At 46.3% G+C, this 72089-nt stretch overlaps 1 protein-coding gene across 1 annotated transcript; it reads right to left on the reverse strand.

The window, feature by feature from the left end:
- Positions 1–9645: 9645 nt before the first annotated feature.
- LOC140487118 (EF-hand domain-containing protein D2-like) lies at positions 9646–45416 on the reverse strand. The gene is made up of 4 exons (XM_072586639.1): positions 45067–45416; positions 22242–22389; positions 18642–18776; positions 9646–14777 (listed from the first exon to the last, which is right to left on the reverse strand). The coding sequence occupies exons 1-4, from the start codon at positions 45354–45356 to the stop codon at positions 14646–14648; spliced, it is 705 nt and encodes a 234-aa protein (XP_072442740.1). The 5' UTR covers positions 45357–45416; the 3' UTR covers positions 9646–14645.
- Between the last annotated feature and the right edge of the window lie 26673 nt (positions 45417–72089).

Consider the following 72089-nt stretch of genomic DNA (forward strand, 5'->3'; position numbering starts at 1 on the left):
CATGGATAATCCACCTTGCCTGCACATCCCTGGACACTATGGTTAATCCACTTGACCTACATATCTTTGGGACTGTGGGAGGAAACTGAAACACCCAGATGAATGGGTCAAGATTTGGCAGATGAACTTGAACATAGACAAGTGTGACATTATCCATTTTAGTCAGCGGATTAGAATGGCAATTTATTCTTGAAATGGAGAGAAACTTCAGAGAGCTTTGGTGCAGTGGGATCTGGGTGTCCTTTTCATGAATTGCAGAAAACTAGTATGCAAATAAAGCTGGTTATAGGAAGGCTAATAGAATTTTGGTATTTATTGCTAAAAGAATAGACTGCAGTGAGTTTTGTGATTTGTAGCTCAGGTTGAGGTTCTGGATGTAGGTTTGCTCGCTGAGCTGGAAGGTTTGTCTTCAGACATATTATCACCATACTAGGTAACATCATCAGTGAGCCTCCGGATGAAGCACTGCTGGTATGGCCCACTTTCTATTTATGTGTTTAAGTTTCCTTGGGTTGGTGATGTAATTTCCCATAGTGACATCATTTCCTGAGGTGATTTCGTTTCCTGCTCTTTTTCTTGGGGGTGGTAAATGGGATTCAAGTCATTGTGTTTGTTGATAGAGTTTCGGTTGGAATGCCATGCTTCTAGGAATTCTCATGCGTGTCTCTGTTTGGCTTGTCCTAGGATGGATGTGTTGTCCCAGTTGAAGTGATGTCCTTCCTTATCTGTACGTGAGGATACTACTGAGAATGGGTCATGTCGTTTTGTGGCTAGTTGATGTTCATATATCATGGTGGCTAGCTTTCTGCCTTTTTGTCCAATCTAGTGTTTGTTACAGTTCTTGCAAGGTATTTTGTAAATGACATTAGTTTTGCTTGTTGTCTGTCTAGGGTCTTTCAAGCTCATTAGCTGCTGTTTTAGTGTGTTGGTGGGTTTGTGGGCTACCATGATGCCAAGGGGTCTGAATAGTCTGGCAGTCATTTCCAAGATGCCTTTGATTTAGGGGAGAGTGGCGAGGGTTTCTTGAGAAGTTTTGTCTACTTGTTTGGGTTTGTTGCTGGGAAATCGGCGGACTGTATTCATTGGGTACCTGCTCTTTTTGAATACACTGTATAGGTGATTTTCCTCTGCTCTATGTAGTCCCTCTGTGTTGCAATGTGTGTTGACTCTTTGAAATAATGTGCTAATGCAGCTTTATTTGTGGGTGTTGGGATGATTGCTTCTGTAGTTCAGTATTTGGTGTGTATGTTTTGTTTTCCTGTAGACATTGGTTTGAAGTTCCCCATTGGCTATTTGCTCTACCGTGACATTCAGAATGGCAGTTGGTTGTTGTTTTCCTCCTCTTTAGTGAACTTTATGCCAGTAAGGGTATTATTGATGGTTTTGAAGGTTTCCTCTAATTTGTTTTGTTTAGTGATAACAAAGGTATCAGCCCATGTAGTGGACTCAAAGTTTGGGTTGGATGGTTGGCACAGCTGTTTGTTCGAGTCTCTGCAATACTGCCTCTGCTAAGAATCCTGATATCGGAGATCCCATGGGTGTTCCGTTGGTTTGTCTGGAGGTTTAGTTATTGAAGGTGAAGTGGGTGGTAAGGCATAGGTCCACTAGCTTGATGATATTATCTTTGCTTATGAAGTTAGTGGTGTTTGGTGTAGAACTCTACCAACAAATACGTTGATTTGGATCCCATTTACCACCACCTGTGAAAAAGAACAGAAATGACATCACTGCAGGAAATTACATCACTAACCCAAGGAAACCTAAACAGAAGGTGGGTCATACCATCAGGTGCTTCATCCAGAGGCTCACTGATAATGTTACCGAGTATGGTGACAAAACATTTGAATACCAACCTTCCAGCTCAGCGAGTAAACCTACATCTGGAATAGAGATTAGAATTGGGGAAGTGTTGTTGCAACTGTACAAGGCTGCATTTGGAGTATTGCATCCAATTGTGGTCCACTTACCTAAGGAGGAAAGTAGTGTGATTGGAGTCAGTTCAGAGGAGGTTCACTCATTGATTCCAGAGATGAAGGGTTTGTCATAGCATTTATCGGGTTAGGCCTAGTTATTTGAGTGTTTGGAAGAATGAGAGGGGATCTATTTAAGGTAAATAAGATACAAAAGGGGATTGACAAAGTATACACAGAGAGGATGGTTCTTCATGCGGAAAATTTTAAATGAGAGATCATAGCTTTAAGATAAAGGAATGGGGATTTAAAACAAAGATGAGAAGAAATTACTTCTCTTAAAAGGTCATGAATTTGTGGAATTCACTATCCCAGAGTGTGGTGGATGTTAGGACGTCAAGTTCAAAGAAATAGACAGACTTCATTAGGAACATTTGAAGGGTTATAGACAGCGGGTAGGAAAATGGAGGTGAGGCTGAGATGAGATCAGCCATGATTATATTAAATGGTGGAGCAGGCACGAGGGACTGAATGGCCTCCTCCTGCTCCAAGTTCTTATGTTCAAATGTATCTTAGCGGTCTCATCTGGTTGTGTTTTTAAGATACACATTACCTCGAAGGTCTTTCATGGACCTTCCCAGATCAGTGCAAATCAAAACTATTTAATTGGCTGTAAAATGCATTGAGACATGAAAGTCTCTATATATTGAACTTTGTTTTTCACTTTAACTGGTTCTTGTATTTTCCTCTCTCTTTAGAGTTTGAGCTGATAGAGGTCTGTTTGAGGTAGACAAGAAAGTGACAAAGGAAATGTTTGTCAACCTCTCATTCCAAGGAACGGTGAACGTACAGTTCCTGAAGTAGCACAATGTAGGCACCACTCCCCCTACCCAGACACACACGCGCAGACACACGCATGCATGCATACAGACACGCAGACACACGCATGCATGCATACAGACACGCAGACACACGCGCAGACACACGCATGCATGCATACAGACACACAGGTACACACGCGCAGACACACGCATGCATGTAAATAGGTACACAGACACACACATGCATGTATACAGACACACAGACACTCACGCGCAGACACATGCATGTATACAGACACACAGACACTCACGCGCAGACACACGCATGCATGTATACAGACACACAGACACTCACGCGCAGACACACGCATGCATTTATACAGACACACAGGCACACGCGCAGACACACGCATGCATGTACACAGACACACACGCGCAGACACGCATGCATGTATACAGATACACGCGCGCAGACACACGCATGCATGTATACAGATACACACGCGCAGACACACGCATGCATGTATACAGATACACGCACAGACACATGCATGCATGTAACAGACACACACGCAGACACACGCATGCATGTAACACAGACACGTGCAGACACACGCATGCATGTATACAGACACACAGATACACACACAGACACACGCTTGCATGTAAATAGGTACACAGACACACATGCATGTATACAGACACACAGGCACACGCGCAGACACACACATGCATGTATACAGACACACAGGCACACGTGCAGACACACGCATGCATGTACACAGACACACGCGCAGACACACGCGCAGACACACGCATGCATGTATACAGATACACACGCGCAGACACGCATGCATGTATACAGATACACACGCGCAGACACGCATGCATGTATACAGATACACACGCGCAGACACACACGCGCAGACACACGCATGCATGTATACAGACACACAGATACACACGCGCAGACACACGCATGCATGTAACACAGACACGTGCAGACACACGCATGCATGTATACAGACACACAGATACACACACGCAGACACACGCATGCATGTATACAGTCACACAGATACACACGCGCAGACACACGCATGCATGTACACAGACATACAGGTGCAGACACACGCATGCATGTATACAGACACACAGGTGCAGACACACGCATGCATGTATACAGACACACAGACAAACGCATGCATGTATACAGATACACACGTGCAGACACACGCATGCATGTAACACAGACACACGCGCAGACACACGCATGCAACACACACACGCGCAGACACACGCATGCATGTAACAGACACACGCAGACACACTCATACATGTATACAGATACACAGACACACACGCAGACACACGCATGCATGTAACACAGACACACGCGCAGACACACGCATGCATGTATACAGACACAGATACACACACGCAGACATGTATACAGACACACAGATACACACGCATGCATGTAACACAGACACGCGCAGACACACGCATGTAACACAGACACGCGCAGACACGCATGCATGTATGCATGTATACAGATACACACGCGCAGACATACGCATGCATGTAACACAGACACACGCATGCATGTATACAGATACACAGACACACGCGCAGACACACGCATGCATGTATACAGACACACAGATACACACGCGCAGACACACGCATGCATGTACACAGATACACAGGTGCAGACACACGCATGCATGTACACAGATACACACGCGCAGACACACGCATGCATGTACACAGATACACACGCGCAGACACAAGCATGCATGTACACAGATACACACACGCGCAGACACAAGCATGCATGTACACAGATACACACGCGCAGACACAAGCATGCATGTACACAGATACACACGCGCAGACACAAGCATGCATGTATACAGACACACGCATGCATGTAACACAGACACACACGCGCAGACACACGCATGTGTACAGACACACAGGTGCACACACACGCATGCATGTATACAGGCACACAGACACTCACGCGCAGACACGCATGCATGTACACAGACACACAGGTGCAGACACATGCATGCATGTATACAGACACAGATACATACGTGCAGACACACGCATGCATGTACACACACGTGCAGACACACGCATGAATGTATACAGACACACAGATACACACATGCAGACACACACATGAATGTGCACAGACACACACGCGCATGCATGTATACAGACACATAGATACACATGTGCAGACACACAGGCACACGCGCAGACACGCTTGCATGTATACAGACACACACGCGCAGACACACTCATGCATGTATACAGACACACAGGCACACACGCGCAGACACACGCATGCATGTAAAAACAGACACACATGCAGACATGCATGCATGTATACAGACACAGATACACATGTGCAGACACATGCATGCAAATATACAGACACAGAGATACACACATGCATGCATGTACAAAGACACGCACACACACACGCATATGCAGTTATAAACCAGGGACACTCCTACATCGCTCCACTTACTGTGAAATACTGTGGGTCATCTCCACAACACTGTCTAAGAAAGCACACACTCACAATTTCATCAACAGATGCCTAAGGGAGAGACAACAGAACGAGGACATGCCGCAACCCAAAGGACTAGCCACACTACCATACATCAGGAGCATTTCTGAACTGACAGCCAGACTACTGCGACCACTAGGACTCATAACAGCACACAAACCAACAGCCACGCTCAGACAACAACTCACCAGAACAAAGGACCTGATACCCAACATGAGCAAAACTAATGTAGTGTACAAAATCCCATGCAAGGACTGCAGAAAACACTACATAGGACAAACAGGAAGACAGTTAATGATCTGTATACACAAACACCAACTAGACACAAAACGACACGACCAGCTATCCTTAGTAGCCACACACACAGACGACAAGCAACATGAATTCGACTGGGACAACACTACCATTATAGGGCAAGCCAAACAGAGAACAGCCAGGGAATTCCTACAGGCATGGCACTCATCCACAGACTCTATCAACAAACACATCGACCTGGACCCAATATACCGGCCACTACAGTGGACAGCTCGAACTGACAACCGGAAGCGGCAGAGACAGGCCACTATAAATACCGGAGGAAACAGCACAGAAGCGCTTCACAGGAGGCTCCCAAGCACTGAGGATGTCACCTAGACAAGGTTTGCAAGACAAACTCCCAGCTCGGCGAACAGAACCACAACAACGAGCACCCGAGCTACAAATCTTCTCCCAAACTTTGAACACCTACGGGCGAGAGACGCTAAGACAAGCCAGGAAATGGGAATCCTGTGCCAACCACCTAAGCGCCACATACGAACAACTCCGGTTCCTGCACGAATGCCGAAAGAATCAAATCCTTCCACCATGTGTCAGATACAGACCACCAGTCAACAATCCACAAGCCAGGGACACAGCCAGGCAGAACGGATTCAGGATGATCCAGGTAATGATTACAGACGCTCACAGCAGACTACACAAATACAGACAAGAAATTGCGCGCCAAAAATCGTTAATTTCAAAAACCACCAATCAGGAATGGACCCGGACCATAGAACAGGCCGTCACCATAGGACAGAACAGGACCACACACTGCAAATAAACGGCACTAAAAGAAAAAATGACCAAACTAACACACAAAGAAGAGGACACCACAACACACACCTGGGTTAGAAACCTCTCCCACAGACAGCTCACAGACACGGAAAGAACAATACTGGCCAAGGGACTCAACTACAATCACAGGGACGCCAAGATAGCAGACTTCCTAGCAGCACTAGAGTGCACACTCAGGAACAATGGACTGACAGAAGAGACACAACAAACTGTGAGACAAAGTATCGTACCGCTGATAAGAAGAAAAAAACAAACACATAACCTCAACACCAAGGAGAGGGAAGCACTAAAATCACTAAGAAACGATAAGAACATAATTATACTACCAGCAGACAAAGGCAGAATGACGGTCATCCTAGACAAAGCAGAGTACATCCAAAAAGCACAACAACTACTTACAGATACCAACACCAACCAAAAGAGGGAGTTTGACCCCACTCCACAGCTCACCAATAGGATAAACAACACACTGAGGAATCTACAAAAAAACAGACAGATAACCAGGTCTGACCTACAAAGAATGAAACCTGAAAGCAACAACACCCCCAGATTCTATGGACTACCCAAAGTGCACAAACCAGACATCCCACTCAGACCCATAGTATCACTACCAGGGACACCATCACACAAACTGGCCAAAGAACTACAGCAGAAACTGAAACACCTGATCAGCGGATCCAGACAATCTATACAATCGACACAGGAATTCTTGGACATCATCAGAAATATACACATAGACAAGGAAGAAGCTATGGTCTCATTCGATGTAACGGCACTGTTCACCTCGATCGACAAAACACTAGCCAAAGAAACAATAGCCAACCTGCTGGACAGACATAACAGACAACAGGACGTTGAACCTATCAACAAAGACGGCATACTTAAACTACTGGACTTGTGCCTCACAACACACTTGACATTCAACAACCAAATATACGAACAAATCAACGGAACACCCATGGGCTCACCCAACTCTGGACTCATAGCAGAAGCAGTAATGCAAAGGTTAGAACAAACAGTCTTACCACAACTTCAACTCAAACTCTGGGTCAGATATGTGGATGACACCTTTGTAATAATTAAAAACACAGAAATAGAGAACACACACCAGATCATCAACGCCACACTCACAGGAATCCGATTCACTAGAGAGGAAGAAAAGGACAACCAACTCCCATCCCTAGACGTGATGGTACAGAGAACACCGAACGGAGAATTCACCACAAAGGTATACAGGAAAGCCCCACACACAGACCAAGTCCTGAACTACGAAAGCAACCACCCCAACACACACAAACGAAGTTGCATCAGGACACTATTCAAAAGGGCCACAAGACACTGCAGTACACCAGAACTACAAAAAGAGGAAGAGGAACACCTTTATAAAGTATTCGCCAAAAACGGATACCCTTGCAGTTTCATCAACAGATGCCTAAGGGAGAGACAACGGAACGAGGATATGCCGCAACCCAAAGGACTAGCCACACTACCATACATCAGGAGCATTTCCGAACTGACAGCCAGACTACTGCGAACACTAGGACTCATAACAGCACACAAACCAACAACCACTCTCAGACAACAACTCACCAGAACGAAGGACCCGATACTCAACATGAGCAAAACTAATGTAGTGTACAAAATCCCATGCAAGGACTGCAGAAAACACTACATAGGACAAACAGGAAGACAGTTAACAATCCGTATACACGAACACCAACTAGCCACAAAACGACACGACCAGCTATCCTTAGTAGCCACACACACAGACGACAAGCAACATGAATTCGACTGGGACAACACTACCATTATAGGGCAAGCCAAACAGAGAACAGCCAGGGAATTCCTACAGGCATGGCACTCATCCACAGACTCTATCAACAAACACATCGACCTGGACCCAATATACCGGCCACTACAGCGGACAGCTCGAACTGACAACCGCAGAGACAGGCCACTATAAATGCCGGAGGAAACAGCACAGAAGCGCTTCACAGGAGGCTCCCAAGCACTGAGGATGTCACCTAGACAGGGGACGAAACGTTTGCAAGACAAATTCCCAGCTCGGCGAACAGAACCACAACACATTCCCAATAATAGGAACTATTATTCCGTTATGAGCAGTGGCTGATAGTGTTTTTTTCTCTGTAGAAGTGTGATTTATTAATAATTTATTTTTTATGTAGATGTTTTATGAAAACCACACCTTTTTTTGTACAAAAGTCATTGGTCTTCAAACTCAAGTTTTCAAATAGCAAACCAAAGGAAGGAATAGGAGTCTGCAGCACTAGTGGAATCTGCTTTTTAAATCAATTTTCCAACTTTTTTTTAATGAATTAAACATTATATCAATTCATCATTCCACCTGTTAGACAAGTTACCTATCAACAACATAACTAAACACTGGTGCATAAGAGAAGTCTTGAATATGCTCTGCAAGGTTTGGGGAACTGGGTTAAGACACAGATTGGTTAGGAGCTCGATTCAAACTCCGATCACACTGAAAAAGTCACACCTCTCTTCTGGAGTTGAAGCTGCCTCAGGACAATATGCTGAGACAGTCTCTGTGTGCTTCCTATTCGGAGTCTGCTCCCTAAGCCCTTCTCCTCCTTCTCCTTTCCCTTCCCCTCTTTATCAGAGGTGCATCTGAAGCAATAAGAAGTTGTTTCAAACAAACTATCTCTCAGGAGGAGAACTCAGCCTGCGATGATGGCTGCAGTTAACAACAGCGATATCACCACCAAAATAACAGTGAGGAACTCACCTCAGTCCTCCTTGTAGTTTAAACTCTTGATCCAGGGAATTTATTCCTTTACAGCTATTTCCTTCCATCCACCACATTCCTACAAACCTGTTTGTCTCAGCTGCCTTGTCCATCCTACCTGTTACTGTAGGTCTGTGCACCTCGATTTATAGTTTAAATGTGCATCTTAGTGATTCATAACCAGTCCACACCGTCCCTCTGAAGAGTAACAAATCCAGTCCCAATTCCCTCTAACTAATGCGCCTAACACTATGGGCAATTTAGCATGGCCAATTCACCTGACCTGCACATCTTTGGACTGTGGGAGGAAACCAGAGCACCCGGAGGAAACCCACGCAGACACGGGGAGAATGTGCAAACTCCACACAGACAGTCGCCCGAGGCGGGAATCAAACCTGGGACCCTGGTGCTGTGAGGCAGCAGTGCTAACCACTGAGCCAACGTGCCAACCCAAATTGGACACATTAAAACTTGAGATGCATTTTATTTATTAGAACATATGTATAATTAGAATTCTTTTTGGTAAGAAAATCAAAAATAGCTTCTTTCACACAACTTCTGTTTTGTCCTCAAGTGAAGATAATTCAGACATTGACAGTACAACATTATAGAAAATACAGCATTTTTTCAGTTTTCACGCGAGTGAAATGTACAAAAGATGGCTGCAACATTCAAAATGGACATTGTATCCAGATTCATTCCTTGGTGCTGGAGTAAGTCAGTGAGCTGCAGTTTTCTCTCTGGCTCTTGAAAGTCTCTTACTTTCTTCCCCAGTGTCAGGGGACAGAGCCCTTCTGCTTCCAGACTTCAAGTCCTGCTTTATTGTCCCACCCCCATCAGCTGCTCTGGGAGCTTTATTCAGGTCCTATTCCAAGACAGAACGCAAGCAAAGTTCCATAGGGAATACTTGGATTCTCCAAATGGTAACACACACACACGCACACACAACGAGATAAAACAGAGACATGCTCCACATAAACAAACAGTCAGACACGTACACAGCCTAAATACACTCCCCGTCCTCTAGATACAGTGAAAGTCAATCATGCAAGGACAGACACAACTAAAGGCAAGGAGTGGATGGAACCACAATGGTTCCAAATTGAAACACTGAAGAGGGGAGACAGACATAGAACAGCTCAGTGAGAGGTAACGGAGCACAATTGCAGGTATGGATGGGGTCATGGGTGATGTTGGGGTAGAGAGTGTACATCAGAGTCAGTCTAACATTGTCACCTGTAGAGACTTGGCTATGTGTACTTGGTCACAGAAGCCCATGGAGTGACACACAGGCAGCCAAGTGTATAACCGAGCTGTCAGCATTCTTCTTATTGGGCTTTGCTGGTTACTGGTTCCCTAGTCACATGGTGGTGGGACAACAATTATTTGCACAACAGTGTCTTCACTGAGACCCTGCACTGACATGCACACGAGAGCTGCTGGGGAAAAATAAGCACTACTGTTGTGCAGAAGTAGTGGGGGGACAGGGGGGACAAAAATAAAAACAGGGGATTTAAAATCTCCTCAGTTCAAGGGACTGACTCCAAGCTGCTGGCTACAGCCAGTGTACTGTGCACAAGTAACTAAGGGAAAAAAATAACAGCTGTACAAGAATTGTAAGCATTCCCCGGAACAGAGTGTACCAGACCTGGGCTCAGGCAAGCTGAGCCAAAACACAATCCCCCAGTTCAGGAACAAAAGGTGACAGACTCACCCTGAGGGACTGTGGAGTTTAGTCCCCGCTCGGTGACTGCCTTCATAACACATACAAAAAGAAAATGGACATCCCACACAAAACAGCATTCAACACGATAGATTAATATGACAATGGATAAGACAGGGATCAGTCCCAATATAAAGCATGCAGGAGCGTTTCGATAGAGTAGGTGGTATCGACCAGTCCCAACTGTAGGCTGAACCCAGCCCATTTCCATAGAGTTTGCAGCTGGAATACGCTCACTTCATTCCAGGATACTTGGTGTAAAAACAGAAAATACTGAAAACACTAGGGAAAGGAGTAGAAACAAATTCAGGTATAATCCTCTTCTGACAAAGGGTCAGACATGAGTATCTCTCCTGGGTGAAACTCCCTGACCCTGTGTGTTTCCCAGATTTCCGATTTTGTTTCAGCCTTCCAATCTCATTCATCTCCCTGGTGTACAGCAGTCTCACCGTGAGCTGTACATTTACCTACCATCCAACACCTTCCTCCCTTTACTATACAAATAAAACAGGTGCTTCTCAAACAACACACTTCCAACAAACAGGGCTTTGCAAAGAGAGTTATTCCACCTGAGCCGAGTGAATACTCGCAATCCCAGATTCCCAAAGGAACAGGCAGAGGCTGTTTGGGAACCAGGAACATGAAATATTCCCTGCTACTCAGAAATAACTGATTCATTGACTTTGATTTTAAAAAAAATATTTTTTGGTAAATGGCCCAGGTTTTACTTAAATGTTTTTGTCGCAATGAAACAAAACCCTGTTCCAGGAACAGGGCCTCGTGTCACAGTTTCACTAACACACGCTTCTTTGCAAAAGGCACTTTGATAGTTTTGCTTTTAAATACACACCTGGGATTTCTGTGGCAAACCGATGTGGGAACTGCCCCAACTCACAGGACCAGATGAAACGCTCTTTCAATCAGCCACCATGGATCTGATGGGCCAAATGGCCTCTCTCAATGCTGGGTAATTTTATTATCAGCAGCCCCCTCCCCTCCCCAACTCAGACTGCCCCCTATCTGATCCGGGATAGAACAGCGCCTGGTTCAAACTCAAAAGGTCACAGGAAGCCCTTAAGGTTTGTCATTGCTGAGCACTGCTCTGTCACAGCAGTATGCATAAAAGGCAATAGGCATTCCTGTGTTCTGTTCAAGGAGACCAGGGCAGAAGCGGGGGGCTTGAACATGGACTGGCCAGACACCCACAAGGCTAAAGACAACCATTGAGTCAGTGCAGTGGCACGTTCAGCGAAGAAAACCAGGTTCCTGTTTTTTTTATTGTCAGACAGAGTGGGGTGGTCAGAAAAGCAGAGACTCATGTTAAGCAGTCACTACACTGCTCACGAGAGCCTCAAGGAAGACAGCACAGACTAGAGATTGCTCTGACTGACTGTGGTCACATATTGCACAGCTCTTCGGAAAACTCATCACAGTGATAATCCTCGAGAGAGAAAAATAACCCAAAGCAACAAGTTTGGCACATTTACCCCCAAACCATGACCCCTGCAGAAACAATAAACTGGCCTCCCAGACTTGCGCGTTCCTCACTACACGACACCTACGTGCTATATACAGACAGCTACATTAAAGGCACTGATTGCCTTCGTTGTCAAGAGCAAGGGCCTGGAAGGGGAACTGGTCAAGAAGTCCATTTGAAAATGCTAATCACTAAGGAATGTTATCGCTAAAACAGAACTCCATTCTTGCAGTCCCTGACGTGCAGGGTGACCTGACAGTGATCAGTGTTCATCAGCAGCACTCTCAGGGCCTCAAATAACTTGTACCCAACCCACCCCCAACCCCAATACCCCCAGGAACTGAACTCGAGTGGGGAGGGGGAGGGCGAGGGGGTCCTGCATACAACATCCAACATTGAATCATAGAACCCCTACAGTGCAGAAGAGGCCATTTGGCACATCGGGTCCACACCGACCCACCCAAGAGCATCCCACTCAAACCCACTCCCTCCATTTCCCATGGCTAATCCATCTAGCCTGCACATCCCTGAACACTACAGGCAACTTAGCATGGCCAATTCACGTAACCTGCACATCTTTGGGTTATGGGAGGAAACCGGAGCATCCGGTGTACACCCACACAGACATGGAGGGAATGTGCAAACTCCACACAGACAGTCACCCAAGGCTGGAATCGAACCCAGGTCCCCAGCGCTGAGAGGCAGCGGTGCTAACCACTGAGCCACCATGCTGACTGTTGACCCCAAAGTCTACCTGCTCCCATCACCTCACCCACTCATCAGGAATCTGGAGGAAGCCCGGGTCCTGTCTAAGGTTGAGAGGGGGGTGGGAATCTCTACCCAGACAGCGTGGACAATCAGCTGTTGCTGTCAGGATCAGAAGGACCCTCCCTGTGCCCACCGCCAACCCCATGACCAGAGTGGTACAGCTGTGGCACCGAGTGCAGATCAGTTAAACAGGTTCACCTGCAGGCTACTGATTTCTGATGATTTGATCTTGAGGTAAAAATAGAGTTTGGTTTGAACAGTGTTGCTGACTAAAACTACCCACCTCAACCTGAGAGTCTGCTCGGAATGAATGAGAGAGGTAGTGAGAGTAGGGTGGGGGGTCAAGGAGTCCGGCATTACAGGGAACGAGACCACATCGTGGATGCAATTCAAGCATGTTTGAACCCCCAAGACAAGCTCCATGCTAGACCAGGGTCACGTGAAGGGGCACAGTGCCAGGGTATCCAGACCCAACCACTGAGAAAGTGTCAGGGAGGAACAGCGGTGCAACAAGGAAATGCACCCTCACCTTGACTGACCTTGGAGTCAATCCCAGAGTTAATCAATAAACTAGCATAAAAAAAGGATCCTTTGTGCGAAACATAATCCCCAAGCAGCTCAATTGTTTACTTTTGATCTTCCCACACCCTACCCCCACACCAGCAATTTTAAAAACATAGATTTCGCAAGAGGTGCGCTGTTTAAAATAATCTCAAGCCTGACTCAAGGCCCTGACTGTAAGAGTATCACAAACAACCGAGTGGATCTCAGGACTATTTTGCTTGACCACTTCCTCTGATCATCCCCATTAGGCAGATGTGGCTGGAAATGTCCCCTCCGTCTCTGCTGGGGCACATCAGCCTTTATTGGAGGATAAAATCAACTTGGCTTCCTGGTCAGCCTCTTCGCTAGGCCTGTCTGTGGAGATAAATTGGTACGCCCGCCCTATTCTCCCCCACTCCAAAAACAGGTAAAACAGAAACCGGTGAATGTGCCAAGCAAGATGTTCCATATAAAATGTGAACTGGGAGCTCCAACCACATGGATTTCACCCCTTACATCCCAGGCCCACATTGGCAAAAATGATGTCAAAGATCAGTAGCAGGAGGAAAGCAGCAAGCTAATAGCTCCCTGCAATTACAAAAGCACAGTTTGGGATCATCCCTTACAGCAGCATGCCCTGTCCCACACAGAGCCCAAACCTCGTCTTAAACAGTAGGCTTCACTGGTGGAGTATCATCCTAAGGACACAGCGGGAAGTGATCGAGTGATCGCTCGATCCTCCTCAGTTGGTCATTGTGGAAGATTATTTAAGGGTGTACTCCAGCAGCTCCCCCCCACATCCCTCCCCCCTCCCAACATCCCATTCGTTAAAAATAAAAGTAGTCAGTCTCTGTCTTTGTGGAGGTTTGACAGGATTCGAGGCCAGATCCTCTGATGCCCACGCATCCTCCTTTCCCACCAGCTCTGCATTGCCTGCCATTGCTGGTGGGAGTGCGGCCTTCACTTGAATGCTGACTGTAGCTCCTTGAAGGCCGCTTGCTTCTGCCTTTTCTGCTCGGCCTGTTTCTTCTTCTCCTCCTGCTCCTCCTTGATCTCCTGCTCAAATCGATTTGCACTGTTGATCGCCTGAAGCTGCAAAGGAAATGCACCCTTTGTGATCAGGTCAAAGTACAGTGATCCTTCCTCGTGAGATCTAGATCTTGCGTTTCGGTTTTCTTTTATTGCTGCTGTTTTTTTGCTGAGATTCTGATTTTGGAATCAAGATAGCGCCAGAGAATGGGGACTTTGTACACTTTTCACTGTATTCATACATCCCTATACTTGAGCACCCATGACAAGAAAATCTAATACAATGGCCTAATGGGAAGGCTTTGGCCTAGCGGTATTACTGCTGGACTAATCCAGAGACACTTAATATTCTGGTGGAATTTGAATGTAATTTAAGAAAAAAAAATCTGGAGTTTAAAAGGCCAATAATGACAATGAAATGATTATTGATTGTCTGCAAAAATCCATTTGGTTCACTAGTGTCCCAAGGGAATGGAACTTCTGACTTTACCGGTTCTGTGACTTCAGACCCACAGCAACATGGTTGATTTTGGGCATTTAGAGAGGGCAGTAAATGCTGGCCTTGCCAGCGATAACTGCGTCCTGTGAATGAATATAAAAATAGCGAGCTCCTAGTGAACATAGCCTGCAAACCCCAAGGTAAAGACTCTCACGAACAGGCCACTGGGCCCACCTTCCCATGTGGTGCCTCATTGTGAACTTCCTCCTGGATCTCTTCATCCTGCTCATACATCCTTCCAACTTCTAACAACACGCACAGGCCTCATAATCAGAGAGGTAGACATTTACAATAACATTTCTCCACTTTGCAGAGCTCCTGGATCAATTTGGGGAGACTCAGAGGAGAAGAGGGATAGAAAGTGAATTATAGACTGTGATTCATGTATATTTATAATATAATTTGCTTTAATGGCTGACGTGTGGGTTTTTTTTGAGTGTCTAAAGAGTTAATGATTAACTTGAAGGCACATCTGTAGCCATGGTGATTCATTTTCTAGCAGCTTGAGTAAACAGCTTTGTCAGAAGAGAAATACCTGCACCAACACCTCTCTCCTCACCTCCGTCCAAGGCCCCAAAGGATCCTTCCACATCCGCCAGTAATTTACCTGCACTCCCACACAAGTCATCTACTGTATCCGTTGCACCCGATATAGTCTCCCCTACATTGGGGAGACAGGACGCCAACTTGCAGATCATTTCAGAGAACATCTCCGGGACACAGGCACTAAGCAACCCCACCGCTCTGTGGCCGAACACTAACTCCCCCTCCCACTCCACCAAGGACATGCAGGTCCTGGGCATCCTCCATCGCCAAACCCTAACTACCTGACGCCTGGAGGAAGAACACCTCATCTTGCACCTTGGGACCCTCCAACCACTTGGGATCAATGTGGTTTGCGCTAGTTTCCTCATTTCCCCTTCCCCCACCTTATTTCAGTCCCAACCTTCCAACTCAGCACCACCCATTTGAACGGTCCTACCTGTCCACCTTCCTTCCCACCTATCTGCTCCACCCTCCTCTCCGACCTATCACTTTCACCCCCACTTTCATCTACCTATCACTTTCCCAGCCCCATCCCCCTCCCATTTACCTCTTAGCCCCCTTTGGCCCACAAGCCTCATTCCTGATGAACGGCTTATGCCCAAAACGTCGATTCTCCTGCTCCTCGGATGCTGCCTGACCTACTGGGTGCATTGCCAGCGCCACACACTCTACTCCAATCTCCAGCATCTGCAGTCCTCACTTTCTCCTACATCTAGTAGATTTTTCATTTATATTCAGACGGTTTACAAGTGAACAAGGTCAATAATTGTTTTTATTCTTTAACAGGATAAGGGCATTGCTGGTGAGGCAGTGTTATTACTGCCCAACTCTAATTGCCTAGAGAGCAGTTGAGAACCAACCACTCTGTGGGTCTGGAGTCATATGTAGGCCACACCAGGTAAGAAGGGCAGACTTCCTTCCCTAAAGGACATTAATGAACCAGATGGGTTTTTCTGACAATTGGAATGGATTTAAAGTAATCATTAGATTCTTAATTCCAGATATCTATTGAATTCAAATTCCACCATCTGCCATGGCAGGATTCGAACCTGGGTCCCCAGAACATTGTCGGGGTCTCTGGATTAACAGTCCAATGATAATGCCAATCTTCATCACCACCCCTTTTGTGTGTCAGGGTTTCAGTTAGAAAATTCCGGAATTTTTAAAGCTTAAAACAACCATGGCTTGCAAAAAGTTTTCTTTTTAAAGTTTCGGTTTGGGGGAGATTGTGCAAAAATCATTGGATAAAGATGGATGTTTAAAGCAGTGCTCTTGGGAAGGGGAGAAGACGGTAATATTAGAAATTACCTTGAAGAGCTAATTAATAGGCCCAGCCTGGAAAGAGCTTGGACAAATCCCTGAAGAGATTATTTAAAGCTGAGGAAGTTAATCTCAGGGGTATAATACCTGTGGACTGTTCCGATGTTTTGGATGGAGAGGGTGAAGTCACAGTTAACTGAAGCCTATTGAGGTGAAAGTGTTTCCTCTGGTGACAGTTCTGTAAAACAGGTGCTTTTGGATACTGTCAAATTGCTATTGGGATTTGCGATTATATTTCAGCCGTACATTCCAAAATTTTTTAAAAGTGTACGAACAGTTTGATTTCTGTTTTACCTTTATTTCTTTTGCTTGATAACACATTAGTTTTGTTGTTAGAACATTGCATACCCATGTTCCATTGAAAAACCACTTTGGTAAAATCCAAATGTAACGCAACATGGTCCATCAGGTCAGATCTCAATCTGGGATCAGACTTGCCCCAGATGGGACCAAAACAGGGATTACAGATTGGACAGAATGGAGTTGATGGGCTGAATGGCATTTTTCAAACTGAAGCTTCCTAGACTATGGCTACAGCAGGTGGAGGAGTTGGAAGGCCATCACACTGAGTGGGCAGTGTGAAAAGCTTGAACTGGAAGACTTTGTTGGTGCAGGATCAAAGTGCAGCTGTAACCTGTCCCCATCAGTGAAGGAGCTACATTGGAAAACTGTTTGATTCACAGCACCCGCAATCCTCAAGTCAATACCACACCGAAGTCACAGAAACCCCTTGTCTTCAGCGGGATAGAGCACTGTAATATACAAAGAGTTGGCTGGGACTCTCACCAGTTACAATTCCCAGCTCTGAATAGAGGAGAAAGGAACCAAACGGCCATAACGGAGAAGTCACGGGCCTTCCACAAGGTCAAAACGAGGAAAGCAAACGGCGTGGGATTAAGTGAACCAATCAGCATTTAATGGATGTCTAATTGGATACATGTGGGTCTCACAACTGCACACACACACCATGGGTGCTGGGGAAAAAAATAAGCACTACCACAGTTAGGCGGTAGTGTGGGGGTTAAATTTTTAAAAAAAGAAAAAAAAAATAAATAAAAAAAGAAAAAAAAATTAACAGGAGATGAAAAAAAAAGTGGATACATGTGGGTCTCACACCTGCACACACACACCATGGGTGCTGGGGAAAAAATAAGCACTACCGCAGTTAGGCGGTAGTGTGGAGTAAAAAAACAACAAAAAAAACACAAAAAAAAGAAAAAAATTACACAGAATGAAGCACTACCGCAGTTAGGCATTTAGTGTGGGGGGGGGAAAAAAATAACCAGGAGACTTTTAAAAAAAATACACAAAGGGTTTGCCAGGGATGCCTAAAAAGAAAAAAAGAAAAAGAAAAAAGAAAAAAAGTGGATACATGTGGGAGATACGAATAGAAGGATATATGGACAGGGTGAGATAATGTTAAGGTGGACAAGTGGATATATGTAGCGCAACATACGCTAGCATAGACCAGCTGGACCGAATGGCCTGCATCTGAGCTGGAAATTTAAATACAAGAGCCGAACAGCTCTTGGAGGAGGCAAGCAAATTGTGGTAGCACTTACTTTAGCTTCAAAGAAGGTTTTGGCTCCTTTCACACCCTCTGCGGAGACATCGATCTCAGACAACTGGGCCAGAACGTGCAACCCACTGTCTTCAGCTAACTCTCCCGCAGCTGCCTTCCGGAAAATCAGCAGGAACTAGAGAAAAGTAACAGAGAAACAGGAGCTGAGTGCTCAGGAGCAGCGGGGTTTATGGGGGAATGTGAGTGACCGTGAGGTGGCCCAGTGTCTGCGTGGGGAGGGGGACAGTGAGACAGCCTGGAGTTTGTGTGGGGAGGGGGACAGTAAAACTGCCTGGTTTCTGCGTGGGGAGGGGGACAGTGAGACAGCCCGGTGTCTGTAGGGAGGGGGACAGTGAGACAGCCCGGTGTCTGTGTGGGGAGGGGGGGACAGACAGACAGCCCGGTGTCTTTGGGGAGGGGGGACAGACAGACAGCCCGGTGTCGGTGTGGGGAGGGGGGACAGACAGACAGCCCGGTGTCGGTGTGGGGAGGGGGGACAGTGAGGCGGCCCGGTGTGGGGAGGGGGACAGTGAGGCAGTCTGGTGAAGTCAGTGGTCTGTATGTCCATGTTTATCTATATTTCGGTTTTCTTCCCTCCTGTCTAGTCAGTACGACAAGCACCATTTAAACATAAGAGAGCATCCCTCGAAATTGCTGTTGTCTGAGCTGACTTACCCAGGTCTCCCTTGCAGCTGAGGTAATTGGATTACATTTAGAATACTGCAACATTCACTAAATTACCAGAACTGAAGTACATTGCTCTCATTCCAAAGTGGATTAACTCAAATCCTCAGATATTTCAGACCCTAAATGCTCATTTCCTATTTTCCTACACTGTTGATGAAGCTAATTCAAATAATCAGGTATTTTCAATTACTTTTTCCAGGTCCTGATCAGGTGTACCTGAGAACTCTGTGGGAAGCTAGAGAAGTGATCGCTGGGCCTCTTACCGAGATATTTGTATCATCGATAGTCACAAGTGAGGTGCTGGAATATTGGAGGTTGGCAAACGTGGTGCCACTGTTTAAGAAGGGTGGTAAGGACAAGCCAGAGAACTATAGACCAGTGAGCCTGATGTCGATGGTGGGCTGATTTTGGGAGGGAATCTTGAGGGACATGTATTTGGAAAGGCAAGGACTGATTCGGGATCGTCAACATGGCTTTGTGTGTGGGAAATCATGTCTCACAAACTTGATTGAGTTTTTTGAAGAAGTAACAAAGAGGATTAATGAGGGCAGAGTGGTAGATATGATCTGTATGGACTTCAGTAAGGCGTTCGATGAGGTTCCCCATGGGAGACTGGTTAGTATGGTTAGATCTCACGGAATACAGGGAGAACTAGCCATTTGGATACAGGACTGGCTCAAAAGATAGAAGACAGAGGGTGGTGGTGGAGGGTTGTTTTTCAGACTGGAGGCCTGTGACCAGTGGAGTGCCACAAGGATCGGTGCTGGGCCCTCTACTTTTTGTCATTTACATAAATGATTTGGATGTGAGCATAAGAGGTACAGTTAATAAGTTTGCAAGTGACACCAAAATTGGAGGTGTAGTGGACAGCAAAGAGGGTTACCTCAGATTACAACAGGATCTTGATCAGATGGGCCAATGGGCTGAGAAGTGGCAGATAGAGTTTAATTTAGATAAATGCAAGGTGCTGCACTTTGGGAAAGCAAATCTTAGCAGGACTTATACACTTAATGGTAAGGTCCAAGGGAGTGTTGCTGAACAAAGAGACCTTGGAGTGCAGGTTCATAGCTCCTTGAAAGTGGAGTCGCAGGTAGATAGGATAGTGGAGGAGGCGTTTGGTATGCTTTCCTTTATTGGTCAGATTATTGAGTACAGTAGGGAGGTCATGTTGCAGCTATACAGGACATTGGTTAGGCCACTGTTGGAATATTGCATGCAAATCTGGTCTCCTTCTTATCGGAAAGATGTTGTGAAACTTGAAAGGGTTCAGAAAAGATTTACAAGGATGTTGCCAGGGTTGGAAGATCTGTGCTACAGGGAGAGGCTGAACAGGCTGGGGCTGTTTTCCCTGAAGCGTCAGAGGCTGAGGGGTGACCTTATGGAGGTTTATAAAATCATGAGGGACATGATAGGATAAATAGACAAAGTCTTTTTCCTGGGGTGGGTGAGTCCAGAACTAGAGGGCATAGGTTTAGAGTGAGAGGGAAAAGATATGAGAGAGTCCTAAGAGGCAACTTTTTCACTCAGAGAATGGTACGTGAATAGAATGAGCTGCCAGAGAAAGTGCTGGAGGCTGGTACAATTGTAACATTTAAAAGGCACCTGGATGGGTATATGAATAGGAAGGGTTTGGAGGGATATGGGCCAGATGCTGGCAGGTGGAACTAGATTGTGTTGGGATATCTGCTCGGCATGGACGGGTTGGACCGAAGGGTCTTTTTCCACACTGTACATCTCTGTGACTCTATGACTCTAAGTGGCTGATGCGAAAATGCTGAAGTTTAGAACAGGTGACTGCTATATTGTGAGTGACCAGCAGAGGGTGACAGCAGCACAGATCTTGGGGTCAACTGGCCTCGCAGTGTGGGGATAGGAGCTATTCCTTGGAATTGTCTCTGGTCATGCCTTTGCAGGAGCTCTGTCTATTGGCTCCATTTCACAGACTCTGCTCGCCCCAATAGTCAATGCTTTCCCAAGTGAACAGACAGTGACTTTTATTTTCCTTCCTCTGCCTCACCCAGGTGAAACTGGGGGTGTGCCCTCGGGGTGGGGTGGGGGGGGGGGGTCGTTGTGTTCAAGTTAAAGCTGCACCGTTACCCTTGTTTAAAATTACTCCATTTTTAAATGAACAGCAGCTTTGCACTGCGAAGAATCCTGGATGGGTTTAAGAAGCAGACTGCTCCAGCAGTATTGCCGTCGCGAAACAAAAAAAGGGCAATTACCTGGCATTTCCGCCCAAACAGCACAGTGGGGGTATCTACCCCTGGGACTGTGGGTGTTCATGGTGGCAGCTCACCCCACCACCTTCTCAAGAGCAATGGGGGAATGGGCAATGAATGCCAGCTATGCCAAGATTGTAGCCACCTACCCAGCGGTTGGCTCAGCCTCTTTGAATAACAATGGATCACCCAGGAAACAGGAAGAACCTTGCAGTTTGAGAGCTCTCTGGACCTAGAGGTCAGTCTCTTTCCCTCACCCACAACTTTGGCCAAGTTTATGGAATCAGGTCAAATCTCTCCTTCTCCAGTTGGACTTCCCTGTGGTGTTTCTTGCCAATAGGGAGCAGTAAAGGCCCTTTGGCCCACAAAGGCTGCACTGACACTGGGCGCCTTTTTAAACTAAAACCCTTTTGCCTTTGTATGGCCCATATCCCACTACTCCCTGCCTGTTTATGTATCTGTTAGGACATGCAAGTCATTGGCGTGTAGTAACCATTAACTAAGTAGAGTGCATACATCACAGTGACTACAGTAAACCGTGCCTGTAACTACACTAACCTTGTAACCTACCCAGAGGAAAACTTTGCACTGTCACATATTCGGCCATTTACATTTTACTTCTCTCAGTATCATACCCTCTCTGACACGCGCACAACTCTGTGTGAGCTGCTGGAGTTCCCAACAGAAAGGATTACCTCCCGGAAGCTGAGTTTTCCATCAAAATCCTCATCCACCTCCTTGATCATATTCTTCAGACTGAGGTGAGTTTGTGGAGCCTCCAGTTTCTCCATCATAAGCTTCAGTTCCATCAAGTCGATGAACCCATCCTTACCGGCATCGTACCTGACCGAGATAAAGACACAACACGTCACAAAGGACAGAGACAGAGGCAGCAACAAGGTTTGGCTGGAGGGCAGAGGGGCTGAGCTATGGGGATAGAACAGCCTCTCCCAATGAATGGCCTTTTCTGTGCTGAAGCTCAGTTAGAATTTCCCAGCAGAGGAACAGGCCATTCGGCCCTACTGGTGGATACTGGTGCTTAAGCCCTATACTAGCTTCTGCCCTTCATCAGCTCAGCATTATCCAAAATCCCTTTCGCTGTCAGTTACTGGTCTGCTCTTTCTCTTCAGTACATCAATGTGATTCACCTCAACCACTCCCTGTGGTAATCAGTTCCACATTCCCCCCACTTCCCTGAAGTTTCTTCCACATTTCCTGTTGAAATTGTTAATATTGTCTTAAATTGATGATTTCACCACAAAGTGGAAACATCTTCTCCACATTAAAATTATCTTAGATTAGATTACTAATGTGTGGAAACAGGCCCTTCGCCCCAACACGTCCACACTGACCCTCTGAAGAGTAACCTATCCAAACCCATTCCCCTACATTTACCCCTTCACCTAACACTCTGGGCAATTTAGCATGGCCAATTCACCTAACCTGCACATCTTTGGATTGTGGGAGGAAACTGGAGCAAACCCACGCAGACACGGGGAGAATGTGCAAACTCCACACAGACAGTTGCCTGAGGCGGGAATTGAACCCGGGTCCTTGGCGCTGTGAGGCAGCAGTGCTAACCACTGTGCCGCCCCGGTGAAGGGGTTATGAAGGGGTCTGATCAGGTTGAAGATCTTGACCAGCTCCTGTGTCACGATGGCGTGTTCTGACGCAGTTCCTCACGGTATTTATTTGTCAACCACCCTTTAGGATCTGAGAAGACTCTGCTGTTGCAGTGTTCACATCCTCATCACTCCATGTGTCTAAGATGTTTAGTCGGGTGAATCGGCAATTTACTGGCAGGGCACGCACACGCACACACTTCATCATGTGTCCTTGGTTTCAGTGCTGTCCAGACCTATGCCTGTACATAATCCTTTATCCGAAATCCTCGAGGCCAGTCGTTTTTCGGAATTCGGAATAAATGATATTTTCACAGTGATATAAAAAAAAATTACCTAACAGCAGACTCACGTGTGAATAAGTATGAACGCTGAGACACAATTGATACCTGCCAGTGCTGGGCCACACCGCCATGTCACACCCGAGTGACGTGTTTTGAGTGGGTGTGGAGTTGGGTCACCTGTTTGCATTCCAACATCACACTCCACGAAAAACATTTCGGATTTCGGATAAAGGATTGTGTACCTGTACCAGCCCGAGCAGATCTCTGGAATTAGTTAATTGCTCGCGCAGTAGCAGCAATGTTCATTTTCCTGGCCTCCTATAGCCGCTCTGCTTTTACTCCATCTAACAGGTTTTCACAGTGAAGTCAGTGAACCCTCTAACTTATCTCAGCTTCTCTCCTACTCCATTCAGCCCTGGTTTTATCTTACACTGGAGGCCTCAACTTGCATTGTGAGGATGGTATATTTGTAAACATATACATATTTCAAAAACAGGTAGATGCCCTTTGGCAGGGCACACTGGATGTTGTGATGCCATAGCAGGGGAGATTTTTACAGAAGTTGGGAAAGCAGGTATCTCAGACACAAAACATTGGCTGCTGGGTAGACTGGGGATAGCAGCATCCCACAGGAAATAAACAGCCAAACTTGATCCATTCCTTATCAGACATGGCTCCCTCCGAGCCTTACCCTACTTGCAAGGGAGAAGGTGCAGTGCTCCCAACTCAACAGGCTCCCACCATGGAAGAGGGTCAAAACAAACTGGAACATACACACAGAGAGACACCAGATTGACAGAGGGTCAGTGCAGAGGGAGGGCCGCACCGTCAGAGGGTCAGTGCAGAGGGAAGACTGCACTGTCAGAGGGTCAGTGCAGAGGGAAGACTGCACTGTCAGAGGGTCAGTATTGAGGGAGCAGCAGACTGACAGGTGGTGTGTGGGATTCAGTGGAAGCCCACAGAACAAGAAATTAGACTGAATCAGATCAAGGAAAACATTATGGGACTTCATAGAATCATAGAATCCCTACAGTCCACATCGACCCTCCGAAGAGTATCCAACCCAGACCCACTCCCCTATTAGTCTACATTTCCCATGAATAATGCACCTTATCTATACATCCATGGACACTATGGGCAATGTAGCATGGCCAATCCACCGAACCTGGATATCTTTGGATTGTGGGAGAAAACTGGAGCACCCAGGGGAAACTCACACAGATACAGGGACAGTGTGCAAACTCCACACAGACAGTCGCCTGAGTGTGGAATTGAACCCAGGTCCCTGGTGTTGAGAGGCAGCAGGGCTAACCACTGTGCTGACTTGATTAGATCAGGGTGGAGATCTTAGCAGCTACTTACAGGGCAAGAACAATGGCTGTAAAAATGGACATTTCTGTAGAAACTGACATTGCTATAGACAGAACAAACGCAGTTACACCCAAAACCACAAGGGTATAAGAATGTGAGCTGTGATCCGACAGGGAGCTGCTCCCTTGTACTGTCTGTGAAGTGGGTCACATCTTTGTACCATTTATGTAACGGCCACGCTTCTGCAATAAAGACTTAAAGATGACATCATGGAGTTCCTGTGCTTGGTTATTCCTATTATCAGGAAAATCATGTACCCAACACAGTGAGTACTGAGGGAGTGTCGCACTGTCAGAGGGGGGTCAGTGCTGAGGGAGTGTCGCACTGTCAGAGGGGGGTCAGTGCTGAGGGAGTGTCGCACTGTCAGAGGGGGGTCAGTGCTGAGGGAGTGTCACGCTGTCAGAGGGGGGTCAGTGCTGAGGGAGCGTCGCACTGTCAGAGGGGGGTCAGTGCTGAGGGAGTGTCGCACTGTCAGAGGGGGGTCAGTGCTGAGGGAGCGTCGCACTGTCAGAGGGGGGTCAGTGCTGAGGGAGTGTCGCACTGTCAGAGGGGGGTCAGTGCTGAGGGAGTGTCGCACTGTCAGAGGGGGGTCAGTGCTGAGGGAGTGTCGCACTGTCAGAGGGGGGTCAGTGCTGAGGGAGTGTCACGCTGTCAGAGGGGGGTCAGTGCTGAGGGAGTGTCGCACTGTCAGAGGGGGGTCAGTGCTGAGGGAGCGTCGCACTGTCAGAGGGGGGTCAGTGCTGAGGGAGTGTCGCACTGTCAGAGGGGGGTCAGTGCTGAGGGAGCGTCGCACTGTCAGAGGGGGATCAGTGCTGAGGGAGTGTCACGCTGTCGGGGGGGGGGGGGGGTCAGTGCTGAGGGTGGACTGTGCTGTCAGAAGGGGGTCAGTGCTGAGGGAGTGTCACGCTGTCGGGGGGGGGGGTCAGTGCTGAGGGTGGACTGCACTGTCAGAAGGGGGTCAGTGTTGAGGGAGTGTCGCACTGTCAGAGGGGGGGTCAGTGCTGAGGGCACGTCACGCTGTCGGGGGGGGGGGGTCAGTGCTGAGGGAGGACTGTGCTGTCAGAAGGGGGTCAGTGCTGAGGGAGCGCCGCACTGTCGGGGGGGGGGGGGGCAGTGTTGAGGGAGTATCTCGTTGTCCGGGGGGGGGGGGGGGGGAGCAAACAGTGCTGAGGGAGGACCGCACTATGAGAGGGGCGGGTCAGTGCTGAGGGAGGACCGCACTATGAGAGGGGCGGGTCAGTGCTGAGGGAGCGTTGTGCTGTCGGGGTGGGGGGGGAAAGAGAGGGGGTCAGTGCTGAGGGAGCGTCACGCTGTCGGGGGGGGGGGGGCGGGGGGTGGTCAATGCTGAGGGAGGACTGCGCTGTCAGAGGGGGGGGGGGTCAGTGCTGAGGGTGTGTTGCGCTGTCAGAGGGGGGTCAGTTCTGAGGGAGTGTTGCGCTGTTGGGGGTGGGGGGGGTCAGTGCTGAGGGAGTGTCGCGCTGTCAAGGGGGGGTCAGTGTTGAGGGTGGACTGTGCTGTCAGAGGGGGGGTCAGTGCTGAGGGAGTGTCGCATTGTCGGGGGGGGGGGGTCAGTGCTGAGGGAGTGTCGCGCTGTTGGAGGGTGGGGTCAGTGCGGAGGCAGGACTGCGCTGTCAGAGGGGGGGTCAGCGCTGAGTGTGTGTTGCACTGTCAGACGGGGGGGGGGGGGGGGGGGGGGTCAGTGCTGAGGGAGGGCCACACTGTCAGAAGTGGGGGGTCAGTGCTGAGGGAGCGTCGTGCTGTCAGGGGGGGTCAGTGCTGAGGGAAGGACTCACTGTTGGGGGGGGGGGGTGTCAGTGCTGAGGGAGCATCGTGCTGTCAGAGGGGGGATCAGTGGTGAGGGAGCATCGCTCTGTCAGAGGTGGGGGGGGGGGGGGGGGCGGTCAGTGCTGAGGGACAGTGCTCTCTCAGGGCAATGTACCAGAGCCATGGCACTGTTTGAAGTAAGTCAGTGGTGTTAACCCTGGCCACCATTTCTCCTACAATCTGCATCATAAAGCCAGCTGGTCTCATCGCTGGCTGTGCGCATGTTGGTCACTGCGATTCCTACATTACAACAGCGACTGCACTTCGCTGACTGCAAAATGCTTTGGGATAACCTGAGAATACAGGAGGTGCTATATAAATGTAGGCCCACCTTGATGTGAACAGCCCAGTGGTAGGGGAGTTGGGAAATGGCTGGGTCCACTGCAGAATCACTCATGGACGGAGTGACAATTACCTTCAGGTTATTCCCTGATTCACCCCCAACCCCACCCCCACCCCTATACACATACACCCTCATTCCCTCGGGAGAGGACACCTTGCTGGGTTATGGTTACAGAGGTACAGAGGCCCGGCTCAAACAGACAGTGTTGGGCACGCTGGCAAGTGTGGTCAGAGTGGGTGAGGAGCTGTCCACGTGTTCTGGTCACACACACGGTGGTGGGTTTCCCAGTGCAGAGGGAGATCCAAAAACCAGAAGGTTTGGGTGTGTCTCTCTCACTCGGTGTTGCCACAGCTTCCTGACAGAAGCTCAGCAAGGTCAGAAAAAGTCACAGACACCGAGCTGTTCACAATAGGAAGCTCGGCTCCGAGTAAATCTCTCTCACAATGATCAAACACCATCAGAGGCACTCACCGTCTCATTTTAGACTCATTAAGCCCTAATTCCCAAAGGAGTAAAATTAACAAGGAGGAGTCCTCCAGGGTAGGGCCGATGAAGGGCAGGGTGCAGGAGGCATGCAATGGGATGAGGAGGGTGAGAGATGAAGGGAGAAGGAAGGTAGGGAGGGAAGGCGGGGAGAGAGGAAGAGAGAAAAAGAGGAGAGACGGAAGAGACACAGACAGAGAGACAGATCCTAAAACTTGAGATGGGTGAATTTGAGGGCAGCTCTGAGGTGCCAACATTAACCAGATCACCCTGCTGTCTGAAGCAGCTCTGCTTGTGCTACACCCTCCTGATTGTTGGGGTCTTTACACCATTGTTCCCCAATATTTCCTTTAATCTTTGCCAGGGTATTGGGTGGTACTAGTGCCAATCCTTCGCCCCATACCACTGCCCTGCTCAATCCATCTACAAATGTCAAGCTGCCACACCCGAGTTCTGCTAACAGTTTCTGTTTCTGCCACCAACATCACTCTCACTCCATATCTTGGACTTGCATCTTTGACCCAAGGCTTATACTTGTTATCTCTGGCCTGCGGTGATTATGATAGCCTTGACATCACACAGCCATCTCCCCATGGGTCTGCTCTCTCCAGCCCACACCTCATCCTGCAGATGGGCTCTGCGTTTGCTTAACATTTGAGGTGCTATAACACACCAAATCACAGCCTAAGTGAAGTTTACAGCCTGGGGTCCCATGAAGGACTGGACTGTAGTTGCTATGGAGATATCATGGCCCACTCAGTCAGGCTTATCAAGCAGAATTTTGGGGAGCTCAGACAGAGACAAGTTAACATGAAGGCTTTCCTAAAAAAATGATTTTGCAATCAGCTCTTTAAAGTTAAAGGGGAAGTGTGGCAACATCAAAAAGAGGAAGGAGGGAGAGTTCATCTTTTGGAAGGTTCCTCTTTCCTGCTGGTGGATAGCACACGATGTTAGTTCCTCATGGTGAGGCTGGAGGAGGGGAGGACATGGAGGAACGGTCAAACTGGGATGTTCAGTTACCATGACGCCTTTTCGGTAAACAAGTTTTCCTCTCTGTCTCCCTGGGACTCTGAATGATATCCTTCCTTTACTAACCTGATGCCTCATCTGTGAGCCTAACTAGCCAGAGGCTCTTGCACGAATGGAAGCATCACTTTGTCAGCCTTCTTCCTCCCACCACCGACAGGGATGACAGGGGATGTGTTCATTAGGCACGGTCAATGCTTCAGGACCATGATCATGATGTGTGAGTGAGAGTGAGAGTGAGAGTGAGAGTGAGAGTGAGAGTGAGAGTGAGAGTGAGAGTGAGAGTGAGAGTGAGAGTGAGAGTGAGAGTGAGAGTGAGAGTGAGAGTGAGAGTGAGAGTGAGAGTGAGAGTGAGAGTGAGAGTGAGAGTGAGAGTGAGAGTGAGAGTGAGAGTGAGAGTGAGAGTGAGAGTGAGAGAGAGAGTGAGAGAGAGAGAGAGAGAGAGCGCCGAGCACTTGACAGAGTGGGAGGTTTACCGAGTGGGTTCATTCCCTGGCAAGTCTGATTCCACCCTTACCCAATCTCTGCACATTACATGACAGGAGGCCACTGAACACACCTAGTGCTCTCACTACACAGTGAACCTGGCTATACCCAGCAAGACACCCCCATCACTGGGATAGCCTAGACAACTCCAAGTTCACACTCCACAAATGGCCGTCAGGGAGAGTTAATTTTTAAAAATTTATTTGCGGCATCAGGGCCAGCAATTATGGCCATCCCTAACTGCCCTTGAGAAAGTGGTGACGGAGATGGATGGGTACTCAGAGATCGATCAGTTGTTGATTAGTAAGGGGATCAAGGGTTACGGAGAAGGGGGCTGAGAAATGTCTCAGCCGTGGTCAAATGGTGGAGCAGACTCGATGGGCTGAATGGCCCGAAGCTGCTGCTGTGTATGGTGGTCTTTCGGTGGTGAGCCTCCTCCCGGAGCCACTGCGGTCCATGCGGTTTAGGAACAACCCATAGAGCTGTGTCCACTTGCAGCGGTAAACGTGGGGACAACGCCTGGCAAGTGTTAGACAGCTACAGGGAGGAGAGATGGGGGCCTTGTCTGAGACTGTCGACTTCTGAAACCCTGCTGCAAGGGGAGCACTGACTAATTCTCTCAACACAATCACTTCAAATCCTCTCTCTCTCTCACATACACGTTCTCACTGATCTGCGTTATCCTTGTGGGGGGTGGAGATCGGATGGCCTGAAGTGAGAGATGTATTGGATTTTGCCTCTTTCACGAAGGGGGCTTCGCCTCACATTAATGTAAGAAACAATGAAGCCTTTCTCCAGATTTCTCGCTCTTCAGCCACCATCACCAGACAGTTTTCGACATGAACTCATTCTCCATTCGAAGCAGGACTTGGTTATTATAAACAGGGGATGGGGTGTGGAGCAGAGTAGGAAGCTGATGGTTTTAAAAGGAGATTGTTGTTTCCGTTTGGAATGTTGCTGTCCAGCTCAGAGCCAGCCCGAATCCCAAAGTGTGGATTCTCCTGGCTCGTCACGAGTCACAGAGACGTACAGCATGGAAACTGGATACCTGGTCAGCATGGAGGAGTTTGCACCAAAGAGTCTGGTTCTGGGATGTAAACCTCTATGATCCTATGAGCCCCGGCCTGTTGCCTGCTCTCACCTTTGCCTAAACCAGCTCTCGACATCCAAGTGGCCAGAGGTATGGCCACTACCAGCACCCAGCCAGAGAGAGTGAACAGCACCAGCTGTGATCTAGCACCCTCCAAATTCATGACCACTTACATCTTGACACAGATACATTGGAACACCATCCTCTGCACGTTTTCCCCTCCAAAGTACTCACCATCCTGAAATATATCACCATTCCCTCAGTGTCCTGGATCAAAATCCTGGAATTCCTTCCCTAACAATACTGTGGGTCTACTTAGACCAAATGGTACAAGAAAGCAGTTCACCACCACCACCTTCTCAAGGGACAGCTTGGGGTGGGCAATAGACACTAGCCAAGCTAGGAATGCCCATGTCCCATGAGTGAATAAAAGGACACCCAGTTTGGTTTGCCCTCCTGCGAAGCCCCTCTCCTCCCTGTTGATGGAATATGCTTCTGTGTATGAGACAGAGGCAGGATCTGTGATGCCTCATGTGGTCGAGCGGCCTGCTGATGCTCCCTGTCCACTGGGCGAGAATGGACACCAGTGCCAAACGCAAGGACAGACCCCACAGCCACGGATTCAATGCACAAGATGGTTGGCGGGGGTCAGGGAAGGGGATTACCGTCACTATCCCCCAAAGTCATGGCTCTGGCAAAGGGTCAACATTTAGCTTCCTGTCACAGGGTCCTTCAGGAACCAAGTGCAGAGAGACATTAAACAGTGAACTCTCTGCTCCGCCGACCTGATCTCAGAGGGGACATCGCTGACTGATGACTGCCTCCTGTCAACCGCCAGAAAATGGGGGAGGGGATGGGGTGGGAATTAGACTAGATTCCCTACAGTAAGGTAACAGACGCTTCAGCCCAACAAGCCCACACCAACCCTCTGAAGAGTAACCCACCCAGACCCATTCCCCTACCCTATATTTACCCCTCACCAATGCACCTAACACAAAAGGCAATTTCCCATGGCCAATTCTCCTTGCCTGCACATCTTTGGACGGTGGGATGGAAACTGGAGCACCCAGAGGAAACCCACACAGACACGGGGAGAATGTGCAAACTCCAAACAGACAGTCACACAACAGTTTCCACTTACCCTCTGGAAATGTTGGAGAGAGAGAGAGAGAGAGAATTCCCATTATCTCTGAAAGTCCCAAAACATTAAAACATTTGACAGTATTGTTTACTCTCAGAAGGACTGAGGGACACTGAAGAGATTGAGCTTCATGAAAGGAGGACTGACCAGCAATTTTACACTCTCCGCCAAAGGAACTGTTTAAAAGGCAGGTCTGACCTCGGACCAAGCGAGAGTGAATGAGAGCAAGCGAACTGCTCCAGCAGCTTTTAGTCTTTAACTTGCCAACACCACCCCCTTCAGTGAAGGTGAAAGTCTGTTTGAGAATGTGGTTACTAGTTAGTGAAGGTGTAGGAATGATTTGGAATGCGGTTACTAGTTAGTGAAGGTGTAGAGACAAAAACAGAAATTTTTGGAAAAGCTCAGGTCAGGTAGCATTTCTCTGTGGAGAGAAATCAGAGTTAAAGGTTCAGGTCTAGTAGCTCTGAGGAAGTGTCACTCTATCGGAAAGATTAACTCTGATTTCTCTCCACAGGTGCTGCCAGACCTGCTGATTTAGCATTCAAAAGCAAACAATTTCTGGTGAACTTCATAAAAATCTGGCTTGACTTGTAGAAGAGAGTTTTTCCAAATGAGGGCATCATGCTCGAGGAGAGATGTGAGGGCCATGGTGAGATTTGGTGAGCATTGTTCCAGGGATGAGGGAATTTGAGTCTGAGGACAGACTGGAAAAACTGGGACCGTCCTTGCTCCAGGCGGTAAGGGTGTGAGGAAACTTATTCATGGCTTCCACAATCAGCTGGGGGTCCAGACAGAGTAGACAGGGGGATATAGTCCCCACTGGAATAAGGGATGAGAACCACAGGTCACAGAATTAGCAAAAGGACCAAAAGTCAGGGTGAAGAGAGCATTTCACACAGCGAGTGACCAGGGTGTCATTGTACACGATACTGGTCAGACCACATCCCGAGCACTGCATACATTTTTTCACAGCCCTTACTTGAGAAAGAATGTAACTGCATTGGAGGCAGTTCACAGAAGGCTCACTTGATTAATTCCTGAGATAAAAGGCTTATCTAATGAAGAGAGATTGAGCAGTTTAGGCCTTCATACTCAAGAGTTTAAAAGAATGATAGGTAATGTAACTGAGGTATGTAGGGGGTTCCCGATTTAGAAACATCCCAATAATGAACACTGCTATTTAATGAATGTGATTCCATACAGGGGTGTGCTTTTAAAGAGCTAGTTTTTTTATTTATTCATAGGATCAGGGTGTCACTGACTTGGCAGCATTTATTGCTCATCCCTAATTGCCCAGAAGGCAGTTCAGAGTCAACCACATTGCTGTGGGTGTGAAGTGACATGTCGGCCACACCAGGTGAGAATGGCAGTTTCCTTCCCCAAAGGACATTAATGAACCAGGTGGGTCTTCCCCTGACAAACAACAATGGATTTATGGTCATCGTTAGATCCTTACTTCCAGATATTTATTGAATTCAAATTCCACCATCTGCCATGGCAGAGTTTGAACCTGGGGCCCCAGAACATTATCTGGGTTAACCACTAGGCCATTGCTTCCCTCCATCACATATGGACACTGTTCCATCCTGAGGACAATGCTCACCAATCTTGCCTATACCCTCACTATGACTCTCACTTCTCTCCTCTAGCATGATGCCTGGTTTGGGAGAAATTCTCTTGTTCAAGTCAAGCCAGGTTTTTAATGAAGGTCACCAGAAATTGTTCGCTTTTGAACTCTATCTTGTTTATTTTAATGTTAAAAATCACACAACACCAGGCTATAGTCCAACAGGTTTAATTGGAAGCACTAGCTTTCGGAGCGCTGCCCCTTCATCAGGTGGCTGTGTCCACAAGGAGCGTTGCTACAAAAGCTAGTGCTTCCAATTCAACCTGTTGGACTATAACCTGGTGTTGTGTGATTTTTAACTTTGTACACCCCAGTCCAACATCGGCATCGCGAAATCATGACTTTATTTTAATGCTCAGGATCATCCTATTTGCATTAGTAACCACGTTCCCAACCAGTCCTACACTTCGACTTAGTGAAAACCTCTCCAACTACTTCATAGTGTCTTGCATTGTGTCCCCACTTGGATACAAATCGACTTTGTACGGACTCAATGGAAGCAATCACAATCCAGGGTCTGCCTGTGTAAGATGATAAAGGGGATTGGTAAAGCAGACATAAAACAGTTTCCGCTGTGGGACAACCCAGATCACTAGTTTCGGGCTGGCAGATTTAAAACAAAAGATGAGAGACAATTACTTCCCTCAAATGAGCCTGTGATACTCACTCCCCCAGAGTGCGGTGGATGCAGGGACACTGAATAAATTTGAGGAGGGGAATAGACGGATTTTTAATCTGTAACGGGTTGAAGGGCTTCAACAGCGAATTGGATTTGCATCTGAAGGGCAGAAATTTTCAGGCCTATGGGCTGAATGGCCTCCCTCTGTGCTATAATTGCACTTTGATTCTGGTCTTCATTAGGTTCATTAACAGTACACCTTTCTCCAGTTCTCAGTTCCAGAACCTTACAGAACAAACAGCACCAGCTCCCTAAGAGAGTTCTCCAGCTAACCCCACATCTCTGTTCACGCATCCCTTTTAAAATGCTCCTTTGCCAAATATTTCCCCTCCGTAACCTTGTTATAAAAGGATTCTGGATTGTGCCCCTTTAACTATTTCTGCTTTGAAAATGACTCCCTACTCCTTGCCCTTTCCTGATCACATTATGCACAGTGATCTGTCCAGCCTTCCCACTCAGTGTGCTGGCTGAGGCTCTTCCTTAAGCCAACGCCCTGACAGGGCAGTGCATTGGTGACAAACTGTGACAGACAGCATATGGGTTGTGCAGAGAGTGCGGACAGAGGGACTCTGGAATCTAACCATAGAGTCAGCCACTCACAAGGAGTAGGGCGTGCAGAATGTGGGGCTTGTCTCACTCACTACCCACTAAGCTCAGCAAATGGATAAAATAAAGCAAGTCTCTGTTATCAACAAGTTACTGCTTGACACAAGAGTACAGAAATACGGAAGCAGCGAAACAACCCAGGCTTTGAACACCATCCAAGTGCTTGCAGCTCAGTCTCTCTGCAGATGATGAATGCAGATAAAGGAGGAATTGACTCACGTTAGCAGCTCTACCCCACACCAATGGACAGAGCCGTCCTGACTGGGACATGTTCTCACGAGGTGTTCTGGTACTTCTCACTTTCTAATCGACAGATGGAATGGATCCCTGTTTGCACAGATAATGAATCACACGCAGGGCACAGCTAGACAAATAACACCTGGTCTCAGGTTCCTCAGCTAGAATGGAGGGACCGGTGATAACAGCTACATTTCAGCTTCTAAATACTACTTCATTACCCCTGCCAGAGACTATGTACAGAGGTGGGTGTACGAGAGAGAGAGAGAGAGAGAGAGAGAGAGAGAGAGAGAGAGAGAGAGAAACAGGCGAACAGAGACTCAGAGAAAGAACATAATAAACAGAGAGAGTCAGAATGTGAGAAAGAGGACAAGGGAGAGAGAGAGAATGTGGGACTGATGGAGAAAATGCGAGAGGGAGAGAGAGAGAGAGAGAGAATAGCGACGCTGGAAGACTGTCACATTGGAACATGCTGCAGGCTCCCACTATCTGGGCTGAAGCTGGGTGAGGGGCCAGGTGAGTGAGGTAGCAGACTGTCCCCATGGTTCTCCAGGCAATACCTGGGAGGGGGGAGAATTTCGAATCTGCTCATTGCTCCTTTTTGCTGGCACTCTGCAATAGGACAGCACAGATACATCTCGTTATTCAGCAACTGCCTGAACTCCGGACAGAATACTTTTATACAGGGAAACTGCTCTCCAGGACAGTATTCCATGAACCCATACTGCACCTGCACTGTGCCCATCTCTCCCAGATACATGCTAACTGTGTATGCAGGGTTGGGGAGTTCACTGGGTAACTATTTGTCTGCACATAGTTTGCCTTTAACTGGCCCGGGTAGCAAAGCCATGAAGGATTGATTGTAGGACAGTGAAAAGCTTATTACAATTGACCAAACTGCCTGCCCCTCTCGGTATCCCTGGAGAGGGAGCACTTGGCGTCACCTGGTACGTATTAAGTATTCCATGACTGGTGGGCACCACAGGGGCTGGAAGTGCATCATCTCCCCGCAAAATCAATTTATAATTTACTTGTTGCGCATCTCCATTGAGGATTTACAGTCCCTTAAAATGGCTGTCACTCATTAATGTTGTTGAATAACTTCACTAATTCTGCAAACAGTATAGGTGAATGTCTTGTGGTTCAACGGGCAGTGTCACTACCTCTGGATCAGAGGTGCCAGTTTAAAACCCCACTTCAGGATGCGTTGGCCACGGAACAAGCATTTATGATGCTCAAAGAGCTGGTAACCAATATGGGAATCATTACAAAACCTCCCACAATTCCCAAAAAGGAGCAGGTGCGTGGGCACCTATGTTTACAAAATAATATATAGACACTGAGGGGAGATAATGGCAACGTCAGTGGAATGGCTAAGAGCTACACGTGTGTGATAGCATCTAACACCAAGTAAAGATTAATTTTTCTCCTCTTTCGTTAAATGGCTGTAGGGAGAGTTAATGTTGAGAAGTGAGACTTCACTGGGAACCCAGAAGATATACTCAAATATCATTCGATCCATGTTCCACCCACTAGGCTCCCCACTCACAGTGAGGGAAAACATTGTTCTAGCTGACTTAGTTCAGTTTCAATATATAGTTAACTTGTAGCCTAGAGGCAGCAATGCTGCCCACACACCGTATCTCTCACCCAAATCAAATTTAATTTGCTTGAAAACAAATAGAATTAAGGTGAACAGGAATAAACAGTAAGGGCACCACTGTGGAGCAGACATATGAATATCACTCCCTTCATACAATTGGGAATTGAGTCATAGAATCATACAGACCCTTTGGTTTAACTTGTCAGGATTTTATAAACCTCTCACCCCTCAGCCTCCGATGCTCCAGGGAAAACAGCCCCAGCCTGTTCAGCCTCTCCCTATAGCTCAAATCCTCCAACCCTGGCAACATCCTTGTAAATCTTTTCTCAACCCTCTCAATTTCAGAACATTGTTCCTTTGGAAGGCAGACCATAATTGAACACAGTATTCTAAAAGTGGCCTAACCAATGTCCTGTAGAGCTGCAACATGACCTCCCAACTCCTGTACTCAATACTCTGACCAATAAAGGCAAATGTACCAAATGCCTTCTTCACTATCCTGTTTACCTGTGACTCCATTTTCAAGGAACTATGAACCTGCACTCCAAAGTATCTTTGTTCAGCCACACTCCACAGGACCTTAAGTGTACAAGTCCTGTGCTGATTTGTCTTTCCAAAATATTGCACTTCACATTTATCCAAATTAAACTCCGACTGCCACTCCTCAGCCCATTGGCCCATCTGATAGAAAAACACCCATTCACTACAATCCTGTTTTATCAACCAGAGACAATTTCCTACCCATAAAGCCCCACCTCTTTCATCTAATAGCTTTGATGTTGGAAGTCTTTGATGTGCTACTTTATCAACTCTCCTTTTGAAGGTGCACAAACATACAAGTAACAATGTGGAGTCTCAGAACCACCCCCACTGCTGCCCCCACCCCAGAGAACTCAGCCCATAAGACCATATGATTTAGGAGCAGAATTAGACCATTTGGTCCATCAAGTCTATTCCCCCATTCGATCATGGCTGGTATATTTCTCAACCCCACTGTCCTGTTTTCTTGTCATAACCCTTGATCCGCTTACTCACCAAGAACCAATCTATCTCTGCCTTAAATACACTCAATGACTTGGTCTCCACAGCCTTCTGTGGCAATGAGTTCCACAGATTAACCACCCTGTGGCTGAAGAAATTCCTCCTCACGGTAGTTCGAAAGGGTCACCCCTTCACTCTGAGGCTATGCTCTCAGGCCCTAACCTCTCCATGTCCACTCTATCCAGGCCTCTCAGTATTCTGTAAGTTTCAATCAAATCCCCCTCATCTTTCTAAATTGCATCAAGTAGAGACCCAGAGTCTTCAACCATTTCTCCGACAACAAGCCCTACCATTTCCAGGAGAATTCTTGTGAACACCCAGCCCATCCTTCCTTAGATACTGGGTCCAAAACTGCACACAATATTCCAAATGCAATTCATACAGCCTCAGCAGTACATCCTTGCTCTTGCATTCTAGCCCTCTCGGAATAAACGGTAGCACTGCATCTGGCTTCCTAACTGTCAACTGAACCTGCATGTTAACGTTTAGAATCCTAAACGAGGACTCCTAAGTCCCTGTGTGCTCCGAATTTCCGAAACCTTTCCCTGTTTTAGAAAATACTTTGTGCCTCTATTCTTTCTACCAAAGTACATAAGCCCTCACTTTCCCACACTGTATTCCATCTGCCACTTTGCCCACTCTCCTCTCCTGTCTGCAGCTTCCTTGTTTCATTAACACTGTCTAAACTATCACCTACCTTTTGTGTCATCTGCAATTTAACAACAATGCACTCAGTTCCTTTGCCCTGACGTTAATGTCATGCACCACGTGCCGTACCCAAATCTTTACTGTCTTTCATGCACACTCCCATCCCTTTCCAATCTCCCCTCCAAGCCTCACACACCATCCTGGCTGGGGACTATACAGACTATTCCTACACAGTTTTGAAGTAGAGATCCAGGAACCCCTTCCTTAGCAACGCTGTGGGTGAACATCCACAAGAACACGCCGAACAGGAACAGGAGTGGGCCATTTGACTCTGAAAGGCTGCAGCACCATTTTACCACATTGCAGCTGATATCGCTGTAACCTCAGCTCCACATTCCCACCTACACATTTCCCCCAGTACTCTTCAAGACCCTTGTTACTCAAGAATCTATCTACCTCTGCCTTAAACACCACAAGATGCCAGGTTCACAAGCATCTCCCCAGGGCAATTAGGGAGAGACAATAAATACTGGCCTAGTCACTGAAGTCCACATCCAATTCCCTTACCAGAACCACCACTGATATCAGTCTGATTGTGTTTTCTAGTTTTATCCCTCTCCATTGTTGGTTTCAAAATAAGGGTGTAACATTTGCAAATTGACCAAACCTCCAATAGGACCCTCATGTCTAAATGGGAAAGCCAGGACCTCGTTAACCTCGCGCCCTGTTTCTCTCAGTATTTTATGACGCCTGGAATCAGAGTAAAAGAGACTTTTAAAAACCTTAAAATCTATTTTAACAATGTCACAGAGTATTTCCACATTTAGGATACTGTACAGGTCTGGTCTCCACATTACAAACAGTATGTGCCAGCACTGGCAGGCAAACACGATTCACAAACACGAGAGCAGAACTGAGGGGTTACAGCTTATCCAGAGAAGACTGAGAGGAGACCTGATTGAAATATTTCAGGGTTTGATAATGTTGATAATATATTTCCACTGGGCTGTTGCACAGGTCTGTATAAAATCGAAGATTGTCACCAATAATTCTAGTCAGGAATTTACAAGAAACTACCGTACCCAGTGGCTGTTCGAACGTGAAACTCGATACCACAGAGAGACAAAAAGCATTGATGTATTTAAGGGTAAACCAGATTTCTAGGAAGGTCAAAGGAATAGGAGGATACATTAAGAAGGTCAAAGCAGGGAAGTTCAAGGTTCATGAGGAGCATTAACACCAGCATAGAGCAGAGAGGCTGAAAGGCCTGTCTCTATGCTGTCCGTTCCATACAATTGCTGCAGATCAATACGCCAAGGGGACCAAAGTTGACTTGGAATCGTGGCGACAAGCAATAATCAAACAGCTTAGTTGCAAATATTTAACCCAATCCTTAAACGCATTCCATCCATATCACAGGCTTAGAGAACTATGTGAAGTCAGGAATTCAAGGTCTAGGAGAGTAATGCGTGTATCAACATGCAAGCACTTGTGAACTGGCACTGACTATGAAACACAACAAGGCTGTAACTCAGATGCAAACCTGTGGCCCGCACTGCTCCTTATGGAAACCTCTCCCAGTTAATCAGGGGGCTCATCTGGTTGATGCACTCCCCAGCATTTTAATAGAATTACAGTCCTCAAGGACACAGCTTTGATCCCCATGGTGTGTCAGCCTTGACTGTGTAAAGTCCAGCTCTATAGGGTAATAACTACAATCTCAATGCTTCTCTTTAGCAGAGAATTAGCAGCTGTTTCAATGTCATGTTGAAGGAGCTTAAAGTGCAAAATCGGTCAGATCAGAGAGACTGCCTAAAACCTGAGAGTTTACATTGCAAGCTGCTACGCCAGTTCCTGTTTTATGCCAAGTTGGGCGTGCTACTTAGTGCTGTACCCAGCTCTAGTTCTCAACCAGTGCTGAGAATAAGGGCACTGGAGAAAGACTATCAGATTCAGCGATAGCCCCTGTAGTTGAATAGTTCACTGGTCAGATTTACAAAGATGGATGAGAAAGTGCAGAATGCTTTTTGAACTTGTAACCAGGCAAGAGCCAGAAAGGAAAGGCCAGAGAAGTGAACACAAAAGAAGAAAATACTTTGGAATAAAAAAAAACACAATGTTGAACAAAAGAGGTAACTGTGGCTGGACAACTGTCCCCAGGACAAGACCCCAGGTACTGCGTATGAGTTGCGTGTATTATTTATGTACACCAGTCAGTACCGACACACATAAGCGAGCCAACTTCTCCTGGGTGGTTTATGTGTTCTGTGTCACCGAGGAGAAGGGGGCGGTTTAATCAGAGTGCAAACACTCACTTGGTCCAAGTCCATTTCTCTCAGATTTGGCAAGGACTAACATCAGGAAGTGGGAGTTTAGAAATTAAGTTCACCATAATTTCACGCAGGGTGCTGAATGTATTCTACTCTTAGCAGCTGTGTATGACCACATAGTCTGTGCTGAACACTAAAACAGTGCAGCTGATGGGAGCAGGGGATAGTTATGGCACAAAGAGAGGCTATTCAGGTTAGCAGGTCTGTCCTAGCTCTTTGCTATTCAGCTTGTCCAACTATCCTATCCTTTCACTGCAGTCCTATAAATTTCTTCTTTTCAGATTATTATCTAATCTTGTTCAAAAGCCACAATCGAGTCTGGAATGATCATTGAATGTTGCCGCAACGTGTTTCTGCAAACAGAAACGAGGAGCTACATTGAAACAGGCTGAGGCAAAGTTGTTGTTTGAATCATAATTTGTTACAAATCTGTGTTGACACTGTGCTCTCTCCCAGTCTGTAATCTTGAGGGTGACCAAAATCCCTCTCTCCTGGTAAAGTCCTAATGGACAGTGTAGAAATGGGGGTGAATTAAATAAGTGCACGGGCGAGAAAGGGATGGTGCATGTTGATGGGGACAGGTGAAGAGAGTGCATGGAAAATTTGCACTGAATGGTTAAATTCTAAGCTACTGGACGCAAATATGTAAATGACTGGGCATTGCCTCAGAGATCAAACACTATTTCGCTCCTGAAGCTCACTGGTATATGGGCTCTATAGATGCTGTTTACTGTTTAGCACCTCAGAGTGATCCTACATAGTGGGTGTCTGGAGGCTACACACATAAGGATAATCCCAACATACAAAATAGGAGCAGGATTAGGCCACTCTGTCCCTTGAACCTACTCTGCAATTCAATAATATTTTTAAACAGTGACCCCAACGTAATCAGACGCACTTCCTTCCAGAGACCACTGGAGGGCAACCAGAAGCGGTAACCCTCAGCAGTTTCCTCTTCCCATGTCTGAAGTGGACGGTACTGTATCTTACAGGGAACTACATCGAGGGGGAGGCGATAGTGTATCATCGCTGGGCTGTTAATCAATGTTCTGGGGGCCTCCTGAGTTCCAATCCTGTGACAGCGTATGGTGGATTTTGGATTTAATTTAAAAACAAAAGACTGGCATCGTCAATTGATGACTGTGAATCCATTGCTGATTGTTGAGGAGGAACCCCCACCCCAGCTGGTTCACTGATGCCCTTTAGGGAAGGAAAGAAACGGCCACCCTTACCTGGTCTGGCCTGCACGTGACTCCAGACCCACAGCGATGTAGGTGACTCTTAACTGTCCTCTGGACAATTTAAGGATGGACAGTAAATGCTGCCTAGTTAGTGATGCCCATGTCTCATGAATGAATATAAAAGAGCTGATGAGTTAGTCAGACCTTCCTGGTCTTCAATACTTGACTTAAAGTCATTTCTGTCAGTTTTATACGGCACGGTGGCTCAGTGGTTACCACTGCTGCCTCACAGCGCCAGGGACCCAGGTTCAATCCCAACCTCAGGTGACTGACTGTGGAGTTTGCCCATTCTCCCGGTGTACTCTGGGTGCTCCGGTTTCCTCCCACAATCCAAAGATATGCAGGTTAGGTAAATTGCCCAAAGTGCACAGGGGTGTGTAAATTAGGTGCATTAGTCAGGGGGAATGTAGAGTGATACGGTAGGGGAATGGGTCTGGGTGGGTTATTCTTTGGAGGATCGGCGTGGACTTGTTGGGCCGAAGGGCCTGTTTCTACACTGTAGGGATTCTATGATTTACTTGTGATGCTGCAGCCCCCTCACAAATACAAGGACCATCAAATCTTGCTCATCATGGAACACTGCAAGATCAAAATACTGAGAGAATTCAACTGTGATGCAGCAATAATGTGAAAGTACCAAATGTAACTGTGTGAAAATGGAGAGAATTGTGTTTATTTCCAAGTGTGACGGGTCTGCCCTCTGTCTTTATCCTCTACCTGTGCCACTCTCTTCCCTTATACACCGAATTCTCTTTGTACTGCCCTTTACAGAATCTCCTAACCCTCTCCGTCATTGCTGTGCCAACATCCCACAACTCCAAGAACTGTTGTACAATCGTTGCCAAGAATGAATTGTATGTGAAATGTGAACCTCAAAACAAGTTCAGACTGTGCACTGTTCAAACCTCACTGTCTTGACTAACAGGAGCTGTGGAACCTGTAAAGGTGCAGTGATCATGCTGATCACACAGCACGCTCAGCAAATATTTGAAGGAGTGAGGACTCTGCAAGAACAGGTCGAAAATCATTAATTGCCTTCTGTGCACAAAAACCTGGACAAACCTAAAATAAAATCCCACCAGAACTCACTCAATCACCCACACAAGTTGCCCGTTCTTGGAAGTAGTGTCCACAGGTAATCGGGGATAGAGGAGGACAACTTTGAAGAATGCTCTTCTGAAGGCCCAGCTCCTTTTATTCATGCTGTGAAATAATTATTTTCTCATAACCGGGGGGGGAGCCTTCCCAGTCTACAAAGCTGTGCTTGAGCTGGCATGAAATATAAATTTTAATCAGCATTTCAAACAGTTTGCAACAGTTCAAAAAGTCGCTTCTTTCCTCCAAGTTTAATTTGAACTGCAGCCTTTAAAATGGAACCGGTGCAGCACATCCAATACATCATGCCATTTGGCCCATCAAACCCATGCCAACTCTCTGTACAGCAATCCAGTTAGTCTTATGAACCCCATTCTATCCCAGCAGTCTACTTCCCACAACTGTCTTTAATATCCACCAGACCATGGGAGTCTCAGCTTAACAGCTCATTTGAAAAGCTGTACTGCTGGCAGCACACCACTCCAATGGTACTCCATTGAGGTGTTAGCCTGGATTATAGGCTCAACTTTGTCTTACAAGCTTTTGGTTCAGAAACAATAGCCAAGAGGGCCACCATAAGACCATAATACACAGGGAGCAGAAATTAGGCCATTCAGCCCATTGAGTCTGCTCCACCATTCAATCATGACTCTTAAGTTTCTCAACGCCATTCTCCCTGTAATCCTTGATCCCCTTGATACTCACAAACTTATCTATCTCACTCTTAAATATACTCAATCACCTGGCCCTCACAGCCTTCTGTGGCAATGAATTCCATGGATTCACCACCCTTTGCCTGAAGAAGTTCCTCCTTCTCTCTGTTCTAAAAGCTCTCCTCTTTCTTGCGCCGTCAGGTCCTAGTCTCTCCGACCAATGGAAATATCTTCCTTACATCTACTCTGCCCAGGCCGTTCAGCATTCTGTATGTTTGTTAGAACACCCCTCATCCTGCTCCTTACGGGACTGCCTTTGATCCGCCTTGTTATAATCAGTGTCAATCACTGAGCGTTGCCCACCAGGGACTCTCCTTGGTATTAGGGATCTCAAAACGGTCCCTGAAACACAAACCCAAGTTTGAATGGCGCACAATCGAGAGTCACGCTGTTCGGTGTGGTTCACAGTCTGAGTGGACACACAGTTTGGGGTAAACTGTATGAAGGGATGTCGAAGAAGGAGCCACAGGACAGAATCCCATTTCCAACAAATGCAGCCCATCGTTTCGGCAGTGAGCTTCCATTTTGTAGCAGCAAAGAATAATCCACTGCAAATGCAATGTCATTTTTTTTTAAGATGAAAGGGGAAAGGAAGGGCATTGAGTCAATGCCTGTGTACACTTTGCTAATAATTACACCAGGAAGACCAGTGGAGTGCGAGGACCCAGCAGGGGTCACCAAACTCATCAGCTGCACAGTTTAAAGATTAATCACCAAAAGTAGATCTCAAACCTGTCGGTTCAGTATATTTGTGAGCTTACTCACTGTTGGTTTCTGTCAATGAACACGTTCCTGTCAATGGGTTTGTAAATGATAGTGTCAGACACTCTGTGGGGAATGAGGCTTCCATTCATAAAGTTAACACCCGGGACCAGGGAGACTATTAAGTGGTCTCACTGCCACTGAAATCGACAGGAGTTCCTGGAGTGTCAAAATTTATAGGGAAACTCCCCCCCTCAAAAAAATGCAATTCATTAGAGAAGGGAACTACACCTTCTTCCCTTTTATACTGGGAGGGGGGGTGGAAACAATGCATCCAGGACCCTATACCCAGCGGGTTAGGGTGGTGGGGGCGGGGGGGGGGGGGGGGGGGGGGGGGGGGGGGAGTGTGGGGGAAGGGGGGCGGAGCGGGGAGTCAGTCAGCAATGGGGAGGGGGCATTCCCAAGATTTGGAAATGGGGAATCTGGGAGTGGGGGGGTTAGTTATTCCAGGAATTGTGGAGGCGATCCTGAGGTTGTAGGGGTGAAGCAGGGATGAGTGTGATCCTGGGATGGGGAAGGAGGACCTTGATTTAGAGTGATCCCGGGATGGGGTTAAGCCAGTGATGACCCTGGAATGAAGGGTGCGATGATGCTAGGATGTGGCCGTGATCTGGGGATAGGGGTGAGCCTGTGATGAGGTGGTGATGGTCCTGGGATTGGGGTTTAACCCTGGGATTGAGGAATGGGGGGGTGAATTGAGGGGTGGGGGGGTGGATTGAGGGCTGAGGGGGTGAATGGAGGGCTAGGGTGAGGGGATTGAGAGCTGAGGGGGGTGGACTGAGGGCTAGGGTGGGGGGATTGAGGGCTGGGGGGGGAATGGAGGGCTAGGGTGGGGGGATTGAGGGGGGTGGATTGAGTGCTGGGGTGGGAAGTGAGGACTGAGGGGGAGTGGATTGAGGGCTGAGGGGGGTGGAGGGATTGACTGCTGGGGGAGTGGATTGAGGAGAGTGGATTGAAGCTTGGGGGAGTGAGGGATTGAGGGCTGAGGGAATGAGGGATTGAGGGCTGAGGGATTGAGGGCTGAGGGATTGAGGGCTGAGGGATTGAGGGCTGAGGGATTGAGGGCTGAGGGATTGAGGGAATGAGGGAATGAGGGATTGAGGGCTGAGGGATTGAGGGCTGAGGGATTGAGGGCTGAGGGATTGAGAGATTGAGGGTGGAGGTGGTGGAGAATGTGATCCCACGGTCAGTGCTGAGGAGCTGGGATAGGAACCGGCTTGTCACCTCCCTCCACCCGGACACTGCCCTCCGATCACTCACTCACTCACCGCCGGAACATGCTCTCCATGTCTCGGATCTGCTTGCGGGAGAACTCCTTGAACTCGGTGTTCGGGTTAAAGACGCGGAGGCTCGGTTGCTGCGGCTCGGCGGAGCCATCGTTCAACTCCCCGCGGCGGAGCAGCTTGGCCGAGAGCTCATTGTCCGCCGCTGCGGTCGCCGGCTTCTCCTCGGCGGCGCCTTGTTCACAGCCTGAGCCGCACTCGGGCTCCGAGCCGGGCGGCTGGTCCCCGATATCCAGCCGCCGCTGCAGCTTCGCGGCTAATTCATCCGAAGCCATTCCCAGTGACAGCGCAGCCCGACCCCGTCCTGCTCTCCCCGGCGCTCAGGCAGGGAGTGAGAGGGACAGGGGACAGCGGGCCCGCCCACACCCACAGACCCCGCCCACACCCACAGACCCCGCCCACTCCAGGGGAGACTCCGCCCACTCCCCGGGGAGACCCAGGCCATCCAGGGGAGACCCCGCCCACCCCACTCCCCGGAGAGACTCCGCCCACCCCGCACCCCTCTCCCCGGAGTGACCCCGCCCACCTCACGCCCCACCCACCAGTAGACCCCGCCCACACCACACGCCCCACCCACCGGGCTGGTCCCGCCCATCCCAACAGACCGCGCCCCACCGCAGAGCACACTCTCCCATCCACACCGTCCCAGGCCAAAGGGCACGCCGCGCCCACCCATACTGTCCCCACCCACCGAGCAGGCTCCATTAACCACACACGGTCCCCGCGCCTTAGGCAAGCCCTGCCCACCTCCACGTCCCCGCCCTAGCGGGCTCGCTCCACCTGCCTCCACTGTCCCCCGCCCAACAAGGCAGGCCCCGTCTGCAACTCGGCCCAGCCAATAAGAGCACCGCCTGCCCCGCCGGCCCCGCCCTCAGGTCCGGCCCCGCCCACCCCACGGTCTCCGCCCACCATGCCGCCATCGCCTTAAACCCAATGTCTCCGCCCACCCCGCCGACCAATACTGTCCCCGCCGACGGACCTGACCCCGCCCACGGGTCTGGTCTCGCCAATAGCGACCCCGTCTGCTCCTACAATCCCCGCCCACGTAGGTCCCGCCCTCTGAAGTAGCCCTGCCCTCTCCTGTAGTTCCTGCCTATGAAAATAGGCCCCACGTACGCTTACACTAACGGCCACGCCTATCCCCACAGTCCCTGCCTATCACCACAGGCCCCACCTATCCGCACAGGCCACGCCTATCCCCACAGGCCCCGCCTATCACCACAGTCCCTGCCTATCACCACAGGCCCCACCTATCCGCACAGGCCACGCCTATCCCCACCGGCCCCGCCTATCCCCACAGGCCCCGCCTATCACCACAGGCCCCGCCTTTCCCCACAGGCCCCGCCTATCCGCACAGGCCCCGCCTTTCCCCACAGGCCCCGCCTATCCCTACAGGCCCCGCCTACAGCCTTGCCCCGCCCACACCGTGTCCATGATTTGAGTTGTCTCCATCCAGTGCCCACCTCAAACTCACCCTGACCCTCCCTATCAGCTGGTCACAGCTCAGCTCACAGACTCCCCCTGACCTCACCTGGCCCCGCCATGTTCCTAGGCACACCTCAGGGAAATGTGGCTGGAAAGTGCTGCAAAGGGGGTGGGGCGGGGGGGTCAATATCGAATTGGCCCATTGTACACCACTTAATGGTCATCAGTAAAAGTGATTGTTCTGAATATCAATATTGGTGTCGAATGTTAAAATAATCACACAGCACCAGGTTATAGTCCAACAGGTTTATTTGGAAGCATTGGCTTTTGGTGCACTGCTCCTTCATCAGGTGGTTGGTCTGTAAAACAAACACGGGCTGGATTTATGCAATTAATGGTAGGACCTTGGGTATTGTTGTAGAACAGAGGGACCCAGGGGTTCAGCTACATAATTATTTGACGTTTGCCTCACGGGTAGACAGAGTGATTAAGAAGTCAAAACGCGTGGCCCTGGATAAGCACAGGTGGTCAGGCAGATCCTTGGATGCTGCCTCACTGGCTGTGCTTCTCCAGTGCCACACCTTTTGATTGATCTCCAGCATCTGCAGCCCTCCCTTTCTTCCGGGGTGATTAAGAAGCTGTTTAGTGCATATTCCTCCATTGCTCAGACCTTTGAGTATAGGAGTGGGACATTATATTGAGATTGTGCAAGATGTTGGTGAGACCGCTTCTGGAGCACTATTCCAGTTCTGGTCATCCAGTTATGGGAAGGATATTATTAAGCTGGAGACGGTTCAGAAGAGATTTACCAGGATGTTGCTGGGAATGCAAAGTTTGAGGCTGGATAGAGTCAAAGAGTCATACAGATATACAGCACAGAAACAGACCTTTTGGTCCAACTCATCTGTGCCAAACAAATATTCGAAATTAATCTACTCCTATTCCTATTAATCTACTCCTATGTCCCATATTCCTTGAAACCCTTCCTATTCATGTACCCATCTAGATGTTTTTTTAAATGTTGTAATTGTACCAGCCTCCACCACTTCTTCCGGCAGCTCATTCCATACACTCACCACTCTCTGTGTGAAAATGTTGTCCCTTACGTCCCTTTTAAATCTTTCCCCTCTCACCCTAAACTTATGCTCTTTCGTTCTGGACTCCCCCACCTCAGGAAAAAGGCCTTGTCCATTTATCCTATCCATGCCCTTCATGGTTTTATAAACCTCTATAAGATCACCCCTCAGCCTCTGACATGCCAGGGAAAACGGCCCTAGCCTATTCAACCTCACCCTATAGCTCTCCCCATAGGAAGGGTATAGAGGGACACGGGTCAAGTGCTGGCAAATGGGACTAGATTAGGTTAGGATATCTGGTCAGCATGGACAAGTTGGACTGAAGGGTCTCTTTCCATGCTGTACATCTCTTTGACTCGATGTCTCTATAAGTGTTCATTCTTGACATCTAGACATTGTGTGAAATTAAAATTACCCTAGTACCTCTGAGGATGGGTCTTATTAGATATTGGAACAGTGGAGAGTCACATCCCAAGGGGCAGAGTGAGCTGTCTGCAGCTCATCATCTGCACAGACCTCAAAGTGGCCATTATCTATGTTCATTTAATACAAGTTTAATATAGATTAATCCAGCAGATGTCTAACCATCAGATTTTTCATTAATCTTCTTCTTTAGAGAAAAGAGGGGCCTAAACTTACCTTTGAGCATCCCTTAGTACAGCAGTAGTCCTTGTACACACACCTGGAGGAAGGAGATGGGAACTGGGGAGGCCTCAGGTTGCCAATGGTATCATGATCATTAGATAAGGAACAGAACAGAATCAAGGAACCAGGAGATTAGATGTCAGAGATCTGAGGACTGAGAGCATCAGCGATCAGGATGATTCAGTAATCCATGAGACAGCTAGTGCTGGGAGTCTTAAATGCTGTTGGGGACTTGAAGTAAACTCCTATTTTGCATGTGTACACAACAATGTCTGTTTTAGGAATGGATAAGGAACACTTACTTGTTATTAAACAACCTGGTGCATAGTGTCCTTCCATGTCCTGCCATTACAGAGATTTATGATGCTATGCAACAAAATGTTGACCTATTTAGTGTTCAGACTGCTCATGAGATACAGGTGACAGAAGGAATCACGCAATCCCTTGAAGAACAATCTATAGTAGCAGTGTCCTGCTTCTCAAGGAGATTAAATTATGCACATTAATCACAGTAACAGGATAGGGTCAATGCATTTATTTCAATCTGATCGAATTCAATGCAAACCCCTTTTATTTAGGTTTTCAACTACTAAACTCCAATCTCTACTCAGCGAGCATTATCATGGATGCTAATTGTCAGTGACACCTAATTCATCAAAAATGTGTCAGAGTTTAGAATTAATTTTGTCCTGAAGATTCAGTGTGGACATTGAGCAGCGATGAGAGTCCTTCCAGCCATTGATTTAACAGGGGATCAGAACTGTTCACTGTACCCAGCATGGATCTTTACGGTCTTGTTCTAACTCTTGTATTACTGCTTCCCACTTGATTAACAATGGCTGATAATCTGCAGGAGCCCACACACTTCATTATTCTGACCTGACTGAATAAATTCAAACAGTTTTCTGAATTTTGAGGGTGGAAATTTATTCCATTCCACATTGCAAGTTTGATGATGGGAGGACATTAAATTAGGCAGCAGGTCAGGAATGAATGTTCATCCTAGTGAGAAAGAGCAGCTACCGTTATTGTTTGTCTGCATGGTTAGTGGCCCAGGACTGGGAGGGGTTGTGCCACTGAGTGGACATAGTCCATGAGGAGTTAGGGCATGGAATGCAACACTGGGAAATGTGGTGAAAGCAGATTCAATTTAAGCATTCAGGAGGGCATTGGCGCAAGAACTGAATAGGTAGTTTGCATCCGGTTTCACAGTGGAACTGAGGGCATTCTGGCTAAGTTTGCAAACAATGCAAAAATAGGAAGAGGGACAGGTAGCATTGAGGAGGCTAGTAAGCTGCAGAAGAATTATGACAGCTCAGGAGAGTGGGCAAAGAAATGGCAGATGGAGTACAACTTGGGAAAGTGTGAGGTTTTGCACTTTGGTAGGAAGAATAGAGGCATGGACTATTTTCTAAATGGGGAGAACATTCAGAAGTCTGAAGTGCAAGGAAACTTGGGAGTTCTAGTTCAGGATTCTGTCAAGGTAAACTTGCAGGTAAAGTCAGCAGTTAGGAAGGCAAATGCAATGATGGCATTTATTTTGAGAGGACTTGAACATAAAAGCAGGGATGTACTTCAGAGGCTCTATAAGGCTTAAGTCAGACCATGTTTGGAATAAAGTGTGCAGGTTTGGGCCCCATATCTCAGGAAGGATGGACTGTGTTCAGAGGAGGCTCGGGTGAATGATCCCAAGAATGGAAATCTTAACATATCAGGAAAGTTTGAGGACTCTGGGTCTATGCTTGATGGAGTTCAGAAGCATGAAGGGGGATCTAGTTGAAACTTATAGAATACTGAATGGCCTGGACAGAGTGGACTTTTGAAAAATGTTTTCATTGGTAGGAGAGGCTAGAACCAGACGAAACAGTTTTGGAGTAAAAGAAAAAACCTTTCAGAATGGAAATAGGGAGAAACTTCTTCAGTCAGAGATTGGTAAAGTCTGTGGAGGCCAGGGGAGAAAGCGAGAGAATGGAGTTGAGAAACTTATCAGCTATGATTGAATGGCAGAGCAGACTCAATGGGCTGAATGGCCTGACTTCTCCTCCTTTGTCTGATGGAAGACACCAGCAGCATACTAAGAACTTCAAGAGAAGTCGGGGCAGAGGTGAGTGTAGTGGCTATCACTAAGGACAAGCTGCCAGGGAACCTGAAAGGTCTGAAGGTGGACGAATCATTTGGACCAGATGGACTACATCCCAGAGTTCTGAAGGAGGATAACTGAGGAGCTGGTGGAGATATTGGTGGTAATCTTTCCGGAATCACTGGAGTCAGGGAGGTGCCAGAGGATTTGAAAATGGCTAACATAACACCCCTGTTTATAAAGGGAGGGAGGCAGAAAACAGGAAACAATAGGCCAGTTAGCCTGACCTTGGCTGGTGGTAAGATTTGAGAGTCCATTATTAAGGAGAGATTGTTGAGTATTTGGAAGTGTACGGTCAAATAGGGCTGAATCAGTATGGCATTGACAAGGAGTGGTCCTGCCTGACAAACCTGTTAGAATTCTTTGAGGAGGTGAGGAGCAAGTTAGACAAAGGAGAGTCAGTAGACGTGATCTAGTTGGATTTCCTGAAGGCGTTTGACAAGGTGCTACACAGGAGGGTGCGAAAGAAGGTAAAAGCCCATGGTGTTAGGGGTAAGGTGTTGGCATGGCTAGAGAATTGGCTGACTGGCAGAAGGCGGCAAGTATGGATAAAAGGGTCTTTTTCAGTTGTCAGCAGGTGACTAGTGGACTTCTGCAGGAGTCCATGTTGGGGCACAATGATTCATGTTATACATTCTTCATTCCTGTCTGTCGGCTGGAGAGCTGCCCCTTTCTTGGCAGTCATCATGCCAGTAAAGGGTACCTTCGTTCCCTCAAGAACTGGTGTCTGATCTCCCTCCTCGGCACGGTTTTCACCAGGGAGTTAGCTTCTTACCTTGCCTCCGTGCTGGACCACATGATCAACCCCGACCAGCCGTATAATGTCCAGGGCCGGAGGATTCATGACAATGTCCATCTGGTCCAGGACCTGATCCATCTTCATCAGAGGATTGCTCTGTCCAGCGCCTTCCTGTCCCTCGATCAGGCGAAGGTGTTTGACAGGGTTGATCATAAGGATCTGCTCGGGACCTTGTGGACATTCCTGTTCTGGTCACAGTTCATTGCCCCAGTCTGACTTTTGCATCTGTGTGTACCCCTACTCGGAGTGACTTTCACATCAGCCCCAGGATCCCATACCTCCCCTGGGAGCCTGTGCCCCACAACCGAATCTGCTTCTGAAATATGTGAAGCGTGTCCTTTAAAGATGCTAATCTGTGGGTCTTGTACAAACTGCTGCAGGACAGCATCCATCTCCTCTCTGTAATCCATCCCCCAGACACACCTTGGTGTATCTATTTACTGCCTGGTGGCGGGGATTCCCAGTGGAGGGCTCTCTACGCGTGGATCCTCCCCCTTTCTCTCGGGGGTCTCGGGTGGAGGGAGGTGCCTGCAACAGTCCCCTGTAACCACAGATTGCAGTGTTTCATGGACACCCAGCCCAATTGCTTGTTCTGTGGTGCTGTGGAGTCCATGGACCATGTATATATGGGGTGTGGGCATTTTCACTCCCTTTTTAGTTACCTTAAGAACCTTCTTTTATGCTTTTGGTTGTACATCAGCCCTACGCTCCTGATCTTTGAACACCTGGTGCAGAGGGGAGTGGGCAGGTCTGAGGATCTACCCGTGCCTGGCCAAACTAGCCATAAACTGTTCCAGGGAATGGGCCTTGGAGAGGGTCATTACAGCTGATTGCCTGCCCCCCTTCTCTGGTTATGTCTGAGCCCTGGTGATCCTGGAGAGGGAGCACGTGGTGCCCACTAACACTCTCGAGGCCTTTAGGGAGAGAGGTGGACACCATGGGGTGGGGGTGGGAGGGGATTGGAGTGCTTTATTTCCCCCTCCAATTCTATTTTGATTTGATCCTTGTCGTCCCCTTTCACTTTTACTTTCACGTAAAGCTCTGTCTGACACTAGTTCCCTGGAATATTGAATAAAATTGCTTACACAACTGGTGATTTCATTGGGTCTCTGGACAACACACACAACATGGGTGCTGTGGTGGTGGGGAGGAGGGGTGTGGAATAAGCAGTACTGCTGTGGGGGTATGAAAATATATATATTCCTGGATGAAGGAACTGGGGGCATTGTTGCTACATTTGTAGGTGACACAAAGCTGGGTGGAGGGGCAGGTAGTGTTGAGGAAGTGAGGAGGCTGCAGAAGAACTTGCACAGGTTGGGAGAGTGGGAAAAAAATGGCAGCTAGAATACAATGTGGGAAAGTGTGAGGGTATGGACATCGGTAGAAAGATTGGAGTATCGACTATTTTCTAAATGGGGAGAAAGCCTTTAGATTTCTGAAGCACCACAGGACTTAGGACTGCTAGGTCAGGATTCTCTTAAGGTTAACATGCAGGTTCAATTGGCAATTAGGAAGTCAAATATCATGTTAGCATTTGGTTGAAGAGGACAAGAATACAACAGCCGTGACACACTGCTGAGGCTGTATACTGCTATGGTCAGACTGCATTTGGAATATTGTGGGCAGTTCTGGGCCCCGTATCTAAGAAAGGATGCACTGGTATTGGAGAGGATCCAGAGGAGGTTTACAAAAATGACCCTGGGGATGAAGGACTTGTCAATGAGGAGCAGTTCAGGAGTCTGGGTCTGGATGTGATGGACTTTAGACCGATGAGGGAGGATCTGATTGAAACCTACAGAATACAAATGAAAGGCCTGAATAGAGTGGATATGGAGGAGACTAATAGGAAGACTAGAACCTGAAGGGATAGCCCTTTAGAACCGCAGTGAAGAGGAAGTACTTCAGCAGAGGACGGTGAATGTGTGGAACTCATTGCTGCAGGAGGATGTGGAGACCTAGTCACTGAGTGTATTTAAGATGGAGGTAGATAGGTTCTTGACTAGGATGTTGATCCTATGGTTATGTCCATCGGTGATCATCAAGTGTCTACAGTGGGACTTAATTCAGTGGGCCTTCCCCCACAATGTAGGGATCTTACAGACTCCAGCAGTTAGACGAGATGCCCATTTCCTCCATTAAATACCACTCGAAGCTTATCAGAGAGAGAGAGGTCAATGAAGGAGGATACCTAATGTCAGCACTGAGTATTGCAAACTCAGATAGTTAATAGGGAGGAAGGCTTCCTTGGTTCTAAGCCATGAAGGATTCCCAGATCAGGTACAGCAAAACTTAGACTGGAACTTGCTTGAAGCTGCCCTATTCAGAACTCTCCAGTCCAGATAAGGCAAATGACTAGATATTGAGGAAAGCACCCTTTACGCTGCTCTATCAAACACTTCAGGTCAAGAACAGCTAGGTGCAACTGCAGAACACTGTTAATGGGTCAAAGTCCTAGAATCCCTTTCCTAACAACACTATGGGTGTATCTACATGACAAAGACAGCCCAAGAAGCAGCTCACCAACATCTCTTTTGGTGCTGGATAAAAATGGCAAACTTCTGGCTGATGGTGGCAGAGAGAGAGAGAGGGAGAGAAAGAGAGAGAGAAACATTAAGGCTTTGTATTCAAATGCAGGGAGCGGGATTGATATAGTTGGGATTATGGAGACATGGCTGCAGGGTGACCAGGGAAGGGAACTAAACAGCCAGAGGTATTCAGTATTTAGGAAGGACAGACAAAAAGGAAAAGCATTACTGGTTAAAGAGGATATAAACACAATATTGAGGAAAGGTATCAGCTCAGGCTGTGTAGAATCTGTGTGGATTGAATTGAGAAATACCATGAGGAAAAAACATTAGTGGGAGTGGTGTGTAGACCACCAAACTGTACTAGTGATTTTGGGGATGGCATTAAACAGGAACATCTGTAATTGTGGGTAACTTTAATCTGTATATAGATTGCAAAAATCAAATCAATCACAATACTGTAGAGAAGGAATTCTGAGAGTATATACAGAATGGTTTTCTGAACCATCTAGAGAAGACACCATCTTAGATTGGATATAATACAATGAGAAAAGAAAGCCACCTGGAGATAATCAATCATAACAAGATATAATTTTTCATCAAGATGGAGAGTGAGGTAGTTGATTCTGAGATTAGGGTCCTGAATCTTAATAAGCGTAACTGTGATGGTATGAAATATGAGTTGTGTTATGACACAGGGTAAACCACTCGGCTCATCTAAACTAGCCACACAGAAAAGATTCACCCCGTGCTGTAATCTGTTAAAATTTGAGAGGCAATGAACTATCCCAAAAGTCACCATTTAAAGTAAAGATTTTAAGAACTTTATTCTTTAAGTCTAAGAGAAAATATTAACTAACAACTATTTACAACTCCTTTCTCTTAAACTTATCTTTTACCTCCCACTCTACAGTATTAGTCTGATAAAAAAAATCCCGATTACGATTTACAAAAAAAAATACATTTCAAACCCAGTCAGCTTTGCCGAGTGTCTGCTGTAGATGTTCCTCTGTAGATTCTCTCTCCAGGTCGGCTTTGATGCTCTGCTGCACAAACTTATAGCCAGGTGCCTCTCAGAGTGCTGTCCTGCTGGCAGTCTGTACTGGTTGGTGCCTTGGCAGTTCTCTGCTCTCACTACCTGTTCAAAATGCCTGATATTTATACCCCAAAACATCTGATCGTTTCATTGGTTTTAATCTTATCAAAATACTACATTCAAACTTGATTGGATTTTGGTATCTTGGGGCATAATTTAAACTGATTGGCCAAATTTGAATTCATTTTTGTCTCATAGCAACCCAGCTACTGCTAGCTGTTTGATCAAATGTAACATTTTAAATTTTCCAGTACTCTGTGTGTTCGCTAAATCCTTGCCAGCTTTTCAACTCTCTTTAAGGTACAGTACACCCACAACTTCTGTGAGAGATTGGAAGTGAAGGACTGAAAGGAATGTCAGTGTCAATGGCAAATATTCCAAGCGTAAATTGTTTAATTTTATCTGGTGCTTGAGTGCAAAGAGAACAGTGGCTAAACCATGGCTTATGAAGGAAATTAGAGATAGATGCAAAACAAACATACAAATTGGCAAGAAAAAAACAGTAATGCTGATGTTTGGGCACAGTGTAGAGGTCAGTTAAAGCAGACCAAGGGATTGAAAACAAAGGAGAAACTAGAGTATGAGAGTAAGTTGTGCGGACATTAAGAACTGACTAAATGTTTCTATAAGTTTGTAAAGAGAAAAAGATTGGTGAATACGAATGGAGTCGGTAACGGGGGATTTTATAACTGGGAACAAAGAAGTGGTTGATGATCTGAACAAATACTTCGCTTCTGTCTTCACAAAGGAGGACATGGATAATGTACTGGAAATGATGGAGAATACAAGGTTTAGTGAGAGGGAGGAACTGAAAAAAATCTATTAGTGGGGAAAGGCTGCTGGAGAAATTGATGGGATTAAAAGCTGATAATTTCCCAGGATCTGATAATCTATATTCTAGAGTACTTTAGGAATTGGCCCTAGAAATAGTGGATATACTGGTGTTCACCTTCCAAGGTTCTTTAGATTCTGGAATCATGGGCTCAGTGGCTCAGTGGTTAGCACTGCTGCCTCAGCACCAAGGACACTGGTTTGATTTCAGTCTTGGGCAACTGTCTGTGTGAAGGTCGCACATTGTCCTTGTGTCTGCGTGAGTTTCCTCCAGGTGCTCCGGCTTCCTCCCAAAGATATGCAGGTTAGTTCAATTGGCCATGCTAAATCGCCCATGGTGTTCAGGAATGTGTAGGTTAGGTGTATTAGTCAGGGGAAATGTAAAAGTAATAAGGTAGGCAAATGGGTCTGAGTGGGATACCCTTCAGAGGGTCAGTGTGGACTTGTCAGGCAAAATGGCCTGTTTCCAACACTGTAGGGATTCTATGATTCTACAAACTCCTACAGATTGGAGTTAGCTAAAATAACTCCACTATTTTAAAAGGAGGGTAGAGAGAAAACAGGGATTTATAGACCATGAATATGACATCGATAGCTGGGAAAATGCTAGAGTCCATTATCAAGGATTTTAATAGCACAGCACCGAGAAAACAATGTTAGAATTATATACAGTCAGCATGGAATTACAAAAGGGAAATCATGCTTGACAAATCTACTGGAATTCTTCTGTAACTAATAGAATTCATTGGGGGAGCCAGTGGATGTGGTTTATTTGGACTTAGAATCACAGAATCCCTACAGTGTGGAAAAAGGCCATTCAGCCCATTAAGTTTGCACCGACCCTCTGAATAGCATTCCCCCCAATCTCCATAACCCCGCATTTACCATGGCTAATCCACCTCGCCTTCACATCTCTCAACACTATAGGGCTTTCAACAAAGTCCCACAGAAGAGACCATTGTGTGAAATTAAAGTGCTTGAGATTGGGTGTAATGTACTGAGATGGAGAGAAAATTGGTTAGCAGTCAGGAAGCCAAGATTAGGAATAAATAGGTCTTTATCCTAATGGCAGGTAGTGACTAGTGGGGTACCGCAGTGATCAGTATCAGGATCCCAGCTATTCACGGTATATGTTAATGGTTTAGACGATGGAACTAAATGTAATATCTCAAAATTTGCAGATGACACAAAGTGTGGGCTGCGAGGAGGATTTTACAGTGTGATTTGGGCAGGCCGAGTGAGTGGGCCAATACAATATGCATAAATGTGAGGTTATCCACTTTGGTAGAAAAAAATAGGAAGTCAGATTATTAATTGAATGGCTATAAATTGAGAGAGGGGAATGTTCAACGGGACCTGGATGTATCAATTGCTGAAAGTGAGCATGCTGGTGCAGCAGTGAATAAAGAAGACAAACTGTATGTTGTCCTCCATAGTGAGACGTTTCAGGTCCAGGAACAGAGATGTCTTACTGCAATTATACAGGGCATTGGTCTCCTTATCTGAGGAAGGATGTTCTTGCCAGAGAGGGAATATAACGAAGGTTTGATTCCTGGGATGGTGGGGCTGATGTACGAGGAGACATTGAGTCAGTTAAGATTGTATTCACTGCAGTTTAGGGGAATGAGGGGGTTCTGATAGAAACCTATAAAATTCTAACAGGTCTGGATGGGTTAGTTGTAGGAAGGATGTACCCAATGGTGGGGCGTGTCCAGGACCAAGGGTCATAGCTTAAGGATAAGGAGTAAACCTTTTAGGATTGAGATGACGAGAAATTTCTTCACCCAACCAGTGATGAGCCTCTGGAATTCACTGCCACAGAAAATGGTTGTGGCCAAAACATTGTTTGTTTTCAAGAAGGAGCTAGATTTGCTCTTGTGGTTAAAGGGATCAAGGGATATGAAGGGGGAGGGTCGGATTAGGTTGTCAATGATCATAATGAAGGGCAGTGCAGGCTCAATGGGCTAAATAGCCCCCTCCTGCTCCTACCTTCTATGTTTCTGGGAGAGGGGCACTCGATGCTGACAGACTCCACTCTGGATGGATGCCTTCACCTTGCCCTCCATGGGAGGGGGTTTGAAAAGTGGGGGTTATTTGGAGGGATGGCAGTTAGAGTGGGGTTGGATGCTTCCCCACACCTCCCCCCCCACCCCCCCACCACGGCCTACCCATCTTCCCACTCAGAAATCTGGGGGTCACTTCCTTACGAAGCCACTTGCTGTCATAATGCTTCCAGACCTTTCTATCAAATAATTGCTGTGTGTTCGATTTCTTTACGAAATTTTTCTTTACGAAGTTTTTAAACGTTATGCAGGAATCATGCAGGAATAAAAATAAATAAATAGCCAGCATCGCTAAAAAAAAGTTTGAAAATCAGATGGAATGCAGAAATGGAACATGTTTTCTCCAGGGTTTTTGAATGAAGCACATTCAAATGTGTCAGCAAGATATGAGCACTGAATCCAGGACAGCTCAGCTTCAGAGTTTAATTCTTATTTGAGTATATTCTACTAATGCTCTACTCTACTAAAGCTATATTCTACTAATATACAAACCACAAAGAACGTAGTTTATTATTATTCATTCAACCATTGTCTCCCCAAAACGCACTGATGACTCATACTCCTTATAACTTCAAGAAATAATGCAAAGTATAAAGGAAATAAAATAAATCCCCTGTAAAAGTCAATTGAGCAATATTCATGCTTTCAATTCCTTCCAGGTTATTCAGTTGAGTTTTCAGCTTACAAAAATCAATATGGGAAAATGGTTCTGCAAAGTTTGAGCACCCAGATTTTTAAATCACAAGGAACAATTAAGCTCGTGTCTCAGGTTGGACAGCACATGTCCCATCCAGCTGCCATTCTGCAACACAACCCAGATTTTAAAGTAGCAGCTCATGCAAGATCGAAAATAGCTCCTGCATTTCATCTCCTGAGAACCACCTTCACTTCGACATGTTCAAAGTGCAATTCCTGAATCATGAAAGTATGTGGACCACAGAGCCCAGTATCCCTTTCTGAAATGTATGCTGTGAACCTGAGGCAATCTGTACACTTTTGGGTAGGAGGAATTTCTGTGTCTACTTCACAGAGACATTCAGCTATTGTTTAAAATAAATCTTTTATCATTTCCAGGGATAAATCAGGCAACAAGTGCTGCAGGGGCCAAAGAATCAATCATTACGCGCAGATAACTAACTAATCAGGAGAAGAGTTGAACATCAACAAGTTTTACTGATGAAAGTATTCCAGATACTAAATTTTGGGAATTCAAAACAATGCTGCAGGGCACAGCGGGAATAATGATCATTGGAAACTTTGGGAATATGACTGAAAGTAAAGGCAACAAAGCAGCCAGGGAATGAAAGAAAGATTAAAAAGATTATAAGTGAAAGCCCTTAATATGGAAGGGGCAACACAATTCCGACATCGCAGTGAGAAATACAAGGAAATCCATCTGGGACAGTGTCCACACCCTTTCTGTGGAGCCATTCCACATTAACAAAGATCTTTCAACAAATTCCTTATCAATACCACAATCCAAAAATGTGCAGGTTGGATGAATTGACCATGCTAAATTGCCCATAGTGTTAGGTGCAGGGGTAAATGTAAGGGAATGTGTCTGGGTGGGTGGAGGGTCGGTGTGGACTTGTTGGGCCAAAGGGCCCGTTTCCACACTGTAAGTAATCTAATAAAATCTAATAAAAAATAAAGGACCACCCCTTCATATGAATGCTGTCCAAATAAGACCCAGAAAAAAACTTTTACTTTTTTGTATGTTAACCTGTTAAGGGATCTGCCTTTTATGTTTGTATTCATATACTGCTGGACATTGGAGTGTGTCCAGGACAACTTAACAAACAGCAAAATTTACAACTGATCTTGGAGGAACCTGTTTGGGAGAGGTCACAGCATAGAAATGGAGACGTGCATAAATTTAAGTATAGCCTGGCTGTAAATCTACAATAGTGAATAGAGTGGGGTCTTCATTGAATATATGTTTTATTGAGATCTGTCTCTTGATTAAATTTTAAAAATATAAGCCATAAGTTAGCCTGGAGCAGTGTTTTGTAGAGCAATAAGACAGTGCTATTTTCTGGGTCTGCAGATTGGAAGGAGCAAAATAGCCTTTAATAGAGTGATTTGCTCTTCTTGTTGGATGTGGGAGTTTCAAGAGAGTTTATGTGTTACTGGGGATTATATCTGCAATAAATGTCATTGGTTGCGAATCCTACCAAATTTGAATGGATCAGTTAGAGTGACAGTTAGAGGCAATGAAGAATTTACAAGAGCTAGGGGGTGTGATGGATGGCAGTTATAGGAAGGGAGAAAAGCTGCAGATACAGTCAGGTAGATGGGTTAACTCTAGGAAAGGTAGGAGGGGTAGGCAGGTAGTGCAGAAGTCTTCAGTGGCTATCCCCTTGTAAACAATTATGTTGTTTTGGAAAATGTAGGGGGTGATTGATTCTCAGGGGAATGTAGCACGAACAGTCATGCATCAGGTATCAAGGCAGGCTCTAATGGAGTAAGGGGTACATCGGGTTCCAAGTGATCAATTGTGATAGGAACACTCTAGTCAGAAGCACAGACAGATGTTTCTGCGGCCAGTAACAAAAAATCAAAATGGTGTGTTGCTTCCCTGGTGCCAGGATCAAGGATGTCTCAGAGAGGGTGCAGAATGTTCTCAAAGGGAAGAGGGAGCATCAGGAGGTCATTGTAAACATTCGAACCAATAAAATAGAAAGGAATATAGAGAGTTAAGCAGGAATTTAAAAAGGAGGTCCTCGAGGGTAGTAATACCTGGATTACTCCCGGTGCTGCGAGCTAGTGAGGGTAGGAATAGGAGGATAGAGCAGATAAATGCATGGCTGAGAAGCTGGTGTATGGGAGGAGGATTCACATTTTTGATCATTGGAATCTGTTCTGAGACAGAAGTGATGGTACAAGAAGGATGTATTGTACCTGAATTGGAAGGGGACTAATATACTGACAGGGAGATTTGCTAGAGCTGCTCGGGAGGATTTAAACTAGTAATGTTGGGGGGTGGGACCCAGGAAGATAGTGAGAAAAGAGATCAATCTGAGACTGGTGCAGTTGAGAAAAGGAGTGAGTCAAACAGTCAGAGCAGACAGGGACAAAGCAGAGAACAAGGTAGGACTGATAAAATAAATTGCATTTATTTAATGCAAGAGGCCTAACAGGGAAGGCAGATGAACTCAGGGCATGGTTAGGAACATGGGACTGGGATATCATAGCAATTACAGAAACATGGCTCAGGGATGGGGCAGGACTGGCAGCTTAATGTTCCAGGATACAAATGCTAACTGAAGGATAGAAAGGGAGGCAAGAGAGATGGGGGAGTGGCGTTTTTGATAAGGGATAGCATTACAGCTGTGCTGAGGAAGGATATTCCCTGAAATACATCCAGGGACGGTATTTGGGTGGAACTGAGAAATAAGGAAGGGATGATCACCTTATTGGGATTGTATCATTGACCCCCTAATAGTCAGCAGGAGATTGAGAAACAAATTGGTTAGGCCACAGTTGGAATATTGCATGCAATTCTGGTCTCCTTCCTATTGGAAAGATGTTGCGAAACTTGAAAGGGTTCAGAAAAGATTTACAAGGATGTTGTCAGGGTTGGAGGATTTGAGCTACAGGGAGAGGCTGAACAGGCTGGGGCTGTTTTCCCTGGAGTGTCAGAGGCTGAGGGGTGAGCTTATAGAGGTTTATAAAATCATGAGGGGCATGGATAGGATAAATAGACAAAGTCTTTTCCCTGGGGTCAGGGAGTCCAGAACTAGAGGGCATAGGTTTAGGGTGAGGGGAAAGATATAAAAGAGACTTAAGGGGCAACCTTTTCACTCAGAGGGTGGTGCATGTATGAAATGAACTGCCCGAAGAAGTGGTCGAGGCTGGTACAATTGCAACATTTAAAAGGCATCTGGATGGGTATATGAATAGGAAGGGTTTGGAAGGACATGGGCCAGATGCTGGCAGGTGGGACTAGGTTGGGTTGGGATGTCTGGTCGGTATGGACGAGTTGGACTGAAGGGTCTGTTTCTGTGCTGTATATCTCTATGACTGTGACTCTATGAGATTTCAGTTATCTGTAAGAATAATAGGGTGGCTATGGTGAGGAATTTTAACTTTCCAAACATAGACTGGGACTGCCATAGTGTTAAGGGTTTAGATGGAGAGGAATTTGTTAAGTGTGTGCAGGAAAATTTTCTGATTCAGTATGTGAACGTACCTACTAGAGAATGTGTAAAACCTGACCTACTCTTGGGAAATAAGACAGGGCAGGTGACTGAGGTGTCAGTGGGGGAGCACTTTAGGGCCAGTGACCATAATTCTATTAGTTTTAAAATAGTGATGGAAAAGGATAGACCAGATCTAAAAGTTGAAGTTCTAAATTGGAGGAAGGCTAATTTTGATGGTATTAGGCATGAACTTTCAAAAGCTGATTGGGGACAGATGTTCCCAGGTAAAGGGATGGCTGGAAAGTGGCAAGCCTTCAAAAATGAGATAACGAGAGTCTAGAGAGAGTATATTCCTGTTTGGGTGAAAGGAAAGGCTGGTAGGTATAGAAAATGCTGGATGACTAGACAATTGAGGGTTTGGTTAAGAAAAAGAAGGAAGCATATGTCAGGTATAAAAGGAGAGTTTGAGTGAATCCTTTGAAGAGTATAAAGGCAGTAGGAGTACACTTAATAGGGAAATCAGGAGGGAAAAAAGGGGACATGAGATTGCTTTGGCAAATAGGGTTAAGGAGAATCCAAAGGATATTTACAAATACATTAAGAACAAAGTGGTAATTTGGGACAGAATAGGTCCCCTCAAGGATAGGCAAGGTGACCTTTGTGTGGAGTTGCAGGAGATGGGGTGGGGGGGGGGGGCAGATACTAAACGAGTATTTTGCATCAATGTTTACTGTGGAGAAGGACATGGAAGATATAGAATATGGGGAAATAGATGGTGACATCTTGAAAAATGTCCATATTACAGAGGAGGAAGTGCTGGATGTCTTGAAATGCGTTAAGGTGGATAAATCCCCAGGACCTGATCAGATGTACTCTAGAACTCTGTGGGAAGTTAGGCAAATGATTGCTGGGCTCTTTGCTGAGATATTTGTATCATTGATAGTCACAGATGTGGTGCCAGAAGACTGGAAGTTGGCTAACGTGGTGCCACTATTTCAGAAAGGTGGTAAGGATAAATCAGGGAACTACAGACCAGTGAGCCTGACCTCGGTGGTGGGCAAATTGTTGGAGGGAATCCTGAAGGACAGGATGTACATGTATTTGGAAAGGCAAGGACTGATTAGGGATAGTCAACATGGCTTTGTGCGTGGGAAATTATGTCTCACAAACTTGACTGAGATTTTTGAAAAAGTAACAAAAAGGATTGATGAGGGCAGAGCAGTAGACGTGATCTATATGGACTTCAGTAAGGTGTTCGACAAGGTTCCCCATGGGGGACTGGTTAGCAAGGTTAGTTCTTATGAATAGTGGGAGAGCTGATGGTGGAGGGTAGTTTTTCAGGCTGGAGGCCTGTCACCAGTGGAGTGCCACAAGGATCGGTGCTGGGTCCACTGCTTATCGTCATTTATATAATTTATTTGGATGTGAGCATAAGAGGTATAGTTAGTAAGTTTGCTGATGACACCAAATTTGGAGGTGTAGTGGACAGCGAAGAAGGTTACCTCAGATTACAATGGGATTTTGACTGGAGGGGCCAATGGGCTGCGGAGTGGCAGATGGAGTTTCATTTAGATAAATACGAGGTGCTGCATTTTGGGAAAGCAAATCTTAGCAGGGCTTATATAATTAATGGTAAGGTCCTCGGGAGTGTTGCTGAACAAAGAGTCCTTGCAGTGCAGGTTCATAGCGCCTTGAAAGTAGAATCGCAGGTAGATAGGATAGTGAAGAAATGTTTGGCATGTATTCCTTTATTGGTCAGAGTATTGAGTACAGGAGTTGGGAGGTCATGTTGCAACTACACAAGATGTTGGTTAGGCCACTTTTGGAATATTGTCTGCAATTCTGGTCTCCTTCCTATTGGAAGGATGTTGTGAAACTTGAAAGCGTTTAGAAAAGATTTACAAGGATGTTGTCAGAGTTGGAGGACTTGAGCTATAGGGAGAGGCTGAATGTTGGAGGCTGAGCGGTGACCTTATTGAGGTTTGTAAAATCATGAGGGGTATGGATAGGATAAATGGCCAAAGTCTTTTCATTGTGGTGGGGGAATCCAGAACTAGAGGGCATAGGTTTAGGATGAGAGGGGAAAGATATAAAAGGGGCAACTTTTTCACACAGAGGGTGGTTGCATGTATGGAATGAGCTGCCAGAGGAAGTGGTGGAGGCTGGTACAATTACAACATTTAAAAGGCATCTGGATAGGTATATGAATTGGAAGGGTTTGAGGGATTTTGGGCCAAGTGCTGGCAAGTGGAACTAGATTAGCTTAGGTTATCTGGTCAACATGGACATTAGTGAACCAGATGGGTTTTCCCCAACAATTGGCAATGGATTCACAGACAGCATTAGAATTTTATTTCCAGATTTTACTGAGTTAAAATTACACCAGATAATGTTCCAGGTTTGAATCCCTCTACAGCAGATGGATTGACAGTCTAGCGATAATACTACTAGGCTATCAAGTCTAATGATCTAACTGACCCCAAACATGGGGTATTTGAATTCCCAAAAGGCACTTGATTATGTCCCATATAAAGGTTACTTCACAAGACCTCATTAAAGTTATGTTATAAGGTCACAAGTTTCCCTTTGCCTGACAGGACAGTCTGTCTGACAGGATAATCTCCCTCTGTCTGACAGGACATTCTCCCTCTGTCTGATAGGACAGTCTGTCTCTATCTGAAAGAATAATCACTACTCTCTGGGAGAACAGTCTCATTTTGTGCACAGAGGAGATTTATAAAGTGTTGCCTAGGCTGGACAGATTTGATTTTAAGGAGAGATTGGACAGAATGGTGTCATATTTCTTAGAACAGGAGAGATTGAGATGTGACGTGATTAACATTTCTAACATTATGAGGGACATAGAGAGCGTAGACAGGAAGGAACGTTTTCCCTTGATTTCGGGATCAATGACCAGTAGGCATGGAATTAAGGAAAGGGTCAGGAGGTTTACAGGTAATGTGAGAAAAACCATTTTCAACCAGAAATTTGGAACTTGCTGTCTGGAAGGTGGTAGAGGCAGAAAGGGTGGTACAGTGGCTCAGTGGTTAGCACTGCTGCTTTACAAGCATCAGGGACCCAGGTTTGATTCCACCATTGAGTGACTGTCTGTGTGGAGTTTGTACATTCCATACATGTCTCTGTGGGTTTCCTCTGGGTGCTCCAGTTTCCTTCCACAGTCTAATGATGTGCCAGTCAGGTGAAATGGCAACAGTAAATTGTCTGTAGTGTTCAGGAATGTGTAAGTTAGGTGAATTAGCCATGGGAAATCAGGGTTACAGGTCTGGATGGGATGCTGTTTGGAGGGGCTGAATGGTCTGATTCCACCCTGTAAGGAACCCATAACATTTAAGAAGTATTTAGATATGCACTTGCGATGCCAATGCGTAAAAGCCAATGGGCTGAGTATTGGAAAATGGGATTGGATTAAATAAGTGGTTGTTTTGGACCATCGTGGAATCGAAGGGCCAAAGGGTCTTTTTTTTGTGCTGAAGACTCTAGGCCAACCACCCTCACTGACAGGGTAGTCTCACTCTGTCTGACAGGACAGACCCTTGATGTGTGATAGGATACTCTCCATTGTCTGAGAGAACAGTCTCACTCTCACTCTCACTCTCACTCTCACTCTCACTCTCACTGTCTTTGACAGAACAGCCCTGCGCTATCTGAACTGTTGCTGTTCACTACAGCACAATGATAAACATTGCACTGCTGTGCAAAGACTTTCTGTTTGGGTCGCAATTTCCTGATAAAAATAAACTAACTGGCAACTGCTTCAACCACAGATCAGTGAATCATTTGCGCAGCAATTTGCTGAGGTGGTAAGTTTAATTGTTGCTTTCCTTGGCTGTAAGGAAGCTGTTCTGTTTAAATTATTCCTGATTTAAAACTGCGTCATATTCCGGAAGGTGCCTGACCTGCTGACGTCGGGAGTACTGTTACTGAGATGCTATAGCTGATGTAGGGAACTTTAAAAAAGGGGAAAGAAACACAGATGGCATCACTTGGGTTAAGTACTAGAGGGCACATCCTATACCCACAGGTCAAGATGGCACGCTTCAGGAGTGCACAAGAACAAACTGAAACAACACAATGTTGGGGGACACTAGTAATATAGACACAGGAGCTAACTGCCCTCATAATGTGTAATTTGTAGGCATATGTACATCTCTATGACTCTACAACTCTATGTTAGGGCAGTCCACTTCAAATAACCCAACACTGGTATAAATAACCACTGTTCACTGATCAAGGTCTGGTGTGGGAAAGCAATGTTACCTGGTACCCATGTTCTTGTGCTGATAACACAAAGACCTTCAGGATCATATTAACCTCAGGAGCCCAGTGGGACATCGCTGGAATCAGCTAGATGCTCTTTTCACACACTGCCTAACTTTATTCTGTACTTAACAGGCAGTGTGTCCACCGGAGTTCTGCCCGTTCCACCCAGGACCTATGGTTTAAGATTACTCTGCCATTTTGAAGATGCTGCCTATACATTGTTATTTTTAAATCATGCACCATGTTATACAGAAAGAGCAGCACAGAAACAGGCCAAACTCTTCTATCTCTTTCTCCCTCCTGTCCTTCCCTAGTTTCCTTTTAAATGCATGTCATACAATGCCAAAAGCTGCTTCACAGGAGCATTATTAAACAAAATTTGAAATGGCCACATGAAATATTAAGCCACTTGACTGTAAAGTTTGGTCAAAATGTAGGCTTTAAGGAGCATCTCAGAAGAAGAAAAAGACAAATGGAAAAAAATTAGAGAGGAAGCACCAGATCCGAAAACTTCGGCAGATCAAGGCATAGCCACAAATGAAGAAATTCAAATTGAGAATGTTTGATTTGATTTGATTTATTATCTGCACATCTACCGTGAGACAGTGAAAAATATTGTTTTGCATGCTCAATAGACAGATCATACCATACAAAGTGCATCATGGTAGCAGAACAGAGAGCAGAATACAGTGTTACAGCCACAGAGAAGGTGCAGTGAGAGAGATCAACATTAACATTTGAGAGATCTGTTCAAAAGCCTGATAATAGATGTACAGGACTTCACAACTGAGTGCTGTTATGAAATTCAGGCACTCCATGATGGTACAGGAGGAGGGACGAAGAGATAAGGCCAATGTGTGCTTTGAAAACAAGGATGAGAATTTTTAAATTAGACGCCAACATAGATCCATAAATACAGGGTTGATGGCTGAATGGACTTTGATGTGAGTTAGAATATGAACAGAATAGGTTTGAGGGAGGCTAAAAATCACACAACCACCAGGTTACAGTCCAGATTAAGTTTATTGATGATTTATGATGGGAGATGGACAACAAGTGCATTGGGAGAGTCACATCTAGGGATAACAAAGGGATCGATGAAGGATTCATCAGGGGTAAGGTGATCTAAGGCTGAGGCAGCGAGTGTGTCAAGCAATGTGAGGAGTTGGAAATGTCTCAGTGGAGATACTATTTCACCTAACTATCTGTTGCTTCTCTTTTCTCACAATCTCCCCCTTACCTCCCTCCTTTTTAAGGCAATGATCTCTGCAAGGTTTGTTGTCTGGGAGTGCTAGTTACTCTTGGTAGAGAAGTCAAGTGGTCATTTTCGTGCAGGAGCCCAGGTGTGCAAAGGTGATAGTGTTTTATCAATCTTTAGGAAGTAATCCATCCTTGCGTGACATTCTGACACATCATGGAGATGGTGGAGCTGGGGATCACTATTTGATGGGGTCAGCAAGAACCCTGGCTAATTTCCACTTTCTCCAAATTTGATTTCTGTCAATATAGCAATAAGTAGGACTAGTCCTCCATAACTAAGTTGTAATGCTGTATTCCTCACACATTGAGGGAGAACTTGCTTAAAATTGATGCTTTCTATCCACTTTTTCTTCGCTATCCTCCCCCAGACCCTCTACCACTGTTCCATCATGTAAGTTATTAACCCCAAGACAGATGGCTTGCCTACATCTCAACCATTATCCCGGAAATGAATATTAAAAAGAATTCCTCAATCACTTCCTGTGGTAGTCAATTCCCCATTCTCATCCCTCTCAGAGTGAAGATCTGGACATCACTTCCTCTCTCTTACTTTCATTTCCATGCGATTCCAATTAAAATGCAAAGAGTGAGTGGTGTGCATGCGAAACACACGCGATTCCATGTGCACTTTCTCCTGTTCCTTGGATGCTGCCTGACCTGCTGCGCTTTTCCAGCAACACATTTTCAGCACTTGGTTTCAATGACAATGAAACTGTCAGCGACCAGTGAGCTATAAAAGAACCTCCTAATCAAACAGGAAGGAACTACACCACAGCCACATCACTTTTTGTCCTACTCCACTGTCATTAACATCAGAGTTGAGACCACAAGTGATTAAATTTCACTTGCAAATACTTCACATTGCATAGGTTTGACTTTATCCATGTGTGTTTTAGTTGTTGATACTCGACAGTCAGAGAGCTAACTGGCACAGTCCATGATTGGTACACATTGATGGTTACAGGGCAGTTAGGAACATATCCTTCATTATTGAAAAAAGATTTTTTTTTGTTCACTCTTTATTGTGTCAGCTGAGAGGGGTGAGAATGGGGAACTGACTCCCACAGGAAGTGGTTGAGGCAAAGATTTTTTTTTGTCGGTGGGACAAAAGTGCCAATTTTAAGGAAGTTTTCCCTGAATGCTCAATGGATTAATGTATGGAATTCCCTTTCTAAAAATATTGTGGGTGAACCAGGACCACATGGACTGCAGCAGATAAGGAAGGGAGCTCACCACAACCTTCTCAATGGCACTTGGAAATGGGCAATAATTGCTTTCCCAGCTAAAGTCATTACAGTGGATTGTAACATTGGATTACTGACTGACATATTGAACAGTTAATTACAACATGTGTTTCCTAAATGAGGACTTACAGCCAAAATATAACTGTGGATATAATAGTGAATATCTGTTAAAATTTTGAGAGGAACAATGAAATGTCTCAGCTGAAAGGATGTCAAACAGCAACCCTTCAAAGGGAGAGATGCATTTCAAAACAAACTGGATTGTGATTGTCTGTGACTGCAGAGATAATAGGAGGTTGACTGCTCCTTTTAGCAGAAAGCCATCTCCTGTAGATTAACTCCCAAATTGCAAAATGTTTGCATTTTACCTTTCCAAGATGTGTGAGTTAGTGGGTTGATGTGGATTAGTGTGTTGCAAAGGTCACAGCTTGAGGACAGCAATAAGACACTCCTGCACTGCAGGTAAGGAAAGATTTACTCTCGCTCTGAATGCTGGAAGCCTGCTCAGCCAGTGAAGTCAACTTTGAAAAGGAAGCAAGATAAATGATTGCCAACTAATCTGCACAGCCAATAATCTAAAAATCAACTGCTTCACTACCAGTGTTAGCGTTAGCGATATCATCCAACTTAACACTACACTATCTGCTCTTTACAGAACTCAGAAACCAACTTGTACATCTATTTAAATATTATCTTTTTACTCCAATCTGATATCTAATTGGTGGGTAAATGTGTCACGTTTTGCTATGTGAGTACCAAATAAACTCACCCCTTTTTTAACTCAGGAAAGGCTGGTCCTTAACTTGGATCCTCCAAAAATATAAATATATTTGGATTTGGAAAGGGTCATCTTGAAGGAGGGTTGTTTTATGAAGTGACCTTGTTGGGGAGGGGTTGAATTCAGTTTGGGAGCCAGTTTATCCCTCCTCAACCAGAACCATAACCATTCAGTACCATTGGGATTGCAACAAATTGGGGACTCTGGTTCACAAACCGATTGCAACACAAGCAACGCCCACTTCCTGAGAAAGAATGAATTTAAAAAACCCTCAAAACTTGTCAGAACCTCGCTAGCCAACACTCTGAGATAGTGACACATTTACAGACACTGTCGCACTTTGCTCCTTCAACCTTCACTTCCAACTGTGGAGAGGGCCTTGCCCAACCCGATTCTCCCTGCAGGCTGCCATTCTCCTGCCTCTCCCATTGTGCTGCAGAGTTCAACAAAGAAAACTACTTGACTCCTGGCATAAGAGCACAAAGAGCACACCATCATTAACCAAGCATTGGACTCCTTGTACACTGCTGACATTATCCAGACGGTAACACTTTACTGAAAAACGTTTTGGTTAGTGAACATACATGGCATGCCAATGCATAAAGATGGGCAGGTTAGGTGGATTGACCATGGGAAATTGCCCATAGTATCCAGGGATGTGCAAGCTAGGTGGATTAGCCATGGGAAATGCAGGGTTATAGGGATGGGGGGTGGTGGGGGTGTGGGTCTGTGCGGGATGCTCTTTGGAGGGTCAGTGTGGGCTCGATGGGCTGAATGGCCTGTTTCCACACTGCATAAGTAGGGTGATGCGACATCTGACAAGCCACAAGATCCATCAGTGTCTTTATCTTTACATTCCAATACACCATCATGGAATCAAATTTCACATCCCACCTAATTCAATGACCAGGCACGTCACATTTCATAAATATCCACCAAATGTAAGTATTTTCTCTACAAATACCCTTTCAGCTTTCAGTCAGGTTACCTCTCATTCTTTACTTTTCTAGAGAAAAGAGCTCCAGCCTTTTCAGTCTTTCCTGATAAGTTTGATCATCGTTGTTCTGCTCTTACACTCATGAACCCTTTAAGCCTTTTCCTCCAAGACTTCCTTAGCCACTTTGTAATATAACGAGTGGGCTTACATGGTGGAGGAGTTGCAGGAATATTCTAACTGTGAGCTAACCAAGGTGTGGTGAAGAAACGTCCAGGACAGCGGCTGAAGCAGTATGACTGAAAAAGTCCCCTTGGGGCAGATTTTAGAAAAAGTGTTCTGATGCAGTGGGTTACTGAAATGTTCTTGGTAATTGCTGAAGCAAGGTCTGAGTCTGGCTTTACTCATAAGCTTGATGACTCAGAGCTGACTGTAAAAGAATCGATTGATCCTCCTCCCTCTCGACTCAGCCAGTTTGTTGCCCATATAAGGTCAGCCAGGAGAGCTTAACTCTGGATTCTTGTGTTGGCTTGCATTCAAGAAAAAGTACTGGGAAAGAAAATTGTATCACTTCCTGAGCAGTATTCGGCTTACGGTCCAGTTATTAACTTAATGGTTCTGTGCACAGTGAGACAGCAATAATAGCCTGTGAAACCAGAGGAAGTTCAGTGCACTGAATAATACTAGGTTTAGAATCTTGTTGACAGGTGTAAGTATTGTAAAACAAAACTTTGCATGGTGTTCTCAGAGTGGTGGCATTTTATGGTTTTATACAATCGTGGGACAATTCCAAGAAGTGGGTAGCCCAGAATTGCCAATCTTCTGAGGTGGAGATTAAAGTGAACTTCTACTGTTAATGTAGATTTTTCAGTGCTTCCTCAAGTCTTCTTAGTTAGAGACAAAAAAAACCCAGCAGAAGCTGGAATCCAAGGGAGACAAGCAGGAGGCTGGAAGAACACAGCAGGCCAGGCAGCATCAGGAGGTGGAGAAGTCAACATTTCAGGAATGACCGTTTGTCAGGACTGAAGAGAGGTTACACCTGAAACATTGACTTCGCCACCTCCTGATGCTGCCTGGCTTGTTGTGCTCTGCTTGCCCACCCTCCACAAGTCTTCTGCCTGAGTTAGAACATTTAAGATTAGATTACTTACAGTGTGGAAACAGGCCCTTCGGCCCAACAAGTCCACACTGCCCCGCCGAAGCGCAACCCACCCATACCCCTACCCCTACATCTACCCCTTACTTAACACCACGGGCAATTTAGCATGACTAATTCACCTGACCTGCACATCTTTGGACTGTGGGAGGAAACCCACGCAGACACGGGGAGAATGTGCAAACTCCACACAGTCAGTCGCCTGAGGCGGGAATTGAACCCGGGTCTCTGGCGCTGTGAGGCAGCAGTGCTAACCACTGTGCCGTGCCGCCCCTAAGAGAAAACAGTCCCAGCAACGAACCTACATTCTTTGGAGTTGTGGAGATGGATTATTACCAATACATTCCTGTTCCTAACCAAGTCAATTTGTAGTGAACCCAAGGGCCTAACAGATAACCTCTTCATTGTATTTCACCTCACTGGTTTCATCACTTACTTCGGGTGCTGTTCCTTAAATTTGGAAAATAGCAGAGTAACACTCCAGTATAAGAGTCGGGATTTAATCAAAATATAACCTTGAGCAACAAATATTGAATTATGACGTGCAGAACTTTCCTTTGTAAATCTTTTGCCCTCACTTCCTGTGGAAGATCACTGATAAGCTCTATCCAAA

This window comes from Chiloscyllium punctatum, chromosome 16 (genome assembly GCF_047496795.1).
Source record: "Chiloscyllium punctatum isolate Juve2018m chromosome 16, sChiPun1.3, whole genome shotgun sequence".
In the NCBI taxonomy this organism is placed as follows: Eukaryota; Metazoa; Chordata; class Chondrichthyes; order Orectolobiformes; family Hemiscylliidae; genus Chiloscyllium; species Chiloscyllium punctatum.

Excerpts from the sequence above, each read along its gene's own strand:
- LOC140487118 (XM_072586639.1), bottom strand. The coding sequence starts at position 45,356 with ATGGCTTCGGATGAATTAGCCGCGAAGCTGCAGCGGCGGCTGGATATC. Across the intron at positions 18,777-22,241 it reads GAAAACTCAGCTTCCGGGAG|TTCCTGCTGATTTTCCGGAA; the intron begins GTAATCCTTTCT and ends ACTTTTCTCTAG. Across the intron at positions 14,778-18,641 it reads AAACCTTCTTTGAAGCTAAA|CTTCAGGCGATCAACAGTGC; the intron begins GTAAGTGCTACC and ends TTTCCTTTGCAG.